The sequence below is a fragment of the Alligator mississippiensis genome, chromosome 3, assembly GCF_030867095.1.
Source record: "Alligator mississippiensis isolate rAllMis1 chromosome 3, rAllMis1, whole genome shotgun sequence".
NCBI lineage: Eukaryota > Metazoa > Chordata > Crocodylia > Alligatoridae > Alligator > Alligator mississippiensis.
Genome location: NC_081826.1, coordinates 49605367 through 49677455, shown reverse-complemented (window position 1 = coordinate 49677455; position 72089 = coordinate 49605367). Strand labels below are relative to the sequence as shown.

The 72089-nt window shown below is 44.3% G+C and overlaps 1 long non-coding RNA gene across 1 annotated transcript; it reads right to left on the bottom strand.

Annotated features, from left to right (window-relative positions):
* Positions 1-14446: 14446 nt before the first annotated feature.
* LOC109282985 (uncharacterized) lies at positions 14447-64942 on the bottom strand. The gene is made up of 4 exons (XR_009460461.1): positions 64867-64942; positions 62128-62230; positions 60541-60583; positions 14447-14567 (listed from the first exon to the last, which is right to left on the bottom strand). It is a non-coding gene; the product is annotated as an uncharacterized LOC109282985 (long non-coding RNA).
* Between the last annotated feature and the right edge of the window lie 7147 nt (positions 64943-72089).

Genomic DNA, 72089 nt, shown 5'->3' with positions numbered 1-72089 from the left:
AGCCAGCAGTAAGGCTGCTGACAGTGGCAGTGCTGACACTAGCAGCGGCAGGTGGAAGCAGCTGCTGTTGCTAGGGCTGCCAGGAAGCAGAGCCTAGTCACTGCACCAGCCCAGCCCTGCTGCATGCCCACAAGCAGCAGTACCAGCTGCATATGCCACAGCCCAGGCTGCCCCTGCACCTGGGCCAGATGGAGCTGAGGGAGCCAGCACGGGCTGAATAAAATCCCTTGGTGGGCCAGATCCGGCCTGCAGGCCATACTTTGCCCACTTCTGCCCTAAGCCATTATATGTGTTACAGCACCATGAACTGAACAGGAAAAGTACAGTGTAAAATATTCTATGTGAAAAAGAATCCTATTGCTTTTCTGCAGTTACTATATCTTACAGTTAATACCACATATCTCCTAACCAGCTATAGAGTATTACATAGAGTTTCCTCACTAAGCAGTCCTTTTGGTATGCAAGGTGGACAGCTATACATCATCAATAACAAAATAAACTCTTTTAAAAAGTATGCATTTTGGCAATCTTTTCCACGCACAGGTATGCAGTAACTATTTTTCACCTATTGAGGGACAAAGTATAAATCAAATACAGAATTTAAATAGATTCCAGTTCAGCTCCCTGTACACGAAATCCAAGTGGAAAAATCAAAACACTTTCCAAAAGCTATCAAAGCCAATCTCAACAATGGCTACTTTGAAAATCAGTCCTTCTTGTGCATAAAAATATTAAAATGACTCTCAATAAGGCTAGTGGATAACAGTCAGACTGCTCCGCATTACAAATGAAAGTTTAAAATATAGTAACAAAATATGCCATGTTAACTCAAACTGATGGTAATCAACAGTGACTGGTTTGTTACACTAAGTGCTCATATTAGTGATTCATCACAAAATTACTACTACTCACTATCTTACAATAACAATCAGAAATGCAATTTTAAGCACCTGATTATAATCATAGGCTAGTTCTTAAACTCATCTGCCCAAGCAGCCCTAAGCACTCTCTCAGTTTTAGAGAAGCAAGCCTTTTCTATTTCATTAAAAAAGGTACAAGACACTGCACTATGCTCACTTTGACCAAGTGGCCATTAGAAGTTAGTTTTTAATAATAAAAATGTAAAGAATGGAAATAACTTTACCATGTAAGTAATTACATGGAGTAATATCATAGAAATAATAAGTCATACTATGGAAGTAATTCCATGGTAAGGTAATTCATAAGACTTTTTAATGCAACATTTTATAGATTGAGAATTATGAAACAATCAATTATTCAATAATATTGTAAACATTTGTGTGAGGGGCTCTATTTTAGATATATTGACTAAAGTCAATCAAACAACTAAGACAATGCTGGATCTTCTGCTGAGCAGGATAAGTGTATTTCTTGTGCAATAACAATACTTACCAATCTCAGAAGGATGATGGTAGGATTAATTAGTTCTGCTCTGTGTTTAAGTATACTGATACGTGTTCACTTTGAGAATGTCTACACCAGCAAATTTACTGCTAACATTACAGCACTCCTACGTGTAATGGTACTAAATCACCAACACAAATGGGGATGAGGCATTATTACTATTGTGTGTTTAGCAAAGAGCAATAGTTACCATCTGTGCCTCTCAAAATCTCCTTAAGTCACAAAAATTTGCTTATGATAGGGCAGCAAAAATGCCATCACCGTTACTATTAGTATGGTGGTGCCATTGTTGGTCATTGCTGAAACTTCTTCCTAAAAACAAGATGTGACTGGATATGTTATTGCAAATCCCTAATCTTGCCATTTGCATCTGTCTAGCCAGCTGCAAGTGAAAATAAATGACAGGTACGTGTGCCCACAGTATTCTTGCAGTTTTAAATTACCTTGCTTTGACTATGTTTACGTCTCAGTTCTGTGCATCACTTCTCATGAATAACACAGCACTCAGGTCCATACAAGAAACTGTATATTTTAACTGGTCATCAGACAATATTAATAGAAAGTGAATTATTAGCTTACAAATATGACTTTTTGCATTTGAAAGCTGATGTAAAATGCAGGCCCTCAACAAACACATGCAAGATGCATCCACTGGCTCAGCAGAGCCTCCAGTCAAAACTACTTCCAGGACAAGTGTCATGCTGACTGGCCTATAATTGCCTGAATCATCTTGCTTACCCTTTTTGAATATTGGCACACTGTTAGCATTCTTCTAGTCTTCTAGAATTTTCCTAGTGTGCCCAAATTTATTACATATTAACCACAGCAAGCTAGAGATTTCCTCAGAGACCTCTTCTTCGGACTTTATGTGCAAATTTTGTGTGCTGGCTTCTTTAAAAAGGTTTATCCAAACTAGTTGCAATTTAACATACTCTGTAATTACAAATGGACTGGAAAGTGCATCATCATTGTCATGTGATACAAGTACTTTATCCTTTTTCTTTCCCAGGATAACGGGTTAGTGTAGGGAGAAGAATAAACTTTTATCCAACATTATCTGCAAAGTAGAAAGATAAGGATAATCAATCTCGGCCCTTTACACACACAGACTGAATTGTCTGAATTTCTTGTCACCAACTGTCTTTTGATTTCAAGAACACTGTAGTGTACAATGAGAAATGAGTGACTACACAGGAGAGAGTAAGCAGCCTCTTATAAGTGATACTATGAACATTAAGTCTTCTGATGAATACTATAACAATTATTCATTTAGCTTTAAACCTGTGAGGTGTTTCCTTTCATTTCTTTGCACTCATCTAACATGTACACAGCTAACTATTGCTTATAGCTTTAAAAAACAGTAAACCACAGTCAACTAGTTCCATATAACTGGAATTTATCTCAGAACAAATTATGTATGTTTTGTATTACACTGTGATCCACAAACCTAAATTTTATTTGATTAGGCTGGATTACTATCTGTAGTGGATCTTACATAATCTTTCTCTTTAATTTATTTCTACAGTTAAAAAAAAATCTATGGATGGCTATCTGTGGATTTATTTTTGTATCAGAAATAACAAATGAGGGAAGATAATAAGACATATTACAAATGTCATAGCAGAGTGATAACATTAAAAAAAAATGAAAGAATTCACAGTAAATAACTTTAATTGTGCAGAGTCCTATTTAATACAGCCTGCCTTCCAAACTTGTTATGTTCCAACCACAATAGTTAAATTAATATTCAACAATTGAATTCCCATCTTATGGTAGTTTGAGAGTTGCTTTAATGCAGATCTGACCATGCAGCATAGGTATAGAAGTCTGAACACTGGGTTCAATGCTTCTGATGTATTTTTTGTTAGTTTGTTAAACATTTATTAACATTTTCATATGGTAAGTTATTCTATTCTCAATATATGCAACATATGACTTGGTATATTTTTGAAACAGAAATCTTTAAAGCATTTGATTCTCCAAGTGAGAACAAGTAGTGCATCCAAGATTTTGACAGGATAATTACAAGTTTAACAACACATGGCACATGGCATTAATGCCTACAGAGCAAAAGCATACCTGTGTAACTAAAACACATACAGTCATAATATCCAATCCTGTACTAGGAGACATTACCACAGAAGCCTGCATTATGAATCTCCATAGCCTTCTTGACATTGTACACAGACACAGGGCCTCAACAGTGGATCCCAATATGGAATTGGGACCCTACTTGGTCTCCATTCCCAAATGATAATTAACATTACGTACATATTCTAACCAATCCACATATAAGTATATAAGAAAAAATGGCCTAATATTAATACATCTACATGAACTGTGGTTTAAAACTATGAATCCTTCCAATGTGTTTCCCTCTGCATTGCTCCCTGCTGCATTCACTCCTACTCTTTAGACAGTGCCGTAGCAATGAAGTTTGGCACCTGGGGCAAAGCCCACAGCAGCAGCCCGGCCTCACCCCATGCACAGATCCAGGAGGCATGTGCCCCCCCATGATTGCTTGACAGTGTGTGCAGTGGCAGGAGCTACCTTTCCCCCAACCCCGCATGCCCCCAAATGAGCTGCTTGCAGTTCCATCCCATGCCCTACCCTAGTTGGGCAATGCCTGTTGGAGCCCCTTCGCTTCAGCACCTGGGGCAGTTGCCCCATTCACTCCCCCTTACCCACTCTTGATAAGGCATTGTCTTTAGACCTCAGTTTTACAGTAACTCCGAGACACTCAAATATAACTTCTCCTGAAACTATATCATAGAATCATAGAAAATTAGGTTTGGCAGGAACCTCAGGAGGTAATCTAGCCCAACCCCCTGCTCAAAGCAGGACCATTCCCAGCTATATAATTTCTTTGACATATCATAATTCCACTCTTCACACCACCTACTCCAGTTCTTGTGCATGATTTACAATTAAAACAGTCCCACTACTGCAACAAGATAACTGCACCACTGTTGGCTATTATTTTTCTTCAGCAGCTGATGCACTATACAATCACTGCCACAGTTGGAGCCCTTCTCTGTTTTCCCCAGATGAACAGGACCTATGCAATTCAGAAACTCAGAAAGGCATGTCTGTTCCTTAAATATCATTTATTCTCTTTCTTCTCAGAAGCAAAATCCTCATCATGTAGGCGAATGATATGGGGACACAGAAAGAAATTACTTTAGTCACAAAAGCAGCAAACTACCATTACTCATGGGTTTATGAACAATGCAACCTGTATGGAGCAAGAACCAGTTATTTTGTGCATCTGTAAAGTACCATGCATAGCTGGCACAGTATAAAAATAATGTATATCATTTATAAAGTACGCTAGATAATAAACAAAACATAGTCCAAACTAGCTGGGAGTTAGTCTTCAAGAGGGCTTTGAACAGCTGTCAGGGATTATGGCCAAATTTCCCTTATTTTATCACTAAAAAGGAGGTGCCTGGCTAGATGGAAGTGGGGTCTTAAAGGCTCCTGGTAAGGACCCAAATGAAAACCACTGGATTAAACTCCAAAATAAATAGCTGTTACCAGCAGCCCATCACTTTCCCCCAAAATCAGGACATGCACCTTTTCAGAAGTCTTTAAAGACTTCTGACTCTCTCTTTCATAATCTCTTCCTTTCTCTCTTTCTCTCTCTACTCAACATGGTTAATTTAGACTCAGATTGTTTTTAAATTAAGACTGGAAATCTCTGTTGTTCTTCCCATTTGTGTTAAAACAGTGCTTTCAGCAATAGCACTTGAGTGTTTTTTGTTTGTTTTTTTTTTTAACAACAGCATTTGAGTGTTCCTTTAGAAGTCAGCTTGATCAGCTCAATGCTGGTAGAAGAAATGACAGAAAAGGCCAGCTGGGGAAGTAAAATGGATTACAGGGGACTTCATAAACATGTAGAGGGCATCATATGGCTCTAAGATTTGGGCAGGCTATACATTTTTTCACCTCAATGCTCCCAAATAAAATCCTACCTCAGTCACAGCAACTGAAAATTGTTCACATTTGACAGATGTTCAGTTATGTGAAGGTATTTTGGTGGTTTTATTCCACTTAGCAAGGGTAGATAATTGCAGAATGCCATAATCAGTGGTAATTAGCAGTAACGTCTGATGTCACAGCAGCAATCCCAAAGACTAAATGGGTTTGATAACTGAACTACCCTCCCCCCACTGGTTGTCCTTTGAAGTCAAAGTCTAGCGGGGAACACTTGAGGACAAGTTTGTACTGCTGCCACCTATGTTGGCCCTGTTCTGTGAACAAAAGACCTCAGTGTCCAGGGCTGCTAATGCAATACTCCTCTCAAACCTGAATTTCTCATACAAATGTTATTTAAATCCATTATGTTATAACTGCCAGGCTTAATAGCTTTTTTTTTTTAAGAGAACAAAGCCACAAAGCTCTTTTCCAGAATGCCATATATATATAAATTTTTCAGTGTCAATTGGCAAGCTTTCTAAAACATAGCTTTGCAGCTAAAACCCAGCTGGGTTGAAAGGCAGCTTTAAGCAAAGGCATGCTGCTCTGACTATCACTCCCTCTATCCTCAGAATAGTAAGGATTGCACCATTCCTCATGCAGACCTACATAAAGAAAGACCAATTCATTGCTACTTGAGTTGCTTGCAGGCATAAATCGCAGCCAAGTTAAGTTGTTCAGGAGACCTCTGTGCTCTGAACCATAAGCAGAAAGACTCTGCATGACTTGTACTCCACAGCAATTACAATGGCCAATACATTTTGTTCAGGCTTCTAAGCAGCACACGCACAGGCTGTGAAGAAACATTGCTGAGGCTTCATATGTAGGTACTGGCATTAAGATTTCCAATTTGACCAGTTTTTGGTCTTGACAATGTGAACATTCTCAAAAGACCTATTTATGGACATATAATTTCTATGGTTGTGAGGATGGGAGGAAAAAGGGACACAAAGAATTTTACCCCTGTATTGTACAGGGGGGACAGTCTAATTCTAGTCCTAGCACAGTGTAGTGGCACCAGCAACGTTAGATTCCCCACAGCATGTGGAAAGGAAGAGCCATGTCCAGCATTTTCAGGACTGACCAGTAAAGCTCATCCTAAATCAACTAAAAGGCTCCACTGGGCCTACTTTGGTCTAGATCAGTGGTTCTCAACCTGTGACCCACAGGCCTCATGCAGCCCAATCAGCACATTGCTGAAGCCCATGTGACATCCTGTTAAAAAAAAAAGCAAAGACATTTAACAGTGTAGAAGTGAGAGGTACTACAGAATATTGTTTGTATTGGATTACTGTCAGATAACAGACACAAAACATTTTTAAATTGATACACAGAAAGGAAGTTGTGTGGGTGTGGCATTGTCAAATGTCTTTAATTTTTGTTTAAACGGGATGTCACATGGCCTGGAGCAGTGTGCTGATTGGGCCATATACGGTCTGCAGAACGAGGGTTGAGAACCACTGTTCTTCACTTTGGGGGGCTGGATGTTTAGTTCCTCCAAGTATCTGGCCAAATGTGTCTAAAATTGGGAACCTAAAATTGAAGACACCCAAAATGAATAACCACTTTCTAAAACTATTGACCATGAGAAAAAAATTCTCTCACTGTGAGGGTGGCTAAACATTTGAACAGATTATTTAGGGAAGCTGCAAAATCTCCATCCTTAAAAGTTTTTAAAAACAAGTTAGACAAACACTTGTCTAGGACGGTTATGCTGAGCAAAGGGTTGCATTAGATGACCTCTGAGTTTCCTTCCAGTCCTACTTTTCTATGACTCTATAATTATGTGTATAATTATATCTATAATCAGTCGCACTGAGATGAGGTTCAGCTGAGTGCTAGGACTATAATGTTTTAACAACACCTATAGTAGAAGAGAGGATACTGCCATGCTCTCCTTTTCTTAAATTTTCTTTGGCTCTTGGGTAAAAAGATTTATAAAAGACAGCTATGGAAAAGTCTCAAAAGGAGCAGAATTTCCATCCTGGTAAATACAAAGAATAACAATGATTCACTTCAAAGCTTTTCTAAACTTCTCTGAACATGTTTGGTGTGGCAACTGGATTGAAATCTTGCAAGAACAGGCTTGCTCAAGGCGCATCCTGAGTTTAGTTTAAACAGAATTATTACAGGAACAGCTTCCATATGACATTTGGGGGCTTTGGTTTCATCCAGCCATAACCAAGAAGTGTGTAGACTTTCTAAAATGAAAAATATCCAGTCCTGTAAAGTTGGACTTTTTTATATATTTTCAGTGAAGAATGCCAGTTTCTTAGTCTAGCTAAATTAGTTTGCTAATCCCAACAAAAATATAAATATAAGGATGCTGTACTAAGATTATAATGACTGAGAAGCCGAGCAGTTTTTGGAGACAATGGACATCCTAAGCAGTCCTCAGTTTCATTGTAAATATTCTGTATTGTTTTGTGAACCTAGATATAATAGTTATTGGAGTAGCCTCAGAACTACATGGCCACCTAGGACTCTTTTCTTCTAAAGCATTTGTCACACATATTCATGACAGATTTACCACGAGAGTATTATCTAGGTTTGTGTCCCTGGTCCCGTCACCTTCACTGCATCCCCCAGGGAGAGTTACACTTTGGTGCCATCTTGTGGCCTTTTGCTCTACATAAAAGGGTCATCATCTTTAAAACATGCACTGCAATAATTGGTTAAATTGCTACCTTATATAGTTCTGCTATTCTAGTGTTTTAAGCAATTAGTTACTTTAAAATATTGTCTCATTTATTTTATACTGTTTTATAAGGGACAAACCTTGCAAATACATTAGTGGGTGGTGAGGGTTTTTACCACGTAACAGGAAAATGCAGGCTAGGAAAAGATGGATGGAGATAGAGACCCTTTGCATAAAGACTGTATTCAATAAAGGATGCATAGGGCACATCCAGATGCGTGTGCAAACTGCATGCTCCATACATGTAGGCATTTTTGCATCAGAGATGCCAATGTAAAAAAAAAACACCACACCAGAAAAAAGTGGGGTGGCATACATGGTAGCAACCTTGTGGCAGAACACCTTTAGTGTCTGCCACTTTAAGGCTGAGAGCAGGCAGCGGGTAGGTACAGGCCAGCCCTGATGAGGCAGCCATTTTAAACCCAGCCTCTCAGGGCTGAGGCAGCCAGAACAACACCACCTGGCTAAGCTGCTGCTCACAACACCTTGATGGTAAGGGAGGAACTATGGGAATGGTAGGAGGTTCCTAGGGGCCCAGTGAGGTCCCAAGTCCCAGAGAGAAGGCTTTGGGCTTAAAGAGAACAAGGCCCAGCCTGGGAAGGGACTTATTGTTTGTGGGCCTATGCAGGGGCTAGGCAAACCCTTGATTTATAAACAGGCAAGGGTGAGGCCTGGGGCTCAGATAACCCAGTTGAGAATAGAGCTGTGTTATTAAGATCTCTGGGGCTCTAAGTAAGCCCAGAGTAAGATGGGTGTATGGTGGGGCCCAAAGGGGACCCCATTGTCTAAGGAGGTCAGCTACTGCAGGGCTGAGACCAACGAACCACGACTGGTCAATGCAAGAGGGCAAGGGCCAGAAGGCTGAAGGGCAATGAATCCCAATGCGAGGGGCTTACCTGGGCCATGATGAGCTACCTGACACCCCAGCTAGCCTGGAGGTGGGGCCAGAGCCTAAGGAGGCTGAAGGTCCCCTCAATTGGGGAGGGGCTGAAGGTCCCCCTCAATTGGGGAGGGGCTGAAGGTCCCCTCAATTGGGGGAGGGGCGGGACAGATGGGACATCACTGTCTAGGGGAAGAAAGGCTCAGCAAGACAGCAGACTAAAATGAAGGATGTTGAAATTCAGCCTCTGGATGGGAGCCATCCAAGGAGGGGTCTGGAGAGTTGGGCCAGTGAGAGGCGGCCAGCAACAGCCCAGGAACAACATAAACTACTGGGTCTTGTCCACAGTAGGGCTAAGACCAAGGCAGGTAGGCCTGCACTGGTCCTGGGTATGACAGAAAACTGCACCCTGCTGGGGAAGGATGGCTTGGTGGGACTCCCTGTGATGGGGGGGAGGGGGGCCCCCAGAAATGCCGGGCTAGTTGCCTCCCCAATGAAAGGCAGGAAGGGGTGCCTTAGAACCCCAGCTCCCACATCCTGGGGCCAGGCACATCTCTGGACACCTGAGCCATATAGGGTGGAAGACCCTGGAGGCCCCAGTAAGGGGGCAGATAGTTAGAGTGGTCCCAGTGAGGGGACAGGCCAGATCAGGTAAGTCAGCATGATGCCTGAGTCCCACGGGGGGCAGTGGGTAAACAGGACTCCATTGGCCCCTGGAAAGGGGGAGCAAGAGGCCCAGTGAGGGGCTAGGGGCTACGTCAGTCCAGTGTAAGACACAAGGCCAGTGCCACACAGAATAGTGACCCGAAGGGCTGTGTGTGCACTAATCAGAATGAAAGTAGTTAAGACCAATGGCCCAAAGGAGTTGCTCAGGGAGCAAGGGCAGGTTGAGAGTGGCCCTAGGCAGGGCAGAATGAAAGCGTCCCAGTGAGAGAGGGTGGAGTGTAAGAGGCCCCAGTGAGAGGGGAGTGGTATGTATGTGGCTCAGTGAAGGGCAGAGTGCTATAGGCCCTGCATGGGACTGAGTTTGGCCCAGCCTTAAGCTGGCTGTGTAGTAATAATCTGAAGACCCTAGTGAGAGGGCACAGGTGGAAGGCCCTAGCAGGAGGGCATAAATTGAAGTCCCAGGGTGAAGGCAGATAGGCCAAGGTAAATCTACAGATGCCTGAGGCAGCAGTTGGGCCAGAGGTAGAGACCCCAGTAAGTCCTCAGATGTGATGAGGTTGAGTGCTGCATCAGAGGGAGACCCCAGTTAAGCCCTCAGATGTGGTGAGGCTGAGTTTGGGTCAAATGTTAAGAACTTGTTTTGGATGCCATCTGCAAGGCATGGGACATGATAAGGGAAGGTTGAAGTTGTGTATAGTACCCCCTGGCATCAGGGCATTAAAAATGGGCAACCTCCTGCATTTTACACCAGTTTTGGGAACAGCAAGTTGTGGCAGGTGAAACTGGGTAGACTCCTCTACTTAGACAGGTGGGTGAGCCAACGTGAGACCCAGCCCCAAGATAGCCCCCTGTCACAAAAGTGCACCACACAAAACCTGAGCTTGGATGGCCAACGCCAAGCTGGCCAGCCTCTGTGCACCCGGATTGCCACCACTGCAGCCACTGTTGAGGTCCCTAGGTAAGGCTGCTAGGGCCACCCCAGGTGCTGGACCCAGGACAACCTGCCACATGCCAGAGCGCATGTGCAGGGGCATTCCCTGGGAACAACTAGCAGTGGCCCAAATATGCACCACTGCTATTTGTCCCTAGAGTAACGCACATTCCCACTCATGGGGATGCACCCATACATTTTAGTTGCTGATCATCAGAATGGTATCCAGACCCTGAGTGAGTTGCACTGCATGGGTAGAGTTACAGAATGATGATCCATATAATCCAAATGCTGAAAAAGAAGTTACTAAAAGTTACCCAGTAGGAAGCACTGAGCTCAGGGATGTGTCCTAAACCCTGCTCTTGTGCAGAAATCACCTTCCTGACTTAGTGTTGTAAGGAAGCAGAACCATTCACTCAGGACTTGAGGCCCAAAATCCTGCTCCTTTCCCCCCTGACAGCAGACACCTACAACCATGCTCTGAAAGAATGGAGCAGAGCTCAAAGTTTCCTTTTAAAATGCAGCCACCAAAGAAGGAAGTGGTGGAGATGGCTTCGGCTTCCAATGGTAACTGAGCTGGGGATTTTTGGGTCAGTTTTGGGCTCAAGTTCCTCAATCCATTTGCCCTAAATCCTGTTTCAGACACCAACGATTATGTCTACATGACATGATGTGTTGCCATGATATGATAACCATGCTAAGTCAGGTACTGGAAGCAATATAGCCATGCCAGCTGTGTTCCAACTAAGCTAATTAGTCTGCTGCGAAGCACTACACTAACATGGCAGTACTGGGGCTAGCTTGTTCACAGTCAGCTCAGGTATTTCTGCACAGCAGCTATACTGTATCATATCAACCACCGTGAATCCTTCATTAGATCTAGCGGTAACTCCCTACAAGGCCAGCCATGATGGGTCTATGCTGATCACTTGTCCCAAACTGGAGCTGAATGAAGACTTTTCTTAAAATTTCCAAATGTGTATTAGACTTTTTCTTCCTCTTCCTGAATTCCTGGATTCATTTTGGAGCAAAAAGTGAAATTATCAAAATACCTCTCACAATACAAGAAATCACTAAAAATCTAGGTTAAGTGACTGTGAGAAGCTCTAGGCTTTGTAATGGTTACCCAAACAAAAGACAACTTTCTATACCTTTAGCATTACATCCTTCTCTGGTAGCATTTTTCTTATTATAACCAGTCTTCTTTAAAATAAAGAGAAAAAAGGACAAGCGCTGTCATTCCTTGACAACGTCTGCAGGTAAGAGTTTGATCAGAGGTTCTGCCAGCAGCATTTCTATGGAATTAATGCCTACCTAGAAATCAATCCAAAATCCTGATTTCTTTCTTTCTATTCTTTCAAAGTTATAATTAATTTTAACCTTTGGTAAAGATCTGCTAAGAAGCTGAGGTAAGCAGGATATTTATAGAGTGCATGTGACCACTGCATGTGGCAATTAAAAAAGTCAGAACTAGACACACAAGCCAAGAGAACAGGGTGCTTTTCGGGACACAGCCTTGTTGACATGTCTTCCCAAATCTTCCTCATGGCTTGCCCATTCTGTGACTTGCTGTAACTCTCCTAACTATTAAAATAAGTTACATGGACACAAGGCCTCTCCTACTTGCTGAAATTCTTCAGGTTCCCCCCCCCCCCCCTTGTTTAGTTAACACAATCATCCTTGCATCCCCTGCTTAGAAGAGTTATTTTCCTTCCTCATACGTTAAAGTTCTCCTTTACCTTTCTCACTAACTACAAACACCTCTGACATACCAAACTACAAATCCAACTACCTAAAGTGCATATTGGCTCTTTAGACACTACAGAGCGCACTTCATACAAACCACTGCAACCTCTAGAGTCCTTATTCTCAACCAGGGTGCTGCAGCACCTGGGGGAACGTTGAGATCCTTTCAAAGATGCCATAGGGTGCCATGCAATGTTAGCATGGTTAGGTGTTCAAGCAAGTTTTGCAAGAAAACCCAGAGATTTAAATCTGGTTAATATTAAAACCATTCTGACCTATTATGGTCTTTCTGGGTTCTGTGTAATAGAAAAAAAGGCATCATTATGTTTCTGAACTCAAAAAACAAGTGAAAACTAAGCTGACATATTCCCAGGAGTGCCCCGAGTCAATTGAGGGGTGTCTCAAATCTAAAGAAGCTGAGAGCCAACCTTGTTTAGGGGTGAAGCAGATGTTTTTCCCATTAATATGAGCACACAACATGAAAGCGAAATGTGACCGTACTGGGATTTCATTTACCATTGGAGAATGATAGGAGTTGATTGTTTCTCAACCCAGTAGTGTAACTTGGAGTGGGTGAGCAGAGTACCAGCCCCAGGCATTGACCAAGAAAGGGCACCATAATGGTGGCCTCCCAAGGAGTCTTAGTCCCAGCAGCAGCAGCAGCAGCTTCATGCCACACAGTAGCAGCTAGGCAGTAGCAGTCCCATGCCATGGCACTAGCATCCAGAAGCAGACAAAGCCACACAGCAGCAGCAATAGGTATCTTTGAGTCCCCGGGCCAAGTAAGATTGAACACTTTTCCCCAGGGTGCAAAACTTTTTAGCTATACCTCTGTCACAACCTTTGTAATGTCAGCTACAATGCAGCACAAATTCGTTCCTTTTTCCACTTAAACATGCTTGTGACTGCATCCTCTTTTGAAAATGTTATTTCTGGGTAAGTTTACTATGTAGAAATGATGTCCTTTGTCATACAGCAGCAATCCATCTCCAGATGAACAGGAGTGCATTGCTATTTCTTTCAAAGTGGGGGCTGTGTTATGTTGGCATTGTGCACAACCCTATCATTAAAGATGGGTTTCAATTACAAAATCTTCTTCCAGAGTTTAGCCATTAAAAAACACCAAACTCAAACCAATCTGCTTTGTCTCAGGCAGGTACTGATATTAGTTTTCCAAAAATAGAATTAAATAAATTAAAAGGGCACAAGTGAATCTGGGCTTGGCTTCCTTTCTATTCTTGTGTCTCATTGTTTTAATAATACATTTGTGGAAGATCTATTTGCAGGTAGCATTAAGGGACACATTCTGTTACCCAGCTGACAGACATTTGCACCTTACTAGATGAGTACCCTAGTAATTTTAATTGCAAATACTCACAGAGTTGGGTGGTAGTAAACTAGAGTAAGAATATTGGAACACTGCCCTACACAACTTTTGCTATGCTTGTTAATCCTGCTGTTCACAAGTACTATAAAAGTATAAACATAGACTCTTGTTTTTCAGTTCCTGGCACTAGTGAGAGACAGGAGGCTGAGAGAACATTAGTTTGGGATTTACTTGTTTCTGTCAGTTTATGTCACAACATTGCAGCTATTTTAACAAGGGGAATTACATTTTGTGTGTGAATATGATAATTATTTAAAACAAATGGAAAAAAGACATAAAAGGCCTAGAGAATTTATATGGTTTATCCATTATATGGATAATGAGACTATTCTGTTACATTATAGAAGATAAAATCAGATAGTTTTACATTATGGAATATAAATCTTTATGCAACAAGGTATAAAGCCAGGCCATGATGGTTACTGGTTAGCTAGAAAACGCCTCTGCAGTCAGGGTATTTTACAAGTGTCCTCTTTGCAGATTTTTGCACCCTCTCTTATTGGTCATTGCCAGAGACACCATACAAGACTAGGTGTTCTATAGATGTACTCCAGTATGATCATTTTCATATATAATTCATGCTGTGATCCACGTGAAAAAGCTTTAATAGACTGGTTGTTGTGCTAACACTCTTTCAACTCTGCACAACACAGTAATAGAAATTTTCTCTTATCCTGGCCACCTTTAAAACTTTGTTGCTTAATAATATTATGTAATAAGGTCTCATACCTTTGTATTACTTGAGCCTCCTTTGCCTGCAACAGTTTGCTCTCAGTCTTCTTTTACTGATAGGAAAGACTTCAGCCTTTCCCATGTTTTTTTCTCCAAAGGTGGTCATATTTATCTCCTTGCCCATCTGCTGTGTGCAGAGACAGAGATCAGCAAGGTCCTCAGGTAAAACAGTCAAATCCCAATTCTTCTTAAATAAAACAAAACTAATATTTATTGGTAGTTTTCAAAACAGAGTGAAAAACAGAACTAAAAGAGTCTACTAAAGAACTGGAAGAGTAAGGATTGCTTCCAGTCAACCCTACACTTAATCTGCAATATAATAATTGATTTTTACCAGATTCACTGCATAGTAATGCAGTGGCAGTCATGTTTCCCTCCCCTCTATCAAAGCTATAAATATGACATGACCCTGGAAGGGAGGCGTAGCTAAATTAAACCTCACCCCAGTTAGGCTAGGGACAAAAATTACACACAAACTGGTATAAGTGATGAGAAATTGTTTCAAATCTGTAATACAACAGAAGTCCAGTACACATAAACTGCTTTGAAAATGGCCGAAACTAGTTTAAGATAAACCTGGGTGGATATAGTATCAGACTTAACTCATCTAGCTTAAATCAGTTTATTGAACTGCTGTCCTAGATATCCCCTCCAGATTCAAGTTAACTCACAGTCCCTCAGCATCCCAGAATGCTTTGCACCTCCCAGGCAACCCTCCCTCACAGGGTGGGTGGGCTAATCTGGCCCAAGCTATCTGCTCCAGTTCAGCAGTGAGGCATGTTGTAGCATCCCCAGGTTCTCACCTGAGCCATTCCAGATATGTGGCTACATTTCTGGAATCAAAAGTGAATTTATATTCACTTGCTTATTGGTTCAGTCTACACAACTTACACTAACCTGTGAAGATTGAATCAATTCAGCCTTGGGCTTTTTGACTGTCTGTGCTTAGTCTTATAGTTCACCTGATTTTATGTGAAGGTGTCATAAATTAAAATATATACTAGCATTTAATTAAAATTTCTTTTTTTGAAAAGTCAAATACAGAAGTACAATTTCCTCCCAATCTAATACTGGCCTCTACTTAATTATGCCTTCCTTTGTACCACAATGCAATAAATTTAGTCCTTTTCATTAAAAACTTTCCACTTTCCACCTGGTCGAATAAAGATTCCTGCATAAATTTCAGCAATGAGACTTCTGTCTTGCTAAATGGGGCTTGAGTCAGAGGAGGTACACGTGTTCCAACAGCATACGTGTACCCAATTGACTTACCAGGCAGCGAAGGCAACAACAGCAGCAGCACAGCAGTGAGAAAGGTAAGAGGGGCAGAGGCCAGCACAGCTGAAGAGGATCCGGAGGGGAAGCCCCCTGGAGCCTCTTAGCTGAGAAGGCCGAGAGCCATGCTCCCGAGCTGCACACTAACAGACTGTGCAAACAGGCGTGCTCTGTGTGGGCACGCCGGCGTTTGCTCCAGAGTTTGCACCAGTGTTAGCGCAGGGTGGAGAGCAGGGGGGGCCAGTGACTCTCCAGGGGAGAGAATATGTGGGGATCTTGATGGGGGTGGTGACTCGGAGAGCAGTCAGGGACCCTGCCCTGATGCTGCTCACTGCCTGGGGAGCCTCTGAGGCCTCCACCCAGACAGAGCCTTGGGGTGGGGCAGTGGCACCTGGGCACCCTGCATGCAGGGGTTGCCTGGTGGGTTCTCAGAAGCCTGGGGGGGGGGGGAAGGCCAGGGGTCGTCCCACATGTGCCAGGGTTGAGGCACTGGAAGGGCAGGTAGCAGTACTCCAGGCAGAGGTGAGCAGGCTGAGACGGATCAAGGCAATTGAGGAGGAGATTGATGGGTACTTCCTTTCTCTGTAAAGCCAGACACCAGACAGAGCAGAGGAGCAGACTGCAGAAGCCCCGAAGCTGATACGGAAGGATGGACAACTGTCACCTCCAGGGCCAGGCCACTTGCTGCAGAAATGGATCCACTGGTGCAGTTGGGGAACAGATACATAGCCCTGGATGCACTGGAGGAGAATGCGGTGGAGGAAACAGCACGGGAGGTACCCCAATCCATCCCCAAGCAAGCTGAGGGCCAGACAAGCTACAGGAGAAAGAGGAGATGGGTCATCGTAGTGGGCGACTCCCTACTGAGAGGAGCAGAGGGAAACATCTGCTGCCCAGATCCCATGACACATGAGGTGTGTTGCCTGCCAGGGGCCAAGATACGGGATGTCACGACAAGGATTCCTGACCTGATCCGGCCCTCGGACTACTATCCCATGGTCCTCAACCATGTGGGAACCAATGACGCGGCTAGGAGTGGTCCTGACCATGTCATGGGTGACTACAGGGCTCTGGGGGCCAGGCTTAGAGAGTGGCACAGGTGGTCTTCTCATCCATCCTCCCGGTCAGAGGTTGCAGTAGACATCATAGTGCCTGCATCAGAGAGGTCAACCTGTGGCTCAGGAGTTGGTGCCATAGTGCAGGATTGGCTTCCTGGACCACGACCCACACTTCCTGGCAAAGGACTTCCTGGGGCGCGATGGACTTCACCTCTTAGCGAAAGGTAAAAGTCTTTTCTTCAACAGGTTGGCTGATCTCCTACATTGGGCTTTAAACTAGCTCAGATGGGGGATGGGGAGGAAGAAGAAGGAGAACATCAGGAACCTGCAATCCATGGGACAGCCAGCAGTACAGCACAGGTAAGCAATAAGCAGGTAAGCAATAAGGGGCCCATTGGGCATCAGAGCTGGGGGGCAACAAAGGTGCCAGTCACAGGGCTCAATTGTCTATACACCAATGGTAGGAGCATGGGGAACAAGCAGGATGAATTAGCACTCCTGCTTGCAGAAAACACTTACGACTTAGTGGGGCTAACAGAAACCTGGTGGGACTCTACCCACGACTGGGTGGTACACATCAAGGGCTATAAGCTGTACAGAAAGGATAGAGTGGAGAAGGCAGGGAGAGGGGTTGTGCTCTATGTCAAGGAGCGTTATACAATCGACCCTTATCAAAATGGAATCAGAGGAGGAGAAAGTAGAAGGATTGTGGGTTAGGATACATGGAAGTCAAGGAGAAAGGGATTTGGTGGTAGAGGTCTGTTACAGACCCCCACACCAAGGGGAAGAACTAGATTCAGAACTCCGACTCTCACTTTCACCCAGAGAGTAGTGGTGGATGGGTCGGTTTTGACCTGGAAGGGTGTGGGCAGTAGGGTCCCACAGGGCTCGGTCCCTGGACCGATACTCTTTAATGTCTTCATCAGTGACTTGGACGAGGGAGTGAAGCGTACTCTGTCCAAGTTTGCAGATTACACAAAGCTATGGGGAGAAGTGGACACGCGGGAGGGCGGGGAACAGCTGCAAGCAGACCTGGACAGGTTGGACAAGTGGGCAGAAAACAACAGAATGCAGTTCAACAAGGAGAAATGCAAAGTGCTGCACCTAGGGAGGAAAAATGTCCAGCATACCTACAGCCTAGGGAATGACCTGCTGGGTGGCATGGAAGTGGAAAGGGATCTTGGAGTCCTAGTGGACTCCAAGATGAACATGAGTCGGCAGTGTGACGAAGCCATCAGAAAAGCTAATGGCACTTTATCATGCATCAGCAGATGCATGACGAATAGATCCAAAGAGGTGATACTTCCCCTCTATCGGGCGCTGGTCAGACCGCAGTTGGAGTACTGCGTGCAATTCTGGGCACCGCAATTCAAGAGGGATGTGGATAACCTGGAGAGGGTCCAGAGAAGGGCCACTCATATGGTTAAGGGCCTGCAGGCCAAGCCCTACGAGGAGAGACTAGAGAACCTGGACCTTTTCAGCCTCCTCAAGAGAAGGTTGAGAGGCGACCTTGTGGCTGCCTACAAAGTTCATCACGGGGGCACAGAAGGGAATTGGTGAGGTTTTATTCACCAAGGCGCCCCCGGGGGTTACAAGAAATAATGGCCACAAGCTAGCAGAGAGCAGATTTAGACTGGACATTAGGAAGAACTTCTTCACAGTTCGAGTGGCCAGGGTCTGGAATGGGCTCCCAAGGGAGGTGGTGCTTTCCCCTACCCTGGGGGTCTTCAAGAGGAGGTTAGATGAGTATCTAGCTGGGGTCATCTAGACCCAGCACTCTTTCCTGCTTATGCAGGGGGTCGGACTTGATGATCTATTGAGGTCCCTTCCGACCCTAACATCTATGAATCTATGAATCTACGAATCTACCATGGAGCTGAGGATGGCATCCCAAGTTAAGGAGAACAAAAAATTGTTTTTCAGATATATAGGGAGTAAAAGGAAGGCCCAGGGTGGAATAGGACCACTACTGAATGGGCAAAAGCAATTGGTGACAGACAGGGGGGACAAGGCTAAATTCCTCAATGAGTTCTTTGCCTCAATGTTCCTAAATGAGGGGCAAAACAAGTCTCACAATGGGATTGTAGAGAGGCAGCAGCAGGGCGCCAGACTACCATGCGTAGACCCTGAGATGGTGCAGAGTCACTTGGAAGGACCGGATGCGTTTAAGTCGGCAGGCCCAGATGAGCTCCATCCGAGGGTACTGAAGGCACTGGCTGATGTCATTGCGCAGCCACTGGCGGGAATATTTGAGCACTTGTGGTGCACGGGCCAGGTCCTGGAGGGCTGGAAAAGGGCCAATGTGGTCCCTATTTTCAAGAAGGGGAGGAAGGAGGATCTAGGCTACTACAGGCCAATCAGTCTCACCTCCATCCTTGGTAGTCTTTGAAAAGATTATTAAGGCTCATATATGTGAGATCCCAGCAGGAAAAATTATGCTGGGTTATTAGCAGGCAGATCGTGCCTGACTAATCTAGTCTCTTTTTATGACCAGGTTACAAAATGCCTGGACACAGGAGTAGGGGTGGATGTCGTATACTTAGACTTCAGGAATGCCTTCGATACAGTATCCCACCCCACACTGGTGAATAAGTTAAGAGGCTGTGACTTGGATGATTACACAGTCCAGTGGGTGGCAAATTGGCTAGAGGGTCAAACCCAGAGAGTCGTGCTGGATGGGCCGGTATCGACCTGGAAGGACGTGGGCAGTGGGGTCCCGCAGGGCTCAGTTCTTGGACCGATACTCTTCAATGTCTTCATCAGGGACTTGGACGAGGAAGTGAAGTGTACTCTGTCCAAGTCTGTGGATGATACAAAACTGTGGGGAGAAGTGGACACACCAGAGGGCAGGGAACAGCTACAAGCAGACCTGGACAGGTTGGATAAATGGGCAGAAAACAATAGAATGCAGTTTAACAAGGAGAAATGCAAAGTGCTGCACCTAGGGAGGAAAAATGTCCAGCACACCTACTGCCTAGGAAATGACCTGCTTGGCAGCACGGAAGCGGAAAGGGATCTTGGAGTCCTAGTGGACTCCAAGATGAACATGAGTCGTCAGTGTGATGAAGTCATCAGAAAAGCTAACTGCACTTTATCATGCATCAGCAGGTGCATGACAAATAGAGCCAAGGAGGTGATACTGCCCCTCTATTGGGCGCTGGTCAGACCGCAGTTGGAATACTGCATGCAGTTTTGGGCACCACACTTCAAGAGGGATGTGGATAACCTGGAGAGGGTCCAGAGAAGGGCCACTCGTATGGTTAAGGGCTTGCAGGTCAAGCCCTACGAGGAGAGACTAGGGCACCTGGACCTCTTCAGCCTCCGCAAGAGAAGGTTGAGAGGCGACCTTGTGGCTGCCTATAAATTCATCATGGGGGCTCAGAAAGGAATTGGTGAGGCTCTACTCACCAAGGCACCCCAGGGGGTCACAAGAAATAATGGCCACAAGCTAGCAGAGAGCAGATTTAGACTGGACATTAGGAGGAATTTCTTCACAGTTAGAGTGGCCAAAGTCTGGAAAGGGCTCCCAAGGGAGGTGGTGCTCTCCCCTACCCTGGGGGTCTTCAAGAGGAGGTTAGATAGACATCTGGCTGGGGTCATCTAAACCCAGCACTCTTTCCTGCCTATGTAGGGGGTCAGACTCGATGATCTATTGAGGTCCCTTCTGACCCTAACATCTATGAATCTATAAATATGTATTCAACCCACTTCAAAAAGACTTCATTTGCAAACAAATTAATTTGTTTCTTTCAGCTTCCTAATTAGTGTGTGTGTGTGTGTGTGTGTGTGTGTGTGTGTGTGTGTGTGTGTGTGTGTGTGTGCATGAGAGAAAGAGAGAGTGGGGTTCAGTAAAGTCCTAAAAGCTGGATGCTATTTATTTCTGGAAAAATTGCTAGAGATTTTAACATGAGCAAGATATATGACTCCTCCTTAATTTTTGTTCGCTGTTAACTGGCTCCCTACGTACATATGTTCACCTGGCATGAAAACTCCTTTGCATTTTCTATGCCACATTAAGTAGAAAAGCGTTCTTTTTTCAGCTGAGCAACTTATTTTTTTTTTAAATTAAGAAACTCTTTACATCATATGACAGCTATTGTTCTGTCAATATACTCTTCTGTTCTGATGCTAATCACATTAAAATGTCAGTTCCAGAGTATAAATCATCTTGCTCTATTTATCTTTGTCAACATGATTTGAAAGCCAGAATCAAATATATATGTTCACATGCAAGAGTGACATCCATATGATACATTTACATTCATCATCTGTTTTGGCTGTCTTGCACTTCCGACTGCATCTCTGGATTTTTCTCCCTAATCCCTAATCTGACATCTCATTCCAAGAGCCAAAAACCAAGCAGAGTCAAATATTTTAAAATTAACCAAGCACAAAAACTCTTCTTCCTTAAATATAGGACTTCTGCTAAATATCATTTGGCTCAAGGCCCAGGTGGGGCAAAACTGACTCCTGAACCAGGAAAATGGCATGATTATACAGTTTGATTTATTACAGCTGTAAAAGTCTAGAAAGGATTTATATTCCTAGGCTGCCTGTACAATGTGTGGGAAGAGCTAAAGAGCTAATAAAAGGGGTGCACAAATCTGAGCCACTGAGTGGAGAGTTACTAAGGAGAGGGATATGCCTTAAACCTTCCTCCTCAGAGAGCCTTATGTTATGTCTGTACTTGATATTACTGTGGCAGCAGTACAACTCATTTTCCTGGCTCAACACCACATTAATGTAGGCACACCACTTCCAGGTTGAGAGATAGTACACGCAGAGCAGCACAGCATGTTTCAGCATTATCTGGTACAATAAGTGAGAGGTATAGCTGTGCCTTTATGCCAGGCTGCAGGGAGAAGCCTATCTCTTCTTGGGAGTCATAGCTGTTAGTATCTTCCAAGTCAGTCCTTTTCTCACAAGGTCTATGTCCTTACCCCTCTATCCAATCAATCCTATTCCAGGAGACCCTGGTTCAAAACCCTCCCCAGCCTGAGGGAATTTCAGCTTACATCATCCATGTCCTAGGAGAGGAGGGTAATTTAATCACTAGGGTATAGAGCATATTGTGGCAGGGATTTTCTCAATCTTTCCTGTCCAATTTTACATGGAATTAATATTCTTTTGAAGAGGGAAAGAGAATGACTCTCTAGCTTAGAGGGTAGGATGCTCAGGAGAAGGAAGACCTGAATCCTAGTTTCTGATTCAATATATACTCAAAGTATTTGATATTAAATATTCATTAGAACAGCGACTACAAAGCCCAAGAAAGTACTCTCATCACAAAGCCAGATGGTATTTTCATACTGATTGCTGTACTACTCAGCTCCACTAACCCTTTGCACTACTCTTTATATCTTCATAGCTATGTTCTTCTGTATCTTCTGTTTCCTAAAGCGCAGCAACAGAAATCCTGCCATAATGTAGAACCACACTACATTAAAAGATAAAAAGGAAACCCTTACTTTTATTATTCTCTGCTCTATAATTTTGAAAATAGAGCAATGGGAGAAAGTTGCTATCAATACAGACAGCAATGCACCCTCCATTATTCATATATTAGCAAGACTATTCTTCATGTGTCTTTAGCATGAAAAATTGAGAGGAAAAATTATGCCATTTGTTTTACTGCATGAAACCACCTACTGGTATGCATTTTAAAAAGTAACTAGCATTGTTCACTTCTCTCTTTTCCTCATGCCACTCTCCACTGAGACAAAATGAGCAGTGATAACTTGTTCTTTCTCTTGCTAAGAGGTTTCAGTGTATTTCAGCAGTGTAGTTACAAAGACTAAGGTATGTTAAAAAGATCATCAGTTGCAGACTATATTTTTAGAACAACAGATGCTGATGCTTCTCTGAAGAAAGCAGAGGTCAGTGCTGTGAAGGAAAGAGCACTTTATGCTTCTTTCAGACTGCTACTCTTCTCTCAAGGAAACTTCCCAGCTGCTCAGTTTAAGGCATTTTAGTCCAAGTAGAGATTTTAACAAGGACAATGCAATTTAATTCATTGGTAAAAAAAAAAAAAAAAAAGTCTGGAGCAATTTCTGGGAACCTGTTATTTTCATTACACATTGAATTTTAATGTACAGTGGATCTGTGACACACAATAGTTAGTTATTTCCAAAAATCTAACCCTATGCTATAGGGAATTCCTAAAATACAGCTCCACTGGCATTCTCATCATGGCATGTACTTGCTGCCAAATATATTTTTGGGAATCGGGTACAAGCTGGGTAGTGGTAGCAGTCCATCTCACAGCTGCTTTGGAAGCTGCATAAGTTTCAGTTAATTGTCTTTAAAATATAGTTTCTAGTCCTATTTGTAAGATTTGTACTTATGTCCAAACACAACCAATGCAGGGCTTGATCCAAAGTCTAGTAAGGCAATATGAGATCCAACATGTTGTCACTAAGTCTGGGGAGACAGAAATGACTTTTGACATGAGACATGATTGCTGCTTATTGTCCAGAACATGCTTATGTTCTCACTACTTTTATCTACCTTCTCTTCCACTCCACTATTTTCTACACATTTTGTATCTTCTAGTTTTCCAGGCTGTAAGTCATTAAGGGAGGGACTGGTTTTTTGTTTTGTTTTGTTTTTTACTATGTCTGTACAACATCTAACAAAGTGAGGCTCTGTTCCCTCACTAGGGCTATTAGGAAATAGATAGTCTTCAGCTATTAAAGCCATCCTAATAAGAAATCAAAGGAATCAAGATGTGTATTCAAGTGAGAGGCTGAGAAAAAAGTAACACTGTTGCCAGAAAAAGTAACTGTTTTACCATATGTGTTGCCAGTTATAATTTGGCTCACTAAGTAACTAATAGGAACATTTCTTGAAGCAATAACTGAATCATTTAATTTAGATTTCAGATACAGGCTGTTACATGTGCACAGGTATTTCAGTCCAAGCCTGTCTTCATCATGAGGCATCTCCACCATCTGTTATTCTGAAGGTTCAGCTTAAAAATATTTTGTGTTTTACATATGATGACTTGAGAATATGAGAATGCACATTTCATTACATGTAAAACAGGGTTGATTTTAGCAGTTTTGCTTTAAAGTTAAATGTGTTTTTAATCATTCAGGAGGTTCAAAGCATTAAAATAGAACTGTGTGACATAAGTAATCTTCTGAAATGTGTTTGCTAGAGCCAGTCCTGGAAGCAGAGAATCTGTAAACTAGTGGACACTGAGGTATAATGTGTATGCTGCATTCGATGTCTGAGAAAAGTGCCAGGTGCCCTGCTATCATCCTCTTTCAGCTGATCCATATATCAGCATCACTGACAAAGTTCACCTGTCCTCCAGATGGAAATAGCAGAACATCTCAGCTATGTCCAGCAGCAGCTGAGGCACACCCCATCTGGACATATGTGTAACAAAAATGGCTGGACTCCATTTCCCCTCCTGGGAAAGGACAGGTTCTTTTCAAAAAGAAAGGTAGAAAAAAAAATCTTTGTCCCATAAATTGGATGACTTTTTCAATTTGTAAACAATAAGAACATTAGAAATGGAACTGGAAAGTATTGACATGAGTCTGATCATATTGAAAAATTAAGAATTGTGATAAGAAAACACAGGTGATTGAATATTACTACTCACATATGGTATTGGGAGAATGGAACTGGAATGGAAGCAACCAAATGTTACCTTTAAAAAAATCTCTGAAGCTTTTGAGAGCTCTTTAATGTTCAATTCTCTCATTAATTACTATTATTAGGGTAAAAATCTGGTAAAACCAGATTATTCAGCCTTTGTTTTTAATTGATTACTTCCTGTATTCCCAGTTTAAGACAGTGCTGCAGAAGACTGCTAGCCAATTAAAGGAATTCAATGGCTTGCCTATAGTAGTTATTTACATTACCTATCATTTTCCCATTGTTTTGGAGCCTTTTCCTGCTCCCCTACTTTATTGAAAAGTTCATTGATTTTATCATTGGTGTCATAATTTCAAGAAATCAAAATTTCTCTGACGATGTTTATGTGCAGCTATCTCTGGTTTTACCTTCTTATTGAGTCTTTTGCTCCCTTATCTGTGATGCAAGATGCTTCTGTGTCTAGTTCTGACTGTTTAAAATTTTGTCAAAGAAATAATTTACTTTTGGTATCAACTGTGTTTAGCATCTCTAGAAACCCATGTTCCCTGGGCATGTCTACCCAGCGCAAGGCAGTGCTGAACAGAGACATACCGTGGTACCTCCATACGCATGAGTTCTGGACCTGGAAGCAATATAGAGCATTACTGTAGCCCTACAGACAGGCTGAAAAGCATCGTCTCTCACCAGAGCCTCCTACTTGGATGGAGTGCTGCATTAACACAGATATACTGTTTCTAGCTTAGGAGCCAGCACATGCAGAGTTCATATGGTGTGTGTCAGGACAGGGCTGCAACATAGGCTTCTCCTTATTTATCCTGGACAGGCTTTCCAGCTGGTGTGAAATTACCAATTAGTAAACCACTTTATCAATTCAACAAGCTTCTATCACCTCTTTCAGCAGCCACTTCAGCTTCTCTAGAGACATTCATGTGTTTTTTCTGTTCACAATGTTTTGATTTGTTTTTACAACTTTGTTCTTTATTCTGTGCAGGTCTTTTTCCTGCTTACTTTTCTGAAAATGTGTCTGAGGAGATAATGTTTGCTTTGGCTTCTCTCTTTTCTTAACCCCCTGCTACTGTTACATATATTTTGCAATTAACTAGTTAATCATATAATAAGTTTAGAGCAACCACACGTGCAAAGTAATTATCACACCACAAAAAAAGACTATCCAGCTATAGAAAGAGCCAACCAATTACAAAGTTTGTGCTTGAATATATGTAGCAAACTATAGCTGGTTTCTATCCAGCTTTAATTTGAATGTATTGGCAGGGCCCTTTTATACAGTTCCAGATCATGCAGACATTTCCACCCCATTATCCTAAAGCACATGCCTTAAATAACCTACATGTGGAAGTGTTTGCAGGATTAGGCTAGTTCTTAGGGTCAGAATTAATCTTTTTTTATTTCTCCAAAACACTATATAAATGTATGGATTTATATAATCATGTTAAAACCTTAGATAAATGTCAAGTTCACATCTCTTGAAGAAAGACTATTAAGTAGGTATCTTGGTTCTAAAACAGAAGGAAAACAAAATTCTTAGGATACTGAAAAGAGTTTTTTGGAGAAAAATCTCTCTTCAGTAATCCACCTTTCTGGCAACAAAAAAGGTTTGACCTTGCTGTACTTATCTCCCACTAGAGGGTATGGAGATGGTAGTTTTATCTTGGTTTTACTTATGAAAAGAACTACTGTGGTAAAAGGTTAAAATCTGTTTTCTCCCACTGGCTTGTACATTTCAACAAACAAGGAAACAAACATTAAAAACTCTTTAGGTCAAATCTACCACAAATACACTTGGGAAAGAACTGATTTCTTTAGTCTTGGGTGGCTGATGTGCTTACTGTTCTTCACCTTATTTCTTTTGTAGTAATTCATGTTTAAAGGGAAACAATCAATTATTTTAAGTCAGTATTTTTAGAACTGATCAAAACCTTTTTCATGTAAACTAAAAATTGCAAAATTTGAGTCTTGTCTCAGACCAAAGGTCAAAATCTACCAATTTCAAATTCTTTAATCAAGTATACAAATATTATTAGAATTCCCCATCTTACCTACAGTAGACATGCAGTTGGAGAGTTACAGATTAGGTTGCTATTATTTGGGCAGAGAATCCACAGATTTTCCTTTCTTACTTAGCCTAGCTATCTAGATATAATGTTAGCCTAGCTAACCTGAAATAATTTTGTATTCCTTGGGTGCATATACATGTGATGCTGTCACCGTTGCAACACGCTACAGCGACGCAGCATCTGCAGGCACAAACCGTGATGCTGCAGCTACATCACGGTAGCAATGCACTCCCTCGGTATAGTGTGTTACTATGGTAACATAGTGGCTAAAAATAACTGGGCGCTGCTGGCACAGTGCAGTACAGGCTGTTACCACATCATCATTTAGTACTTCCAAAAGGAAGTACTAAAAATGACGGCACAGTAACAATGGCGCCATAGGGGCACGTGTAGATGTGCCTCTCGACAAGCAAAACATTCTAATTCTCAGTATAAAAGTTAAATCTACTAGGGCTGTGTGTAATCTTGCCTAAGTATAACAACATAATATGAGGTAACTGAATCAGGATCTTCACTTTGTATTTACTGAATAAAAGGGCTTCTTACTTCCTAATAGAATAGCCCCACTTTCTACATCCATCCCAGACCTATCATATGTTAGATGGACTCAAAGACTGATCAAAAAAAAAAAATCATATCTGTAAAGCTCTTTTTATAATACTAGACTTTTTACTAGACTTTATTAAACATCTCTGAATCCTTTTAACAGAAACAGATTTATGCATTTATATTGCACTCTTTATTGTAGAGTATGCTTTCAACACCATCCTGACATAGCCACTGGGGAACTGTTGTCCCCAGAAAAGTTATATTATTTAACATTTTAGTAAACCTACTTGATTCCCTTCTTTCTTTTTAATACTCTTTGAATACCTACTGACTACATCAGAAATATTTCTCCTTGAGCTTGCTCAGTTGGGTACTGCAGCTATGTGAATAACCCATGTTTTTTTCCATTTGCAGTTGACCTGAAATTATTTTTTTAAGCTTTTTGCAAACAGAATAAAAAAAAAAAAACTTTGGTTTAGAGCCAATTAAAATGCCAATTAAATTGTCCAATTAAAAGGCCTTAACTTAAAAAAATAAGATTAAAAAAAATACTGAGGTATAATTTAAAAATGAAAATTTCAAATTATAGATTCAAAAGTTGTTGTTTTCAAAACATTGTATTGAAATCTTTTCAACTCCTTTGAAATGTTTTTCAGTTTTTAATCACCAAAATAATTAAACAAAATTGATGCTAATTCACAAATTGTTTCTGTTAACTCAAATGTGCATTTTCAGGGATAAAAAACAAATACAAACAAAATAACAGCTGAAATGTTTTACCCAACTCTATTGGCAAACAATGAATTGACAGAAGTGAAAGAACCAGCACTGGATACAAAAGTAAATGTTAGGTATGAGACTTACCTTTTTTAGGTAAAATAACCTGACAGAACCAAGTAGCAATAGTGGTAACCAAATGCTCTCTCTGTCAGGATGCATCTTTCTGCCAAAAAAGGCTGATATCCCAAAGACCTGTGTGTGCCTGGCTGATACGCTGGGACAATACTGTAAGGCATTGTGGTTGATGAAAGACCCAAATGCTATTGAAACAATCTGCAGGAAAGTATGTCAAAAGCCTGGATAATGAGCATGGAACTTTCCTCAGCAAAGCTTTTATGGAGGTAAAATCATTTTGCAAAACAGCTTCTCTATTAATTCAGCCCTTTAGTGAATTAAGTGCCATAGTGAAGAACATTGCACGTGGTGCACTGAACCCTGAAACAGATGTAAAGTAGAGTAGTGCCTTGGAGTAGTGCTGTGCACATCTTAAATTCTCCATTTGGTTTTATTAGTTGGCACACATTCAGCACTTCTGTATGACAGCTATATTACATCCAGTTGGGGGTTTAGTGTTTTTGGAGAGCATATGCCACACAGCACTATGGCACCTGCTCTGTTTAGAGGTTGTGTAAACCTACCCTGTGTGGTAGCTGAGAACATCCAGCTCATTTAATTAGATTTATCCTCTCACTCAACAACATTCCTGCTGTGAGATAGTATTATATACTGTGTCCATCTCTACTAAGGCAGCCTAGTTTACTGTTTGCCTGACAAAACAGCTATACTTATGCCATGGAAACAACTTGATCTTCTAGCAGTATAAAGTGATGCATTACCAAGTGCCACTTACATTCAAGGCAGCAGTTTTTCTGCAGCCTGCAAATGTCACTTAGCCAGGAAGAATATGGAGTGAAGTTCCATCCATCTAAAATGTATACTCTAACTGAGTAGTCCAGGGTTTGAGACACACAAAATCTAGAGGTCTAAACTAGCTCTAGAGATTCTTGTTAGCAACAAGCAGCTTTGTTCTATATGTAGCACCACTGATAGTATGTTTTAGTTCTCTCTGTTTTTTTTGTTTATATTTTCCCATATCCCTTTCCGTTGTGTTCCCTCTTAAGAGATTCTCATTGTCTCCCTGAAAGACAAGAACAATATTTTAGAGCCATTTTTGGCATTCAAGCCACAGCAACTAGTGGTGCATGTGAAGAAACATGATCCTTATAGCCAGAGGCTCATGAACTTAAGTAAAAAGCTGCAAGTGACTAAATTTCTTTGTGGGTTCAGAAGGAAGGGGATGTTGAAACTTGAACACCATCATTTTATGACAGGAAAAATTATAACTTCCATACACGCACAGGGTAGATCTTCAATGACCAATGAACAGGACAAACAGTACTATCCTACTGGCCTTGAGAAGTTTCAAACTGATTATTAAAACATGAAGAAAAGTCACTGTTGGACTTCTGGGAGACCACCTTAACCTAAAGTCCTAACATTATTCAAAATAGGAGACTCAGTCCAAACTGACAGGAACTCAGGAAAGTCTGCAGCTCATAACTGCTTGCCAGGTTCAATGTAGAAAGTTGGTTTATCATAGCTTAAGTGCCACTGACACAGTCACTGTATCATTGAGGGCACTGACTCTATCATGTCACTGGCACAGTCACTCTATCATGCAGCTCCCACACTCTAACTTATGGCACTTCACAGAAAATGCTGAGTTAGAGTGCCCCCTCAACCCAAGAGATACTCACTGTTGGTTCAGGGACTGGGAGATTGAGCTCCACTTTGGAGCTGATCCAGGAGGAGCTGCCTGCAGCCTCTGTCCCCTAGCCCCACCTCATCCGGCTCCAGTGTTGTCTGCAAAATAGGAGGGGGGAAAGGGGAGGGGAGGGAGCTATGGGCTTGGCAAACCCCAGCCCACAGCTCCTTCCGCCTCCCTCTTCCTCCTACCTTTCTAAAGACATCACTGGGGTAGGGCTGGGCTGCATCAGGCCCGCCCTGACTGCACACAGGGACAGACAGAAGTTAATGAAGGTGCTCTACATTGGAGCATCTTCATTTGAAGCCTCATTAACTGAGGGTTAATTTATCATGTGATTGAGAACTTTTAAAGCACTCAGCAATCACGTACTTCTGTTAGGGCATAGCTGTAGAGTGCTTTCAGTTTTGCCCCAGGATCGGCATGAGATGCATAGGTGTAAACCCATCGTACCCCCACACCCCGAGGCTCCCCAGCGACCCCCAGTGACCATGGAGCACCCCGCCAACCCCCAGCACTGCCAGAGGTAAGTGGGGCCATGGTGGGAGGGACATAGAGCAGCTGTGGGGTGGCTGAGTGGAGCTGAGGAGGGCCTCGCCCTGCCCTGGCTCCTACTTGGCCCAGCCCCCCAGGGAGAGAGAGGGGAGAGAGAAGAGGGGGGAGAGGATGCTTACCAGTCCTTCTCTGGAAGATCAGGATCCCCCAAAGTCCCAGGTAGGGCCCCCCTTGACAGGGACCAGCAAGTTGCCAGTGGCGGGTCCACTGCACATATGTGGAGTTTAAAAGGGCCTACCAATTGGAATACAACCTCAGTTTGGCCCCAGGAGTGGCATGAGATGAATGGGTGTAAGCCCATCATGCCCCCCCACCCCGAGGCCCCCCCAGTGACTGCAAAGTACCCCAGTGACCCCCAGCACTGCCGGAGGTAAGTGGGGCCTGTGGTGGGAGGGACATAGCCCAGTAGTGGGGCGGCTGAGTGGAGCCGAGGAGGGCCTCGCCCCACCCCAGCTCCTACTTCACTCAGACCCCTAGGGAGCCTCACGACTGGAGCCTCGTGAACAAGATGCACAAACAGGCATGCTTCCGGACCCAGCGCATGAGTTAGCGTGGAAGTTCACGCAGGAGGGTGAGCATGAGGGCCCGAGGCCCTGCCAGTGAGCCCCCCCCAGGGTAGGCTGTCCCAGCCGCAGCCAGCCTAGCAGCAGCATCATGCAGATGGGCACATGCCACAACCCAAAGGTCCCCTCAGGGTCTGCACCCCATCCCCTCTGGCTCCTCAGAGTACTCCACCTAGACGGAGCCCATGGTTCTAGGCTCCACACAGATGGAGCCTCTGACCCTTGGCTGCGGGGGCTGCCTGACACTTGTTCAGGCTCTGGGGTCCAAGAGCATGGCCAACTCCCCTTGTGAAGTCTGCTCCCTTTTGGGGTCTCTGGCATGCCAGCTGGAGGAGCTCCAGGCCACAGTCCAGGGACTACATGCCATCAGGGATGGTGAGCAGGATATAGACTCCTACTACCAGGCCCTTCTCCCCCTGCAGGCAGAGGGTAGACCAAGGTCTCCTTCCAGGCCAAGGGAGGACTTGGGGACCTCCCATGCTGTTCAGCCAAGGGGGTGGACCAAGGTGGTTAAGGGCCCCAAGGCCCGCCACACCAAGGTCCCCGCCCTGCTGAAGCTTTGCAACAGGTAAGAACCTCTTGCAGCCCCAGCAGAGCCTGCCAAGCTGCCAGCTCCCGCAGGCAACACAGGCTCCACTGTAACTACTGCCCCCGCTCTCCCCAAGACAAAATGCAAAGTGCTTGTCATAGGAGACTCCATCCTGAGGGGGACTGAGGGGGCAATCTGCCAACCCGACCTCTTAGCCTGGGAAGTCTGCTGCTTCCCAGGAGCCCGAATCTGAGACATTGTGGAGAAGATCCCTGAGCTCCTCCGGCCCACTGACCACTACCCTATGCTCCTTATCCATGTGGGCACAAATGACACAGCTCAGAGTGCTCTCAGCTGGGTCATGAAGCGCTACAGGGATTTGGGATTGGGGCTTAAGGGGTTGAAGGTGCAGGTGGTGTTTTCATCGATCCTCCCAGTTTCAGGCTACAGGCCGAGGAGGGAGAGGAGGATCAAGGTAGTGAACCAAAGGCTGCAGCACTGGTGTCATCGGGAAGGCTTCAGCTTCCATGACCACAGTCTGCTCTTTGGTGAGAGATGCAGTGAGCTTCTGGGAAGGGATGGCCTCCACCTCTCTCCGTTGGGGAGGAGGCGGCTCTTCTCAGTCAGACTGGCTGACCTGCTCCACCGGGCTTTAAACTAAGCCCTCCGGGGGATGGAGGGGGACCACTGCCACTGCTGGCCTGCTGGGCAACCCTTGCAAAGCCAGCAGGCCAAGGCACTTAAGGGAGCCCAAGCCTGCCCCGGCCCTGGAGCGAGCTGTAGGCAAGGCAAAGGGCCCCCATAGGTATACAAATGCCAGGAGCTTGGGGAACAAACAGGAGTAACTTGTCCTCATACTTAACACAAATAACGATGATGTCATAGGGATAACAGAGACCTGGTGGGACTCCACCCATGACTGGGCCACAGTTATAGATGGCTATACCCCTGTACAGGAGAAATCAAGTGGACAAAAGGGGCGGGGGTGTAGCTCTGTATGTCAAGGAAAGCTACGTGTCTCTTCAAGCTGACATTGGCACCCAGGGTGGATGACTTGAGACCCTTTGGGTTAAAATCCATGGGGAACATAGCACAGGGGACATAGTGGTGGGGTTTGCCAGGGAATTGGCTGAGGCTGCATGCTCCCAGTGCATGGATGTCATGGGAGATTTCAACTACTCATGGGAAGAGCACTCGGCCAAATTCGAGAAGTCGCAAAGCTTTCTCTCATGCGTGGATCAGCTCTATCTGATGCTAGAAGTCTATGGGCCAACAAGAGGTAAAGCGCTGCTCAACCTGGTTCTGGCAATGAGGGACAACCTAATCAGTGTGTAACAGGAGGGAGGTCAGGGTCGCCGTGCTCTCCCCTGCTGCCTTCTTTACCGTGCCAAGTTGCCGACAAGCACCCTCAAATTCTCGCCCGCCACGACTTTGATCTCATATCTATATTTTATAGGGAGGCTGCCTTTCATCCTCTTGTCCACGGTTCTCCTGTTATCACTAGTTCTTTTCCTGTATTGGGTGTACTGTACACCCCAGCCTTATGGGCTATGCATGGCTCCTACCACCCCTGTACCACGCCCCAAGCCTCACAGATGTAACTGACGTTGTTCGGTCTCTCTCTGTGCCCTTTCTGGTGCTCAGGCTCTCTGTGGCCCTGTCTCTCACTGCCCCCTCTCTCTCTCTGGGGCTTCTTGCTGCCCCCTCTCTCTCTGGGGCTAGAGTTCCCACACTGCTGCAGGTCCCCTATGAGGCCTCCTCCAACCCCTAATAGCCTCACCCAAACCACTGGTTACAAACAGCAAACAGAACACAAGGTCCTGGGCTACAATGCAAACTCCAGCTGTCCAGCTATAACATTAATCCAGCCACCCCTAGGGTGCTCCATCCTTTACCAGTCTCCAGCGGCTGATGCATTCAGGGCTCTTCCATCTCCTCACTCAGGCAGAGCTCCTTTCCCTTTGTCTGCCAGCAAGGCACTGCTTCCTGGCCTCCTGCCTGTGGTTTATATAGGAGCCAGACCCTGCCCCTTCTTGTCAGCTGGCTAGGCAGGTGTGGGTCACTAGTTCCCTCCAGTTGCCTTAGCAACCAGCACCTGATGAGTTATCCCAGCTCTCCAAGTAGCAGGCACCTTAGTGCCCTGCTACACAGTGACCTAACGATTGAAGGGAAGCTGGGTGACAGTGACCACGAGCTGATCACCTTCACCATCCACTGTAAAGCTGGCAAGTCAGTCAGCAATACAGATGTCCTCAACTTCAGGAAAGCTGACTTCGACAAAGTCAGGAGGCTTGTCAGTGAGGCCCTAAAGGACCTCAGCCCAAAGGGGAGGGGAGTCCAGGAAAAGTGGTTGCTCCTAAAGGGAGCAATCTTGGATGCACAAGCAAAGTCTATCCTATCTCGGAGGAAAGGCAGCAAAATGGCACAGCAGCCCCTGTGGCTCTGCAGGGAACTAGCGGACCTCCTGCATCTAAAAAGACAGACCTACAAAGGATGAAGGACTGGATCCACCTCCAAGGAGGAAGATTCTGCACTGGTCCAGACCTGCAGGGAGCAAACCAGGAAAACCAAGGCTGTGACAGAACTCCAACTAGCTACAAGTACCAAGGATGATAAAAAGTTGGTTTTTTTAGATATGTGGGGAGCCGGAGGAAAAGCAAGGGCAACATTGGACCCCTGCTAAACCAGATGGGACAACTGACAACCGACGCCCAGGAAAAAGCCAGCTTGCTAAATGGGTACTTTGTGTTGGTCTTTCATCAGTCCCATGGGATGCCCCCGCCCATTATGGGAAAGGGAGGCCCAGGTGAGGGAGATTTCTTACCCTCCATCAATGTTGACCTTATGAAGGAACACCTTGAAAGGCTGGATACATTCACATCAGCCGGCCCTGCCAGTTTACACCCCAGGGTACTCAAGGAATCTGGCTAGCATCATAGCTCAGTCCCTGGCACGGATCTGTGAGAACTCCTGGTGCTTAGGTGAACTGCCTGAAGATTGGAAGAAGGCCAATGTGGTTCCTATCTTCAAGAAAGGGAGGAAAGTGGATCCAGCAGACTACAGGCCCATCAGCCTAACCTCTATCCTGGGGAAGATCTTAGAAAAGATTATCAAAGAGGCCATTCTTAACAGACTGGCTGATGGCAACATCCTGAGGGATAGCCAGCACAGATTTGTTACGGGTAGATCGTGCTTGAGCAATCTTATTTCCTTTTATAATCAGGTGACCAATCACTTGGACAAAGGAGAAGAGATTGATGTCATATATCTTGACTTTAAAAAAGCCTTCGATCTGGTATCCCATGATCACCTCTTGGCGAAACTGGTTAACTGTGGCTTTGACCTCACCACCATCCACTGGCTGGGGATTTGGCTCCGTGGTCAGACCCAGAGGGTGGTAATTGATGGAAGTCAATCATCATGGGGCCCTGTGACCAGTGGGGTCCCCCAAGGCTCTGTCCTTAGACCCATATAGTTCAACATCTTTATTAATGATGTGGACATTGGTATCAGAAGCAGACTGGCCAAGTCTGCTGATGACACCAAACTCTGGGGTAAAAGCATCCACACCTGAGGACAGAAGGGTGATCCAGGCTGACTTTTTGACAGGCTAAGGAAATGAGCAGACAAGAACCTGATGGTGTTCAACACCAAAAAAATGCAAGGTTGTCCACCTTGGGAAGAAAAACCTGCAGCATCCTTATAGGCTCGGCAGTGCTATGCTCGCTAGCACTACGGGCGAAAGGGACTTGAGGGTCATTGACCACAAGATGAACATGAGCCTTCAATGGGATGCTGCAGCTAGTAAAGCAAGGAAAAAGCTGGTTTGCATCAATAGATGCTTCTCAAGCAAATCCCAGGACGTCATTCTCCCATTACACTCGGCCTTGGTGAAGCCACAGCTGGAGTACTGCATCCAGTTTTCCACATCCACAATTCAAAAAGGATGTGGAGAAGCTTGAGAGAGTGCAAAAGAGAGCCACATGCATGATCAAGGGTCAGGAAAACAGACTTTATGATGAGAGGCTGAGAGACATGGGACTTCAGCCTGGAAAAGCACAGGCTCAGGGGTGATCGGGTGGCCACCTATATGTTTATCAGGGGTGCTCACCAGGATCTGGGGGAATGTCTGTTCACCAGAGCACCCCAAGGGATGACAGGGTCAAACAATCACAAGCTCCTCTATGACCGTTTCAGGCTGGACATAAAGAACAATTTCTTTGCTGTCCAAGCCCCCAAGATTTGGAATAGACTGCCACTGGAGGTGGTTCAAGCACCTACTTTGAACACCTTCAAGAAACATTTGGATGTTTATCTTGCTGGGATCCTATGATCCCTTCTGACTTCCTGCCCCTGTGGCAGGGGGCTGGACTCAATGATCTTCTGAGGTCCCTTCCAGCCCTAATGTCTATGAAATCTATGAAAGGGGCTGATATGTCAGCACCCAGAGAATCTCTCAAAAGGTTCATAGTTCCTTGAGCAAATAATCATATAAGAAAAAAATATGCTCAGAAATCCTGGTTACCCTATGTACGTTTTGCCTTATGCATGATTAATTGTAGCAGTAGTACTTAGAAATTTTACATAGAACCTTCCCTGCAAGGTTCTGAAAAAAACATGAATAAGTGGATCCTCATGATGCTCTGGTGTACAATGTATTATTACTAATCTCTCTCCCTTTGGTAACTCTGCCTCATTTTAAACATAGATAAGGAAACAGAGGCATTCAGATATGCAGAGATTCCTTTAAGATCACATTAAGAAATCTGCAGCAGAGTGGAAAAATAGAACCTACATAGATGTATCAGATAAATAAGAGTGACTCATTGATATGTCCAGTAAAAATAAAAGAAGAAAGATTTGTTCTGCAGGGTCAGGTCAGATATGTAAAACTGACAAGAATGTGGGAAATTGCTGTCTATGGCTAAATACAGACAGTCAAAAAGCCAAAGGCTGAATTGATTCAATCTTTGCAGGCTAGTCTAAACTGCGCAGATTGAACAGATAAGCAAGTGAAGAGACACTCAGTTTTAAATCCCGAAATACTGCCACATGCCTGCAGTGGCCCAGGCCAGAAGCTGGCGGATACTAGAACATGCCTCCCTGTTTGGTTGGACTGGACAGCTTGGGCCAAGGCTAGCCTGCCCACCCTACATGGGGGGGTTTGCAAGGGAGGTACAAAGCATCCTGGGATGCTGGAGGATTGTGAGTGAACTTGAATCTGGAAGGGATCTGGAACTATAAGTTCTATAAGCCAACTTAACCTAAATCAGTTATGTCTGATACTACATCCATTCAGGTTTATCTTAAACCAGTTTTGGACATTTTGAAAGTGATTTATGTGCACTGAATACCTGTTGTGTTACTGATTGGAAACTGGTTCAAATCTCTTATACCAGTTTATGTGTAATTTGTCCCTAACTGTGGTGGCGAGGCACCACCACAGGCTCCCGAAGGGGAGAGAGTATACCCTGTGGGCCCCATACCCTGGAAGCAGACCCCTGGCAGCGATAACTCACCTCCCGCAGGGCAGCTGGAGCAGGAGCCATGACCGCGGCCGCAGCCGCGCAAACCGGCATTATGCCGGCTGTTTAATCAGGTGTTTCTGGCACGGGAAACAGCTGGACCAATCCCAGCGGCCATACCGACCACCGTGAAAAAGTTTAAAAGCCCCGCCAGAACTAGGGTGGGAAAGGGGCCGGAGAAGGAGAGTGCAGACGAGCAGCTCTCTAGGCATGCTGCGGCTCCAGCATGGGAAGGGAGCAACACAGCTTGCACAGCTCCCACAGGAAGCATCAGGGAGACCTTTAAGCCCTGTGCCAGAGGCAAAGCAGGGGCACCCCTCCAGCTCCCAGCAGAAGAGGAGGACAAGGAGGCAGGGGAGTTCCTTGCAGACAGCAGGAGGGAGGAAGCATCTGAGCCCCCTGGAGGAGGCAGGGGTAGAGGAGGCAGCTCTGCAGCCCTCTCCTCCTCAGGGGAGTATTTTTTCTGAATCAAGACAAACCCCGAGACCGGGGTGGGGGGAACCACTACAACCAGGAAGGCAGGCCCTGGGCCAACCTACAGGGCTGAAGACCATTATTAACCGACATCCACCTGGTTGGCGAGTGGATGGGGTGTAGGGGAGGCGGAGCCCCATGGAACATCACATCAAACAACTGTAAGTACTGCCGTCCATTGGGAGAGCCCCCCTGGGAAGATCTCCATTGGGAAAACCCCCCTCTCATACTTGTTTTTGTCATCAAAGTCATGGCAGGTGAGTTGAGGGGAAGGGCTACACCCTGACAGGCTGGGCAGCATGAAGGGCACAAGACGTCACACTAACCCAAGTGTCTGCTCTATATTTTTTCAGTTCTTAGTACTTATATCTTCTTAGATATGGGGAATAATTAATAAGAAAATGCCAATGCAAAATTCACTGTGCTACAATTTTGAAAATTTGCAGACAAAAATAAATTAGGAATATAACTGGCACTAGCCAAATTTTTAATATTAAAAATCAGTTTTATTCTGTTATAAATAATAATTTACAGTCTTGAAGAAATACAATTATATACTGAAAAAGTAATACAAGAGAAGGAAACTTGAATTGAAAACATGCTGTGCTCTAGACTTTTTTCCTTTTTTTTAATTATACCTCAAAAAGGAAAGTTTTATCTAGCTTTAAATCTCACCTTTCCTCTCTTTTCCAATAGAAGGTACCCTGTGTTTGCTGAACTGATGTACATATATGGATTATAACAGAAAAATCAAGCATATAATTCTCAAAATAGGCTGCAAGTACTCCAAATTCTGACATGCAAATGAATATAAATAAAAATCACCTGTCAAGACCTTCATATTACATGCTACAAATTTTTCTGACATTTTATATATTTTTGTCATATCCCATAGCCAATTGTTTGCATCTTTGTTTGTACTCACAGCACTTAACTGAGAAAAAAAATTAAGAAGCTTAATGGAAAAAATATTCCATAATTAAATACTTTGGCCAAGATATTCAGCTTTATTTAGAAATTAGAAAATGTATTAGAAGTTATTTATGCATCATAATTTCCTCTTCCACCCTTATTGTTAGGTTTAAGTTTGGGGCAGAAGACATGTTTTCATGATCAAATACATAAAAAGCCTTGCAAGTTTCAATACAATACAAATAATAACTAATTATAATAAAATTGGATCTATGCCCTCTTTTTCCCCCTCTAATCTCAAGGCCCATTGTAGCCCACAAAGCCCTAGCAACATAAGTTAGACTCAAAGATGTTGTTCCAATAGGTGTGGATGACTAGCGCAGCCCCAGTCCTGACTTGTAAGCTAGCTGCAGGAAGAGGGAAGGGTGCAGAAACATCCATGGCAGCTCAGCACCAACCAAGGATCTCTCAGGGTGGACAGTGTTAGGCTGCAGCCAACAAAAATGAGTTTTAAAAGCAGTGCTGACTCAAAAGACTGGCACAAGGTTGCTCACAGCATGCTAGAGAATATCATCTTTGTTTTAACAGTATGTTGTCTTTCAGCAGGATTTTTTTCTCTAATCCCATATGCTAAGCAAGCGTCAATCTATTTTAGTAATCCTTTTTTGTAAGATTGCCTCTGTAAACATACACACAGTATAAGCACACAGTATAAGCATAAAGCCATGTTGTTAGAGCTTGGGTTAACCTTACTGCTGTTTAAAACCACGTCCTATCTCTGAACAAAGTACTTCATTCAGAAGAATGTGTCAGCCACCTGCAACACTGTCAGCCATGTTTCTCTCCTGAAATCATGTATTCCTTTAGCTTCCATTACTCTCCTGTACTGGTTCCCCTTCTAGCTCACTAATGTCTCCTTCAGAGGGTCTTCCTCATCCCACCTCCAGTTTTCTGTGATGATTTCACAAGGGTCTATTATTTGTCATCATCTTCTTTCTCTGTCTTCCCAACGGTACTTCCTTTTTTCCCCTCTAAAACTTTCTGTGATACCTGTAAAAACTTGATAACAGGATGCTCAATGATAAACAGCACTGCTTATTATGCAGACCAAAATTATCTCACTGTTCCTTTGTAGTCTCTCATGTCTTTATCCATCTGTTATCTCATGCTTATCTTGTAAGCTCTTTGTGGCAAGGGCCATCTGTGTTATGTTTGTACAACATCTAACACAATGGCTAGGGACAGCTATTCAAAAAGCCTGAGTCTGAATTGATTCGGTCTTTGCAGGTTAGTCTAACCTGGCTTGGCTAAATCAGTTTTGTAATCAGACAGACATCCCAGAAATGCAGGCACATGACTGCAGTGGCTCAGGGTAGAAGCCGGGGGGACCTAGAGCAGCCCTCCCTTCCCTTGCACAGAGCTGAGCCGAAGTGAGGGGGCGTGCCCACACAGGATGCTGTGATTAGGGAGGGGTCCCCCTGTCCTGAACAGCCTAGGAGGGAATGTTTATCACCTCTGACTCAGTGTGTATCACTCCATTAAAAAAACAGAGGGACATTACCAGCTATCTGTTGATTCTGCCTTTGCCCTGTGTGCCTCAGCTCAGAAGTAGCCAGTATGTGGTCTGCTAGCTAATACTGAGAGGTGTCTGTGAGAGACGGGGGAATGCCTGCTTAGCGTGGGGGGCAGGGGGGAAGGGAAGCAGAAGCCAGGTAGATGCCTGCAGAGACTGCTGAAGCTGTAGCCAAGGAGAACATGGGAGGGGTCAGCCTTGCTGTGGAGCAGAGATCCCACCCAACCCAGAGACCATGCTGGGATGCTGGGAAAGTCTTATTTAAATTTAAACCAGCAAGTGATCTGGGACAGATGTTGCATCAACTGTTTTGAGTTAAATCAGTTAAGTCTGATACCACATTCAACCAGGTTTATCTCAAACCGGTTTTAGCCATTCTCAAACTGGTTTATGTGCACTGAACATCTGTTCTGTTACAGGTTTAAACCAGTTTCTGATCATTTAAACCAGTTTGTGTGTAATGCCTGTCCCTAATGAATGAGATCCTGGTCCTGGATAGCAGTGCCTTGCTGCTAACTGTTACAAACAGCATACTAGTCCATACAGCCTGCTGTTGAAAGAGTTCTGCTAACAGAGGCAAGAGGCCCATTTAGATTTAGTTCACCTCTGATTACAGAAGACTTTGGGTATCATTCTTGAACTACTCACATTTGTACATTTAGTTTGCCTTCTTATCACAAGGCATTCCAGATTTCAGCTCTGACACAATTCCAGCACTTGTATTACTACAGGAAGTTGAGGAGGTCAGAAGGGCAGCATAGTGCTGAGGAGAGAAAAATCTGTGGACTCTGTATGAACTCTAGCTCTGCCCGAAATATTTCACAACACATAACTTGTGTGTTCTAAAGTTTGTATACAAACTGTAAAGATCTAGGAGAAATAAATTATCATCTTGTTTCTGAGAATTACGCTGCACAGTATATGTTGAATTTTACTTAAAAAGTCACATTTCATTTTCAGTTTATTCTGATTATCTCTTCTAAATAAACTATGAACATGTCAGGGAAAAGACATTGTGTTCAGCAGTATTCAGTATATTTTTCAGAGAGAAATTCATGTTCTAATCTGTATGTTACTTATTAATGTACAAGAAGTGCTCTTACAGAGCCTTTACATTTTAACATCTATTAACTATGGACATGATAGTCCTTTCTTTGAAATCAAGGGCAGTATGGCCAATGACAAGATCAGGCCCCTGTGATGCACCAGTACAACTAAGCAAGGTTTCCTCTAAGGTGCGCGTGTGCGTGGCTGCACACAACTAAAAGTGTGGCCGCGCACAGCCTTTTCAAGGCTGTGCACCAGGAGAGGCTGGGGCGGGAGCCTGGCCTGGGCTCTGCCAGCTCTGGGGAAGTGCTCTACTTCCCTGCATCAGGGCCAGGGAGTGGAGCACTTCCCCGGAGCTCGTGGAGCCGGCACCAGCCCCCCCGCCCCAGCCTCCATCCCTACCTTGCCTCACCTTGAGGAGCAGCCATTGCCTGCCCCAACTGACACTCTACCAGCTCCAGGACACTGCTCCACTCCCCCACATCACCTCAGGGAATGAGGAGACACATGGCATCAGGGCTGGGGAGCTGAGCAGTGTCCTGGAGCCAGCAGAACCTCACTCGGGGCAGGCAGCGGCTCCTCCCTAAGATGAGGCAAGGCAGGGATGGAGGCTGGTGCAGGTGGCTGGTGAGGGCTCCGCTGGCTCTGGGGAAGTGCTCCACTCACCGGCCCTGATGCGGGGGAGCGGAGCACTTCCCCAGAGTCGGGGAGCCTGCGCCAGGCTCTGGCTCCAGCCCCTGGTCCCTGGCCCCAGCCTCCAGCCCCAGGCTCCCAGCTCCAGCCCCCGGCCCCAGCCACCTGCCCCCAGCTCCCTTCAGTAAGTGTCCCATGCCGGACTGAGGTGGAGCGCTCATGGACCGAGGCAGCACGCTCACGGGCCACTGCTCCTTAGAGGGAACATTGCAACTAAGCATTGATTATGTCAGATGATGAACAAATATATAGTTTCCAGTATAAAACTTGATATAGATATGATAAATGAGGAAGGAACAGTCCTTGTGAGAGAGTGGCAGGCAGAACTTGTTTTAATACCCTTCTCCTCACCTTTTATATTCAAATCACTCACTTCAATTTATACTCTGCTCTATGCTGTCCTTTCACAGCATCTGAAATGAACTTGAGCTCACAGAAGCTTAGGCACAATACCATATTTATTCGATTCCAAGACTAGGTCCCCCTGCATTTAACATGGGGGAAAAAGTCCCTTGTCTTGGAACTGAGTATAAAGGTGGGAGCAAGGAGGGATGGGGGGGGGGGGGAGGGAGGCAGCTGCTGTGGCTCTGGCCCCAACCCTGGGGCCAGGCAAGAGCAGCAGCTTCTGTCTGCCCCGTCACCTCTGCACCTCCTGCCTCTGCCCTCTGCAGCCTCAGACACTCACCATCATTGGCAATGCATAGGGGGTGCACACAGGTGCATGTGCACCCCCTGAGATTGGCAGTGCACCCCGTGAGAGAAGCACTGCTGATGGCACCTGCGAGTGGTCACCACTTGCCAGTCCCTCCCGCCTCGCTGCTGACAGTGTTTGCGGGCAGTTGCCAATCACCACTGGCTGCCACCGCTACCAGCTACCACTTTCGCTGGTCAGTGCTTGCCACCTCCCCCCACCACTGACACTGCCATGACCACCTGTGGGAGCGCCCTGCTCGCTGCCGCCACATCCCCACTTCCTGCAGGTGGTCGCCATGTCCCCCCAGCCTCCAGGGCATTCATCATTCATGCTCACCATCTCTTGCCTACCCCATCTCCTACCATGCCACTTCTACCTCTTGACTCCCCTTCCCCATCTCCCCCTAAGTATCTCCCTCCCAATCCCCCTTCCCCTTCCATTCTTACCCTTGCTCCAGCACTGGCAGGCTCTGTCCCTGATGCAGCTTGGGGCATGAAGTATGCCCCTACCCCAGCCCTGTAGCAGAGGAGCCAGCTCTTGTCCACTAATACATGGCTAGGCTGGGACTGTGCTCCATGGCTGGTGTTACCATACATCCAGGTTTTCCTGGACATGTCCTCTTTTTGGGTCCTCTGATCTCCATCCAGGCAGTTTTTGGAAATCTGAACAAAAGTCTGCTGGTGAGAGCAGGGGAAGGGTGATTGGAGGCAGGGGGCACCACATGTGTCTGCATGCACAAACCCACAAGTGGCTGGCATGCAGCCAGACAGGGTGGTAAGGGCAACCTCAGCAGCTGGATGCAGGTAAGTCTATGGGGAGGTGGAAATTGAAGGACCAGGGATCGAGGACTGTCCAGGATGTGTGTGGGTGTCAGGGTGTCTGGAGGGAACAGGTGTGTGAGGGGGGGCAGGTGCCTGTGGCAGTAGGGGAAGCTATCTGGGTGCTGGGGCTATGGCAGGCACCTGCCCCCCAGCAGGGGAAGGGGGGGGCACTTTTGAGGGCAGTGGGGAGCTCTGTGGCCAGGTCAGTGGCCCATGCTCGCAGGGGCAGGGCAGCCAGGAGATGTTTCCAGGAGGTGTGGCCAAGTTGCTTTGTGTGGCATGAAAGCCCCAGCCCAGGGTGTGGGGGGTGCCACAGGCATCCCTTCCTCCAGCCTGTGCTGGGGCCAGATTCACTCTGCCACCATCCACACAAATAGGAGTTGCCACACTCCAACCTGTTTGGAACAGGGACAGCTGGGGGCTCCTCTGGCAGTGTTGGCAGGAGCAGGAGTCTGTGGGTTGGGAGTGAGGGTCACCAGGGGAGTGGGAGGATGTGGGCCAGGAGCACGGGGCACCAGCAGTGCCAGGGGGCTTTGGGTCAGGAGTAAGGGGCACCAGCAGGAATGGCGGGCTGTGGCTTGGGAGTGAGGGGCACCAGCATAACCCAAGGGGATGAAGGACTCTGGGTTGGGAGTGAGGAACACCAGCAGGGCAGGTGGGCTGCAGGTTGGGATTGAAGGGCACTGTTAGGGCCAGTGGGCTGTGGGCCAAGAGTGAGGTGTCCCCCCAGTAGGTGTCCTCTTTTTTGGAACTGGAAATATGGTAACACTGTATGACCTAAGCTGCAGTTGCAATGAAGACTGCTAGAACCAGATCAAGACTGATGGGTGGGCAGGGAGGGGAGGGCCAGATGCGAGGCAGAGGCTGGGGGGGAAAGGGAGGCAAAGGCCTGAGGCTGCAGGGTAGGATGCCACAAAGGGAAGTTAGCAGGGGAGAGAGGGACAGGAGGCAGGGGGCAAGCTGCCTGCCTCCACACTGCCTGTCCCCCTATAGCCTGTCCCCCATTGCCTCCCTCACTGCCTGCCTCCCTAACACTGCTTTCTGCCCTGCAGTAGTGGTGGTGGGAGGGGGAATTTAAGATGATCCTCTAATAAGTAGATTCCAAACTTGGAAAAGTATAACAAATTTATAATTTTTTCATGTATATAAATCTAATTATTAGTAGGGGTGGAGCAATAGAGATTTTGGGGTCTAATACCAATAGTCAATTTTTAAGGAGGCATATTGGCCAATACCAATCCTATTTCTGATACAGCTGTGTACAGCTGGTAAGTCTGTTGTGGTGGAAGGGAAAGGAGGAGTGCAGATCAAGGCCCTTGCAGTGAGAGAGGGAATGGGGCTGGGGCTGGGGCTGGGACTGGGGCTGGGGCCGGGGCCGGGGCCAGGCCGGGGTGGGATGGAGCCACAGTTCATCTGGGGGGCATGGAGTGGGGGGCAGCTCCCACTGCTGTGTGCACCCCAGCAGGGCATGGGGGAGGTGTGTGCCCCCCAAAGCTTAACAGGGTGGGGCAGGAAAGGCTGCAGCTGTGGGCTGGGACAGCACTGGGTTCTTCCCAATGAGAGCTGGGCCTGGCTGCACCCGGGGCAGGTGGCAGTGGCAGCGCTGGAAGGAGGCTATGGGGGGGCTGCAGCCACCCCAAATTCTGCTGTAGCACTCCTGTAACTCCCCCTCCCAGTGGTGCCACTGCCCTCCCCAAGCTCAGCATAGCGCAGCCCACCCCCCCACCCACGCACCAGGAAGAGCCCAGCACAGCTCCAGCCCCAGCCCGCCACTGCAGTTCGCCCTATCCCCCTGCACAGATCCAGGGGCACATGCCTCCCCTCCCCACCCTGTGCCCTCCCAGGGTGCAAGCAGTGGCAAGAGTGGCACCCCCTGGGTGAGTCGTGGCTTCGTCCTGTGCCCTGCCCCACCCTGGCTGAGCAGCCCCTGCCCTCACCACAGGGGGCATTGATCTTCCCCCCGTGCCCCTTCCCCTTCCACCACAACAGACTTACCAGCTGCATGCAGCTCTCCATGCTGCCAGGCTGTGCTTCTCACTGCCTACGTGCTGTGCTGTGGCTGTGGCCATTCACAGGCATTTAATCGGCCAAATTATCGGCTACATCAGGCCAATTTCCAATACAATCAATTTTCTTTATATGTGCTGATCTGATATCAGACCAATGTATCAGTTTGCCTCTAATTATTAGGGAGCTGTCTTCAATTCAGGGTTGTCTTGAATTTAGGTAAATAAAATATATATCTTATTTAGTTTGTCTATAGGGTGGATATCTATTTTGTCATTTGCTTGACTAACTACCTCTTTCTCCTCATGAAGGACCTTCTCAGAAGCTTATTTAAAAAGAAATTAAGCAACATCCAATTTGGTACACATTGTTAGCAAGAGACCATTTCATAGCATATAAATTACTACCTAGAAAAAGGGTTTAAAAATTAGCTCAGTCTTCCATTGCTTTTGATTCAACCTTTTCTTCTAACGTTTCTAACAAATGCTGTCAGTAAATTCAGAATATGTTAGTAAAAGTGTTTGAGTCTTGTCTCAGAAGAACCATGATCTTTTAAAAGTACTTTATAAAATAAGAAAGCAGTGTCACTACATTTTGAACTGGTAAAAAAAAATACTGCTAGGAAGTAAACTAATCATCCCTTTTGCTTGCTTGAATGCTACATATTTGTAACAGCGCAAACAAAACTACAAGGACAATGTTACACATAATGAATGTATGTGATCAACAGAAGTCAATGTGATAAATGTTTCCACACCGCACACCAAATAAAGTAATAATATTATAGAATTACTTGAAAAGAGCTGCCTAGATCTGCAAAAAGCCTTTTAATTTCTTATCTTCTATTTAAGCTATTTATTTCTGGCCTACAATAGAGACACATATATTGATCTTTACATGTCTTAAGAGCAGGCACGGCTGGTGAACTCAGACTGGTGGGGCAGTGGAGTGTCCCACGGGAGCAGCAGGGGGGGAGGGGGGGGCTGCAGCCTCCCTGCTACTGGCCAGAGTGCTCTGCTGGCTGCAACTCCCCCCTCCCCCACTCCCAGCCGGCTGCAAATCCTCCCCCCACCCCTCCCCCCGCTCCCATGGGATGCTCCACCACCCCACCAGTCCAAGTTCACCAGCCATGCCTGCTTAACTACCAATTGCATCAATATTGTGAATTTAATTTGAAACTTTGTTATATCAGTGATTGTAAATAGAAAATGAGGCTTGGGAGGGACCTTAAAAGGTCATCTAGTCCAACCCCCTGTTCAGAGCAGGACCATCCCTGTGACGTTGGTGGGCCTCACGTCCAGTATCACCCTACGTTAGGTAGCCCCACCCCTCATCCCACCTGCCACGACTTTGATGTTATGGGTGATTTAAAGGAGGGCTTCAGTGGAGCTCTTTTACCAGAGGGGTTCCCCGACGCGGGTGTACTCACGGTTGAGGCTTCCGTTGTTCCACGGGGCTCCGCCACCCCTACACCCCATCCACTCGCCAACCGGTCACTTGCTGGTGAGATGGTGACTTGCTGCTACTCGCAGGCCTTCTTGCCGGTAGGTGTTCCCGACTGTAGGGACCTAGGCTAACGGTCGCCTTCAGTCAGCCTGCCTTAGAATCCTGTTGACCCTGCCGCTAGCTCGGGTCGTCTCCCTTTTCCTCCCCGATCTTAGAAATAATATACCTCCGGGATGGGGAGGCTTCCCGGATCAATGCCTTGGCCCCGGCAATCCCTGGGGACCACTCCTTCTGCCCCTGCCGGGGTTTCCGGTTCTTGCTTCAGCTGCTGAACTGATGCAGAGCTGCCTGTCTGAGGCTCTTGCTCCAGGGGAGCCGCAGCACCACCGACGTGCTGCACGTCTCCTCTCTCCTTCCCTGGCTCCCCCCTGCCGTGGGGTTTGCTTGGGTTTTTAAACTTTCCCACGGTGACCGCTGCAGCCGCCATGATTGGCTCAGCTGTTCCCCTTACCGGGAACAGCTGTTTAAACAGCTGGCGTAATGCCGGCTCGCGTGGCTGTAATGGTGGCCGCGGCTGCTGCCGCGGTCCCAGCTCCGACGCTGCCGTCCCTCCTAGGGGTAAGTAAACTGGCCCAGGGTTCTTTTTAGGGGTTGTTGCTGCCCCCCAATCCTCTGTCCCCTGTCTGTGCCCGTGACGGTGGCACACCGCTGTCACAATCTCCAACTAGACCTCCCAGCCAAAGCTCTGTCTAGCCGGGTTTTGAAAACCTCCAAGGATGGAGATTCTACCACCATTCTGGGGAACCTGTTCCAGTGTTTTACTACCCTCCTAGGGAGAATATGCAAGAATGCTAGTAGGAGATTAAAAACCAAAAAAATCAAACTTATTTCAGTAAATAGAATAATGCCTAGCATCTTTATAATACTTATTTATGAGAGAAGCTCAATGCATTTAAAAAGCAAATTCAAGGTAGATTCAATCTTGATTCCATTTAGGTTAATGGTTAAACTCCCACTGATTTCAAGAAAGACAAAACTGAGTGCAATTAAATTAGTAGGTTATACTTAAATGGGGAAACTGAGGCCCAGATAGGTTATGGAACTGCCTGAGAAATTCAGTTCAAAATCATGAAGAGTTTCCAGAAGTTGTGATGCTATCATCACCAGGCCATACTCCTTCCTTTTGGGGTATTAAGCTAAGCTCCATTTGTAACCCCAAACCAAATATAATATACCTTTCATGTATGTATACATACTATCCTTCTCTATGTGATAGAATGGAAACATACTCTTGCTTCTGTGCATTTTTTTACTGTTATAAGAACAAGATGCTTCCAAGCCTTCTAATATATGGACACTGTAATGTCGATTTATCTACATTTATATTTATATATCCTTATACTTCTATTTCCTTCTATGAAACCCCTGCGAAACTATAGTTTAGTTCATTCCTAACTGACAATCAGCATTGCCTGGTACCTGCATATTATCAGTGCTCTTACCCAATTCTGTTTAACCAAGTGATCATTTGCCTTTTAGTTAATAGCAGACTATCTAATCAGACTTCACATTCACTGGATCTGAGGGCCAGAATGTCATGAATGTAACAAATAAAGCCTGATTTTGCTCCTCTAGACCAATTCTCTCTTCTTAAACCCACATCCTGAATTGCTTATCTCAGCCTAACTTTGCTAAAAACATGATTTGAGCACCTGACAGTGTCACCAACTGGCAAAGGTGAACATTTATTGTTTGGGAAATTTCTCATGGCATGAGTAGACAACCTGCTATAAAAGAAACACATTATCTAAGAATTTAGGTTATAAATCGATAAAGTAAGTGCTTCTGTCAGATTAATGGTTTTAAGTGCTTTCTAATAAACTGCAACTTGCATGCAGTAAGATGTATGCATGGAATTTGACCATCTACTTCTAAGTTTTAGATATGTCAGAGGTCACGTGTTTTTATTAAGTGTTAACTCAAACAAAAGCATGGGGAATGACGCATCAAAACTTAAGTACTTCTTAGACACAAATGTTCCAGGTTAGCTTGATTTCAGTAAAAATGTCTGAATGACCTCAGTGTCTGTCAGAACTGAGGCTCCAGTCAGACACAAATTGCACTCACATGACTTACCATTACAGTTTTTGTTTTAACAAGCCCTTGAATCAGCTGAGTGGCAAACGTAATTGTTAGCTTAAGTCTTCTCTCCATAAATAAATGTTTTAAATTTTTACCACAGCTACAGTACAGTTTTGTCTATGTTTACACTATTTAGACTTGAATAACTGCTGCTGGAACAAGCAATTATTTCTGCAGCAGACTATCTGGAGACTAGCCCATCCAGAACATGGACCTCTGCATGTGTTTTTTGTCTCTCAGTGCTTTTATGTTGTTCAGTGAACTGTGATCATTAAATAAGCTTGACTTTGATATAATTATGCCATATCAGATTTTGATCAGAAGAGGTACAGAACCAGGATCCCATTACTGTTCCAATAACTGTGTTAATGAATTATAAGCAGTATGAGGTGATATAGTGTTCCCTACTATTTTCTTTTTCTTGTCCTATGAAAACCTGCCTTGCCACCTTCCCCTTTTTGCTGTTTTGCTGTTCTGCTCTTTGACCCAAAAATCTTCCAGAAGGGTTTTGTGCTACCTTACACTCACCCCTTCCATGGCCCTGGAACGTTGTTCGCTCTTATGTCCACTCCTATCTCGCAATATCCAGCAAAAAACGACACTTTCTTATAAAACTGCACTTACTACAATTCTCTAGTAACCACCCAAGCAGGTACTTCCTGAGACCTACTTTGGAAGCTGTTAGGGTAGTAAACTACTAAGAATACTTATGCTGCTAAACTTGGGACAATATGGTACTGGATACATACAAAGTTAGAACAAATGTCCTTAAATACCCTAGGGGAGAAATCCTGTAATGTTTGTTTTAAATGTGAAAATAAGAGGACAGGGCTACTAGAGAATTTAGGTCATGTCCAGGTACTAAACATAACCTTGAGCCAACCTCCTAAAGCATTTCACTAGGAGCATGGTTTGGGTCTGGGTCTTGGTCTGGGTCCAGCTGTGGAGTCATGCAAAAGTAATAAGGTCAGATGTCTCAAAGAATTCTGGCTGGGCAAGAATGGAAATAGTTCAGTGTTGTAAATCTGTTCTCCTGGTCCACCTTCACATTTCGTATCCAATCCTGCCTAAATAGGTATTAGGCCTAGTGCTCTCTTCCCCAAATTGAATGAACCAGAGCAGAGATTAGATTAACTAGTTCCAACAATAGTACATATGACAGTATGTTTGCAGGCAGCTAGGATACACTAAACCAGCATTTCTCAACCCGTGGTTCGCAACCCAAAAGTGGGTCACAAAAATATATAAATGGGTCACGAACAAACTTTAAAAATGGATTCTCCGTAAGAGGAGAAAAACACAGGAAACTGCAGCTTTTTCCTTGTGGGCTGGTAGAGTTCCACCCTCGCCCCCACCCCGCCCCACACATGGTGGGGCTGAGACCTGGGGGAGGGGGGGGGGGGTCAGCGGGTCAGGAGTGAGGGGCAGTCCTAGAGGTATACAGGTTGGGACTGGCCACTGATATTTACAACTGGGTCCTGGTACAAAAGAAGGTTGAGAAACACTTCACTAAACATAATGTGTGGCATGGCAGGAGATGCATTTGTTTGTGCTGTGCATTAAATTGCATTGTGCCTTAACTGCATGGGTAGAGGGGCCCTTAGAGAGCTAGGAAGTGGGGCAGATGCAGAGCAGACTTTTCAGCTCCTAGTCATGCCCCTGTTCACCAGCTCTCTCATGACAGCTCAGAGCTGTGCAGGTAAACAGAGGCTATTAACCGTGAACATGCCACTGCTCCCAGCATATACTAACTTTAACTACTACCTAAAATTCATTAAAGTTTGCAGGTGTTAACTGTAATGTATAAGAACACCCAAAGGCTCCAAAAAGATCAAAGAAACTCTTTAAAATGACTCATAATATAGCCCCCTAGATTCAGCAAATCAGAGATGAGCTCTTTCAACCTTAATTCATAAAGAAATTTCAACCCTGAGTCTAATATTAGGAGTCTGTAGCTGCTGAATAGGGTGTGAAGCAGATCACAGAATCATACAAAATTAGGGTTGGAAGGGCCCTCAGGAGGTCATCTAGTCTACCCTCTGCTCAAAGTAGGACCATCCCCAAATAGATCATCTGAGACAAGGCTTTGTCTAAATGGGTCTTAAAAACCTCCAAGGATGGAGAGTCCATCACCTTTCTAGGTAACCTGTTCCAGTGTTTTACTACCCCCCAGTGAGAAAGTTCTTCCTAATATCTAACGTAAACTTCCCTTGCTGCAGGTTGAGACTATGGCTCCTTGTTCTATCATCTGCCACCACTGAGAACAGTTTAGCTGCATCCTCTTTGGATGCCCCTCTTCAGGTAGTTGAAGGCTGCTATTAAATCCCCCTTCAGTCTTCTCTTCTCTTGACTAAATAAGCCCAATTCCCTCAACCGCCCTTCATAAGTCATGTGCCCGAACCCCTGAACCACTTCTGTTGCCCTCTCTGCTAGACTCTCTCCAATTCATCCACATCCTTTCTGTAGTGGGAAGCCCAAAATTGGGCATGGTACTCTAGATGTGGCTTCACTAGTGCTGAATAGAGGGGAATAATCACTGGTAACCCTCCTAACAATACAGCCCAGTATGCTAGTAGCCTTCTTGGCAATGACACACTGTTGGCTCATATTCAGCTTATTGTCCACTGTAACCCCCAGGTCTTTTTCTGAAGAGCTGCTGCCCAGCCAGTCAGCCCCCACCCTGGACTGATGCATGGGATTGTTCCATCCTAAGTGCAGGATTTTGCACTTGTCCGTCCTTACTGAATCTCATGAGATTCCTTGTGGTCCAATCCTCCAATTTGTCTAGGTCTCTCTGAATCCTAACCCTACCCTTCAGCATATCTACTACACTCCCCAGCTTGTTGTCATCTGCAAACTTGCTGAGGGTGCACTCTGCCATCTTCCAGGTTATTTATGAAGATATTGAACAAAACTTGCCTCAGGACCGACCCCTGGGGCACTCCACTTGATACCAGCTGCCAGCTAGACATTGAGCCATTGACTACTACCCTCTGAGCTCAATGATCCAGCCAGTTTTCTATCCACCTTATCGTCTGTTCATCCAACCATCCTTAGCTTGCGTGCAAGAATGTTGTGGGAGACCATATCAAAACCCTTGCTAAAATCAAGGTACACCACATCCACTGGTCTCCCCACATCCACAGAGCCAGTCATCTCATCATAGAAGGCAGTCAGGTTGTTCAGGCATGACCGAATCCATGCTGACTGTTCCTAATCACCTTCTTCTCCTCCTCCAAGTGCTTAGAAATGGATTCCTTGAGGATCTGCTCCATTATTTTTCCAGGGACTGAAGTGAGGCTGACTGGTCTGTAGTTCCCTAGATCCTCCTTTTTCCCTTTCTCAAATGTGGGCACTATATTGGCCCAAACTAAGAATTGCCCTTTTCCAATCATCTGGGACATCTCCCAATCACCTTGAGTTTTCAAAGATGATGGCCAATTGCTCTGTAATGACATTGGCCAACTCCCTCAGCACCCTTGGGTGCATCCCATCCAGCCCCACAGACTTGTACACATCCAGGTTTTCTAAATAGTCCCTAACATGTTCTTTCACCACTGTTGGCTGCTCACATTCTCCCCAATCTGTTCTGCCAGCTGCAGTAGTCTGGGAGCTGACCTTGCATCTGAAGACTGAGGTGAAAAACACATTGAGCACTTCAGCCTTTTTGGCATCCTCTGTCACTGAGTTGCCTCCCCCATTCAGTAAGGGACCCACACTTCCCCCGATTCTCATTTTGTTACTAACATACTTGTAGAAACCCTTCAGGTCCCTTGCTAACTGCAACTCCAGTTGTGCTTTGGCTTTCCAGATTTCATCCCTGCATGCCTGAGCAATGCTTTTATACTCTTCCCGATGCTTTCACTGGGAAGGATAAGGGGAATTTGGAGGGGAGAATGGGGGGATATGCAAAAAGTATTTAGACATGCTGGAGTAGTTTTTGAAAGAAATGCAGAATACGTTTTCTTTATAAATGGTCACGTCCACACTGTCCAACAGCTGCAGACTCAACCTGATGCAGAGTTATTAACACAGTGAGCTGCTGATTAACCCTGTTCCTCCTTGCTATGGCTACCATTATTCTTTGCATAAACTTGAGTTTACCTTGGATATGTTTGCTAAATAAAAACCATCTCAAATGCAAATTGTTATCCTTAGGGAGAAGGATCTAACAATTGTACTTTACACTGTGGGGAGGGTGGAAGACAAGAGTGAAGAGTCACTTCTAACAGGGGCCTAGGATAAAAGACAGCTAAGCCAAATCCACTTACAGAATTTCAGCTAACAGAAGAATAACTATCACAGCAACACTGTTTTCAGTGCAGGTCACCTTCCAATTTTTCCCATCTCTTGGCTCAACAGTGCAGCTCTCACTCCAATTGAATTGAATATCACTCCAGCTTAGAGGTAATTAACAGTAACAAAGTAATTACTTGCATGAAAAACACAAAAGATAATGCTCAAAAAAGCCTACATTTGGGCTGCTAATTATGGTAACTAACTGACACGACTTTCATTAATGGTGGCTCTAACATCCACTTAAGATTTTAAGAAAACATTAACCGAACAAATGCTGGTTTACAGTTTTGCATTCCATTAATTACCAGCCCACCCAAAACACAGCCTGAAGGTCATTTGGAACAGTCGGTGCTTTTTTATTCAATATTATTCTGGGGATAATTGCTTCTCATTGGTTCTCCCATAGGCATTACTAGAAAGGGGTGTACTTTGTTCCCATATTGCATGGTTTGCCTTGTGGGAAAGTAAGCAGCGCTTCTCGTCAGTTCAGGTTTCTATCATATGCTTTACAGGTGTTCTGATATAATCAAACCTGGGTGGTATCTGACTGCAACAGAATATTTAGTCCATTTCTAAACTTCAGTTGCATACTTTCTTCCAGTGTTTGCATTATGAGGATATTTCTGTATGTTAAGGACTGTCCTTGTGATGGCAGTATTTATCCAGTTTGCACGCTGGTTCTAAACAAGTATGTGCTGGTCACTGCTATTATGTGCCCTATCAGAAAGCTATTTACATGATCCCATCCCTGTAGCTACACAATGCCTAAAGCAAACCTTTATCAAATGGTAGTGAACTGTGTAGATTAATTCTAGTACCAAAACACAGAATAGAAAATGACCTACATTATTTTCAGTAATGTCCCATTAAATTAATTGCCTGGGTGATTGCATTACTATGTGAGAGTCATTCCAACTCAATTTAAGTCAGTCCAATCAATATTTGCACAATTCCATACTGAATGATACAGCCTTAGTCTAGTGATTGAAATCTTTGCTGAAATTACTGCACTCTCCTCCCTGAGTGCATCTACATAAGACGTTTACTGTGGAGTTGTCTAATTACTTAGCTCCACAGAAAACATTTTGGTGTCTACACCTGCAACCCTAGTAGGCTGCAGGAAACTAATAAATGCTGCAGCAGGATAGTACTTGTAAATACAAGTACTATCCTGCTGCAGAGTTTGTTACTCCACAGCACTGCATGTGTAGATGCTGATGCAGCTGGCTAGGGCACAGTGGTGTTTCAGTGTGGTAGCGTCTGCCAGCTAGCCTTGCAGTGGAGCAGGCTTGTGCCCCAGCCAGCCCCTCTGCAATACACTGGGCTAGGTTGGAGCAGCACTGAGATGGCAGGCTGATCCCCCCAAGCTCCCTAACAGCTGGGGCTGCTCAAACCCAGCTCAACATGCTGCAGTCCTGGGCGCTTGTTCAAATGGTGCTTCTAGAAGCAATAAACTCCTGTATATTGCACCAGAGTTTATTGCTCTGCATTAATTGCACATCTAGATGCACCCTGTGTCCTAAAAAAAAAGTCATTTAGCACACTGTAAACTAGTGACAATCTTGAATGATTAAAACCAGATCTTTACAGATACTGTGCTTCCTTTGTGTATCAGGGCAAACTTTTTGGGGCCCTTTACCTCAGACTGTACATATTTTGAACATTATCTTGCTATTTGACATCACAGTGCATTTATGTAATGGAGAAATATGGCTGAGCAAAAAAGCTATTGTTTCTAATGCACAGCCAAGTGTAATCCCACTGATATTTTTCATTAAATATATAAAATGTATAGAAGGAACTACAGTTTTTCACTGCCTATATTTTGGCAACATTGAAAAAGAACCCTCTTCCCACCTGCTTGCACATACATACCCACACAAAGTTAAATTAAAATAAACTCTTGGTTTAAAAATAAAATAGAAAGCGTAGTGTAAAGTTGGTCAGAAAAGAACACCTAATAATGACACTAGTAATTTACATACCTGAGCCCAAAATGCTTTGTTTGGAACATTTTGGGTTCAACAAGCTTTCTCCAGATAGAAAGCAGAACTTTGACAGAACCTTTTTAGATTCATGGCATACTTCCTCAAGGCCAGAGATCCCAGAATCTCCAAGTCCCCTTCCCTCACCGACCGTGTGGTGAGTCTGTCCCCTTTAGCAACTCAGCAAAACAAGAATATCCATTTCACAGGGTGGCTGCAGGGTCCAGGGGAGTTCCCTGTTACAGAATATTTCTTTTTTTTTTTTTTTTTTTTTTTTGGGGGGGGGGGGTCTGTTTGGTTGACCAGAACCAAGTTCTCAGGGAGGGAAGAGGGAAGAACCCCATAACATGGTATGAATTAAACACCCTGCTTTCTAGCCAATCCTAGATGTAATACATTTGACATATACATGAATTAACACATATATCAACATCTATTGCACTATATTTCAGAACACTTAACATGTATTAATTATGATCTGCACAAGCCTATGGAGGTAAGTAAGCGTTATCTTTATTTTACAAATGGGGAAACTGAGGCACAAAGCAGAAATGTAACTTGACCTAAGCCTTACAGTAAGTCTGTCAAAGCCATGAATTGAACCTTATTTCCCTGTTCTCAGTTCTGTTTCCAGCTACTGTGTGTTAGGGTGACAGTATTTGGATCTTGGGGAGCACTGGATTTGTAGCTGAATAAAGACTTTTTCCTGTGTCTCAGCAAAAGTTGCTGGTCACAAGGCAGGATGATATATTAGAAGTAACTAATTTTGCAAATGCTTAAGCAAGCAGTTTTCTAACAATGGGATAGTGTGTAGAATACATGGTGTAAGAAGAACAAGATGCAGCCCACCAGCTATCATCAGGAGATAAAGCAGAAGCAAAACCTTGGACATGAAGGAGCCAGCAAGAAACCAGAAAGAACAAGCAAGTGACCAAGAGTAGCCAGGTTCATGGCCTTATGCGTGTGCTCTTAGCAGAGAGGCATGTAAATGAAGGAAATGCATAGGCAAGTCCATGCTAATGAAGTAAATAGTAAACAGAGGAGGAGCTTGAGATGAGAGAAGAAATGGGTGGAACAGAAGGAGGGACAAAGGTGGAATGAATGGTAATGAGTATAAACCAAGGTATATAAAATGTGAAAAGAACTAATGTTCAGTGCAGGTCCCTGGTTTGCTGGTTTTTGGGGGACCTTTTCCCAAAGCCATCTACATTCTGAATAAAGATGCTGCGAGCAATGTGTGCAAGTAGCGTTTGCTCCCTGCTTGCTCTGGCTAATGAGTAACAGAATCCATGAGTGATTGGACCGTTGTCTCCCTAGTTGCTGGGCACCACATGGAGTTGGAGCCTAACACTATGAAAGACATTAAGTACACAAAAGATAGAGATGTTCTCCCACAACTGACCAGAAAGAATAATACAACACATGAGTATAAAAAGACGCAAGATGAGCCCCCAGATAGACATGACCAAGTACAGAAACAGCAAAAGCATAGTAGTGTGAGGAGGGCTTGCACATATGGTGACACCTGGACTAGAGTAATCTGGATGTTCAGACCCAGGTGTCCATCACCCAAGTTGGCTGTGCAATGAAGGCACAGCTTGCATATGGACTCAAACAAGCCAGCACTTTTACAGCAACCTGTGTCCCCTAGTAAGTGATAGTCTAATACTCCCCATATGGGTGACAAACTCCCTATGCAAATCAAAATATTAATCATCTGCATGTATATTAAACTACCACATGCATGCACAGTAAACAAGAAGTATGTGCAAAGGGCAAAGTTCAATCCTAAATCTGAAGTCCTTGCTTTAGGCACACTTCAGAAGCCTCAGGAATAAGGTCAGAGCAAAAAGAGCAAATAAAAAAAAAAAAAAAAAATCACACATCAGTTTACACCCTCTATTTTGGCTATACCAAAAGACCACTCCATCATATGAAGACAGACTATGAAGGGAACGAGTCACTTTTCAACTGCCTATTGGGTATACTAACAAAAACAAAAACAAAAAAATCAAGCACCTGAGGCCTCACATCACAAGCTTTATATCTAACTGCAAGATCACTCATATGCTATCTAATTGCCCTTCCACAAACTTTTGAAACTTCTTGTATCAGAGTTTAAGTCCAGAAGTCTCTCTCTTTGAATGGAGGGTGGGGGGAGGGTGGAATATAGTTAGATATGTGACAAAAAAAAGCTCAGAGTACATACAGGTGTTCATAACATCATTTTCTTTGGTATTAAGGTATGCAAACACCCATTGAGCCCCTGAGTTTCACACTAAAGTTCAGCTTCAAGCAAACAGAAATTTTCAAAGAAACATTTCACCAAAACTGACAAAACTCATCTAGTTTAATCAGTGGAAGCTGGCAATGTTTGGTAGTAGCTAGGGAAACCCATGCCTTGAAGTGCATACAGAGTTGGTTTACAGTAGCAGGCAATTATCAGTTAATTGACCTAAATCAAACTATGCCACAGCTGGAAAAATCTCTATTGGGTTTGTCATCTAAACATTGTGAAGGCATACATTTTTGCATACCTTTTTTCAAATAAGAAACCACATAGAGCTGTCTTCAGTGTAAAAAAGGTTATTCTTAACTTCAGTAGCTAACAAGTGGTAATTAACATTAACAGTCATAGTGAAAATGAGGTATTTTGTAGTCTGCACAGAATTAGGCAGCTTGAGGTATACCTTAAGCTATCCAATAGTCTTTACCTCAACTTTACCTCATGCTAACACACATGAAAACCACAAACCCACCTTGTCTTTACCAGGATTTACCTAACACTAGACTTAGCTCAGGTATGTTTATGCTACTCTGCGCTGACAACTGTGATTGGGATATATATACATCCTTTACACAGTTTAGTGACAACTTTGCAGCCTAAAAGGCTGTTTGTCCTTTTTTTGCTCCCAAATTCTGTTTTTAAATGAGTTAGTAATAAGAAACAAGATTTTCAAAAGTGGCCCATTATTTTGTATTCCTCAGTTTTTGGATGCTCAGTCTTTGATGCCTTAAGAGCTGGATTTACAGAAAATGCTGAAAAACCACCTTCTGGTTATGGATGGTAGAAGATAGGCATAAAAGATATTTTTTTAAAAATCCCTGAGTTGCACACTAAAACTATAGAAGGCAGACCAAACATTGAATTTCCAATCTTTAATTGTACACTCTGTTCATTAGAACACATTCTTTCCCTTAGCTTGACAGTATTCTTCACATTCAGTCAAAGATTAGACAGGAGACTGAGGTCCCTGCCACATGTTACACTTAAGGCATGATTAACACGTTAATCATGTCTGAAGTTGTGACCTAGACACATGTTCAGTCACTTAATGGTTTGATAAAATGAGGAATAAGCCACAAAGTGATTCCACAAAAAATGTGTGGCTGGTTCCTATCAAGCCATTAATTGAACATGTAGCTCTCTGGAGCTAGGTGTTCCCCATCAGGTGATCGGATCTGCCAGCCACAGGGGTGCACCATACTCCCTTAAGCCTGAGAGCCTGAAGCTGATGGGTTTCCAGTTGCTGAAGCACATGGTGTGCCCCTGCAGCTGGTAGCCCCTTCAGCTGAGTGGGCTTTCAGCTGCAGGAGCTTGCTACTTGCTGGTGCAGGGGGAGCCTAGGATCATGATCCCCCTGCATCAACAATAAAGCATGATGGGATCTGATACACAATCCCACAATCATACTTTCTACCATGCACATGTGGCATGGCAGGAAGTGTAATTGTATGGATCACTCATCAGATCCCATTGTGCCTTATTGCTGGTGCAGGGGGATCATGATCCCAGGCTCTCCCTGTACCAGTAAGCAGCATGCTGCTGCAGCTGAAAGCATCTGGCAGGGTGCTGAGGATCACTTCTAGCCTATGGATTCTCAAAGCACAGCCAGGATAATGAAAGAGTTAGCATGATGCTAGGAGATGGAGGTGCACTTCTCTTAAATACTACATTGCAGTTTTTCTTCTGAAAAACACTGCAGTCTGGGATGAGAGTTTAATCACAGTTGCTAATTTCTTATGGAATAGGAAACAAGATGAAAAAGAAAAACAGAAGGCACATCCACACAAGTTGTTTACTGCAAATTGCCTAATCAGCTCCACGGTAAAGTTTCAGCGTCTAAATATGCAGCCTTATTAGGCCACAGTAAACTAAGAAAAGCCACTGTAGGTTAATACTTGTAAACACAAGTACTATCCTGCGGCTATCTTATTTAGTGCACCACAACACACTTGTAGATGCTGGCTGGAGCACAAGGGTGCTTCAGTGTGGGGGCTGCCTGCTGGCTAGCCCTGCCCTGGACCACCACCATGCTCGAGCTAGCCCTTCTGTAGCACACTGAGTTGGGTTGGAGCAGCCCCAGGCTGGCAGGCTGATGCCAGGGGATACTCTGATCTGGCTCAACATGCTAGTCTCAGATGCATGTGCAAATGCAGTGCCTGGGAGTAATAAACTCTGGTGTAACCTGTGCCAGTTTATTCAGTCAAATTAATTTCACATGTAAATGAGCCCAGAGAAAACTAAAATTCAGGTACAAATCAAGTCACTCACTTCAGCTTGGATTCTCCCTTTATAAACATGGTCCTGTAGAGGGATTTTAAGCTCTATCAATACTTTAACTTTAGCTCGAATTCTCCTTCTATATACATTTTTAGTGTGGTGTGTTGGTTAACTGCACAGGTACAGATCTTAATGTAATTACCTAACTAAACTGCACATTATGGAAAAAATTGCTCAAGTTGAACACTAGAGATATTAAGCCAATAGACAGGCTTAAAAATTACTTTAAAAGGAAATAGGTTTTCAATATACCTCTGACCATTGAACAATGGTACAATATTTTCAGTTTTGCTCTTCTTCCATTATGTTTATATTCAAACAAGATGAACCTGACTTACTAAAAATGTAATTTTGGTATATCTTACAAAGGATTCTTATAAATGCAACAGCTTCACAAGCTGTTACTTAACCAGAAGGATGTTCTTCCCTTTCTCCTCTGCAAGTACACAGATGGGAGGTGTTTTCAAATACCTCAGAACATGTCATAATCTATGGAACAGAACTACTTGTTCATACTGTTTCCCATTAGTTAGAAAAGTCTAGATATATTTGCCAGGTTTTAATTGCTATACATATAATAATTATTTTAAACTAAATTTTAATGTGATTTGTTTGATTAGACCATTGATTGTGAAAAGATATCCAAACATTAGTTTTTCATAGCACCATTATCATGCATTCAGTGGAATAAAATTAGTAAGAAAATACTAAATAAAAAAAATTCATGAATGCACAAAGGACAACTTATTTAGATGAGGCAATTGGTCTCAGTTATCTAAATTGTTTCTGTTTGGAATTCAAGAACATCCAGAAATTGATGATAGAATTTAGTAAAGTAAATTAATGGAAAAACAGGTTTTTTTAGTTCTATTCAAACCTCAAAATAACTTTTTGTATATTTTACCCATTAAAAACAAAGTAAGTAACTGTTGTTATCCATTTAAGAATGAAAAACAGAAGCAATTTCTTCAAAAACCCAATCTGAAATGCATTTTCACTTGTCCATTAGGACTTCTTGATTTTTCTAAGCAGGATTTTTCCCACAAAATTATTTCTGTGCAGTGAGAAGCTGTTATATATAATAGCTGAAATACACCACCTAGTGACTGCAAAATGAATATAGTTACCAGAGAAATGAACAGAATAGCCAACTTTTACCTTAAAAGTGGGAGTACAGCAGCTGATGCAACAGTCTTTCTTCCTGCAGAGGTAGGGAGAAAGGAATTACCACGGTTGGAAGGGAAGAACAGCCTCCATTTATGCACTGAATCACACACAGATTTAGATTTATAAAAAGTATTAACCAAGGGGTTTCCCCTTTTGAGAAATGTGCTGTAGTTGGCTATCATTTTGCACACGTCACACAATGTATTTTGTGACAGTCCTGGTTATAGGAACCTGTACTGAATATGGTTTGCTACATAATTGCTTAAATAAGCAGCATCTTGCATGTTGCATTTTTCAGTTTTCATAAGTTTTATCCATCTATGAATCATTATGTATGGCAACTCATAATTGGGTTTAAACCAAAAAGTCCAAATTAACCTAAAATGTACACTAAGCTTTTGGCAACAGCTTGACTAGATTACTTTAAAACTGCACTTCTTTCAAACTGGTACAACTCAAGCAGCATGTAAACAACAACAATAAAAGGTCTGGTGACTTACATTGTGATATCCTATTAAGGACATCTTATGCTGGCAAGAATGAAAAACTCAAGTCATCTGTGATGCTATCAGGGCTAGGAACAGACATTACACATAAACCAGTTTCAGTGATCAGAAGCTAGTTTAAATCTAACAGAACAGATGTTCAGTGCACATAAACCAATTTGAAAAAGGCTGAAACCAGTTTGAGATAAACTTGGTTGAATGTAGTATCAGACTTAACTGATTTGGCTCAAACCCGTTTATGCAATGTCTGTACTACACCCCTTGCTGGTTTAAGATAAACCAGACACCCCCAGCATCCCAGCATGCTCTCTGGACTGAGTGGGGCTCTCTGCTCCCCTCCCCTTGACACAGAATTACAGGCGCGGAGTGTCTGCCTGGCTTCTCCCTGATCAGCAGGGATTATACCCCCCCACCCCTCTGTCTTATGTAGATACCTCAGCATTAGCTAGCAGATCACATGCTGGTTATGGTCTATACTGCGGGAGAGGACAGAGGCAGACAGGCTTTTTGGAGCTAATCAACAGGTAGCTTAATGTCCTTCCTTGGAAGAGCTGTTTAGGAAGAACTATATTAGTTAATGGAATGAGGCTTTGTTTTCTTAATAAGCTGATAAACACTGAGTTAAGGGCAATAAACATTCCCTGCTGGCCTGCTTGGTGGGGAAGGAGGGAAGGTGGGAAATAATCAGAGCATCCTACCTGGGCCTGGCCATGCCCCCCTCAGCTCTGCCCTGTGGAAGGCTGCTCTAGTGCCCCCCAGCTTCTAGCATGAGCCACTGCAGGCATGTGCCTGCATTTCTGGGATGTCTGTTTGGGTTATAAACTGATTTAGCCTAGCCAGGTTAGACTAACCTACAAAGATTGAATCAATTCAATCTCAATTCAGGCTCAGGCTTTTTGAATGTCTGTCTAGAAGCTTGAGCAGTATTTATAACTCCATTCTGTTTCCCATTACATATTTTTATGCATTTTATAACCCTCATGATAATTTAGCCTGAAAAAATATTAACACAATTAAAGCTTCTATAAGAAAAAATATGTAAGAAAACATTCATAGGTATTTACCTACTTACAGTTTTATTTCAGACCAGCTATGGTGCAATTTGTAGATGGAGGAATTCAGGCATGAAGGAAATCAGCATGCAGTTGATTTCAGTTAATTTCCATGGTACAGTCCTTTTGATTAAAATGTGAAAAAAAGTTTAATTTTCCTCCCTGCAAATATTAAATGTCACTACTGTGAAGTTACAGCCATGAAATACAACTTTCTGTTAAATGCATACAATTTCTGCTAACTACCAGCAGGATGTTTATTAGATCCATACAATATTTTGCTGCTCTCAACCTAGCAAGAATATTATCCTGTTTTCCTGAGAAAAGCAAAAATACTTTGTTCCCCCAGCCTCATTCTAAAAAAATCTTGACCTGCCGAGAGATGGAGAAAGAGGATCACTAATGCATTCTGAAAAAAAGAGTAAACTTTTAAAAAATTTTAAATCCTATGTTTAAATAATATTATAGGTCAGATTCTTACGTATACACACAAAAACAATTTTGAATTAATGTCCCTATATTATCCCAATGAGTCAGAGTTGAGAAAAAAAATTCCAGGAGCTGACAAATAAAATAAATGTATGTGAATTTTTTTCTGAATGGAAAACAGAGCTGTGCTTTCTAATCTACTGTTTCACTCTGAAGACACCTTTTTTATTATTCACAGAGGGGGTCAATTCACATTAGGGTGATTAGAAATTTCATGTCCAGAGGAGCTCTGGGAAGAATTCAATCTCAGGAACTACTGTTTTTGCAGCCATCTACACTGTGGAGAAAGCAAATCCTGTGTTACATCTCTACATGAAGGGCAGCACATTACCTCCAACTACCAGACCAAGTCTCCAGGAACATTTTTACATGTGCTCTTTGGGTGGGGGGGGCACTTTAATTAAAGTGGCTCTGAGAGCTGCTCTAATTAAAGTGCCCACTGTGTCTTGTGTATCAGCATCCCCATGCTTCAAAATGGTGGCAGAAGCAGGTTAACTAAAGCTTTTCAAATGAGCTTTAGTTAAAGCACCCCTGCCACCATTCTGAAACATGGGGCATGCTAATTAGCATACACCAGCAGACTTGATTAATCAAGTCTGTTCCGATGCGCTGTAATTACAGCACTTCAGAGCAGCCTCCCCACACGCCTACAGGCACCCCTGATTTCTAGTTCTAGGTTCTAAATGCCAGACTGTGTTGTTTCTCATAGAGTAAAAAGAATTAATCTATGGAAGGCCTGATACAACTCAAGCTTTTTAAATAATTCAGAAAATTATTTTTCTCTTGCCACTCAAAAATATCTATAAGCTACTCTTGCTCAATATATCACGACTTCTTCGTCCAGCAAAGGTCAAATCTGGATAATGTCTGTCCCAGAGGTGGTAAATTTGGAAAACTACAAACAATTGCAAACTAAGATTAAAGTGACTAAACCAGTTTAGATTTTATGAGACAGTATGACTATCTGGGCTGTATCCAAGGTTCCATGAGGACTCCCTGAAAAAGGATTTCCCTCCTAGATCCCAGTCCCAGATCATTGCCTGGCAGGATCCTGATCAGAACTGTTGTCTGTGGGCAGACAAACATTAGGGCCCTGCTGTAACTCATGGCACTTTATATAAAGCACCAAGAGTTAGAGTACCCTCCCAATTCCACAGGTGTTCTCCTGTTGGTTCAGGGGAGTGGGGGTAGGGGACTGGAGCCAGCTTGCATCAGCCCAGGCCAGCAGGTAGGGGGGCTCAAGCAGCTTCCCAAGAGGCTGCCAAACCACTTTCTACCCAGCCCACCCCACCACCTCTGAGGCTGTCAGAGAGGGAGGGGATGATGGGAGCTCACAGCATCTGAATGGCCAGAGCTGAGGGGAGGGAGGGAAACTGACCCCCCCTTGCCTCAGTGGCCAAACCCACTCCCCCCAATATCCCAGCCAAGGTAGCTAAGGGGGGGCTGCAAGGTAAGGGACCCCCCCCCCCCCCATTCCCTCCCAGCTTTGGCCATTCAGCATTTGGAAGCTCCCTCTCCTCCCTCCTGAAAACCCATGCCCTGCCTTCCCCAGCCCCACCCCTCACATGAAAAATTAACCCTTGAGAGAATACAAGTTCCCTAAGGCACTATAAGTTTAAGCACTTTAATGTAATATCTGATTTAACCAAGGTTATTTTTTCCCCATGATTGGCCATTTTAAAACCACCCTGCAGCCATGCATGTATGTTATGACATGGCTGTAGAAAACTTTCATGGGCCAAATCACTTGAAAAATGTCACTTCTCTCTGTACCCACAAAACCACGCAACTATATAGTTCCTTAAACCTGATTATCTGCCCTTGATTCCAGGCCTCTCTCTATTTGTAGCCAAGAAAATGACTAGCTGGCCTCAATTTCATGACTAGCTGGTATTCTGTGGAGTATTCTGTGGAGCATCTGGGACTATGTTCAGGATGTTTGCTCTCTGAAAACTGCTGAGTTGAGTAACTTTTTAAAATGAAAATGTCTCTTGGAGCCATAACTGAAGCAGTTACTACCATTCCCAACCCACAATACTACCTTTCATCCAAGAATCTAAAAATCACCTCATAGAAAATTCTTTGAGAATGAAATCTTTACAACGACTAGCATATTCAAAAGAGGTCTATAGAGAGTTAGATGCTTAACAGCCATTGATTTTCAGTGGGAACTGGGCACTTCATTCCCAGTTATGAATGATTTCTCTACTAAACCACTTAGCTGCACTGAAATTAAAGGACATAACTAAAAAAAATGGCAGCTTTCCAACCTGCTTGTAGGTATGTTCTTTGCCACTTCCGTTTCTTTCTGAAGCAGAGACCTCACTGCTTCCTGTGAGCAACTGTAACAAGAGAAATAAAACCAATTGGCCTCCAGCCAGATAAGAATAAATGCAGGAGAACAGACTGCAGAAGTAGAAATTTATCAGATCATTTACTACACACACTAATTTTATCTGACTTGGAAGCACTTGTTCAGAATAATCAGGTTAATTGACTTCATGTGATCAAAACCAAAAGCATATGTTGTGCTTTCCTTTGTGCACTGTGATGCTAAATGAACTGTGATATGCTCAGGGTAAACTTCAGCTTGCATTACTTGTTTGTTTTTTTCCAATTTTGCCTTGGGAGCAGGTAAAAACTCCTGCACAGGTCAAAGAGTGACAGCTTAAAAACTAGAGAAGGTTCCATCCCACTATGGAAAGTTACTTGGACTGCAAAGCCCAGAAGGTGATACAGCCAAGGCACACAAAATTCAGCTGTTAGCATCCACTCCTGCCAACTATCAAGCAGCCTCAACTTTCAGGCTCCTACTGTAGAAGGTATGTGCTGTTACAAACTAGCACTGAATAGTAGAAAGTTAATTTGCAAGTGAACTTGCAGGATTAACTGTTCCTCCTACAGCTCTGCCTAAAAACAGGAACAATCCTCTTATAACAGAAGTTTCTTCCATTTTTTTCTAACCAAATCTTCTTCCTCCATATGAAAAGCTATTTTCTACCCTCAGTTAAAATAAATATAAATAACATTTTGCAAAATCCTACTTATATTTACCATAAACAACAATGAAAAGTAATGGAAAAATGTGACCATCTCCCAGCTCTCTATAGATATGTCAGGTTTTGTACAGCAAGATGTGCAAAGCATGTATCAGCAGTTTCATACACAGCAGCAATCCTTCCTTGCTGAGAAAGTAGAATGCATTCAAACTTTCAATGCATACCAACAGAGCAGCACTTAGTGCAACTAAAGCAGTTTTAAAGGAACACAGTTCTTGTCGCAAGTACAAGGATGTCTCCCAAATTTGGTACTATGTTTACTCAGCATCTTCATCAGCCAAATACTATCATCAGATTCAAAATGCTGTTACAGAGACAGCTGAAGCAACACCCACTACTTATCATAATCCAGTTGTGAGAAGCCAGAGCCTTCCTTTCACAGCAAAGCCAGGAAGAACTGAGGTGTTCATAAAACTGCTGCCGGAATGAGATAGCAAGGGCAGACTTTCTCAGTCCAAGGATGTACTTGGATCCAATGCTGGGACTTGGCTGCTGTAAACCTGTTCCCAGAACATGGTCCATCATTAAACAAAGCAGTGAATCTGGACAGTGAGGCTAGGGACAGACATTACACATAACCGGTTTAAGTGATCAGAAATTGGTTTAAACCTGTAACAGAACAGATGTTCAGTGCACATAAACTGGTTTGAAAATGGCTGAAACCAGTTTGAGATAAACCTGGTTAAATGTAGTATCAGACTTAACTGATTTGGCTTAAACCAGCTTATGCAATGTCTGTCCCAGACCCCTTGCTGGTTTAAGATAAAGCAGACATCCCTAGCATCCTGGTATGCTCTCTGGGCTGGGTGGGGTTCTCTGCTCTACAGCAGGGCTGATCCCTACCCTCTGCTCCCCGACTGCAATCTCTGCAGGCGTTTGCCTGGCTTCTGCCCCCACTCCCCCCTGTGAAGCAGGCGTTTCCCATCCCTCATAGACACTGCAGCATTAGCTAGCAGACCACATGCTGGTTACCTCCAAGCTGTGGCACACAAAACAATGGCAAAATCAACAGATAGCTGGTAATGTCCCTATGTTTTCTTAATGGGGTGATAAACACTGAGTTAAGGTGATAAACATTCCCTGCTGAGCTGTTTGGGGGTGGAGGGGGGGAACCCTCCCTAATCACAGCATCTTGCTGGGGCCTGGCCATGGTCCCTCCTGCCCCCCTTAGCACATCTCTGTTTAGGGAAGGGAGGGCTGCTCTAGCACTGCTGGCTTCTAGCCTAAGCCACTGCAGGCATGTGCCTACATTTCTGAGGTGCCTGTCTGGTTACAAAACTGATTCAGCCTAGCCAGGTTAGACTAACCTGCAAAGATTTAATCAATTCAGGCTCAGGCTTTTTGAATGTCTGTCCCTAGCCTCAGTGCACATAAACCAGTTTGAAAATGGCTGAAACCAGTTTGAGATAAACCTAGTCAAATGTAAAACCCAAATCAGACTTAACTGATTTGGGTCAAACCAGTTTATGCAATGTCTGTCCCAGACCCCTTCCTGGTTTAAGTTAAATCAGACTCCCCCAACATCCCAGCATGCCTTCTGGGCTGGGCTCTCTGCTCCACAGCAGAACTGGCCCTGCCCCTCTGCTCCCCAGCTGGAGCTCCAGCAGCGACCACAGGCATCTGTCTGGCTTTCTTCCTGCTCCCCTCCCCTCTGCCTTACACAGACACCTCTCAGCATTAGCTAACATACCACATGCTGGCTACTATCCTTGCTGTGGCAGACTGGACAAAAGGAGACAGGACAGGGTTAGGGCTCTTTGGAGCTCATCAACAGGTATGTCCCTCCTTCCTTGAAAAAAGCTGTTTAAGAGCTTGAACTAATGAGAGATCCTTTCGTTTTGCCGATGGGGTAATAAATGCTAACAATTCCCTGCTGTGTAAGATGACCTGTGAGGTTGAGGTGGGGGAACCCCTCCCTAATCAGAGCATCCTGCTGGGGCCTGGCCACACCCCCTCAGCTCAGCACTTAAGAAGGTAAGGGAGGGCTGTTCTAGTGTCCCTTGACTTGTAGCCTGAGTCACTGCAGGCATGTTTCTGAATTTTTTCAGTCCAGAGGGGATGTCTGTGTGGTTACGAACTGATTCAGCCTAGCTAGGTTAAGCTAACCTGCAAAGATTGAATCAATTCAGGCTCAGGCTTTTTGAATGTCTGTCCCTAGCCTGACTGTGCTTCAGCTGCCAAGGAAACCAGCAGAGATATAGAAGCAAAACTCACTTTGACGCCCTTCTGCAAAGAAGAGTAGAAGAATGGAAAGAAGCAAGAAAAGTGAGAGAGGAAGACAAGGATGTCTAAAAAATTTAAGGACTAATAAATGAGGGAAGAGGACAACAGGCTTGATGCTTTGTAATGCAAGGAGGTAGGCCCAGGGTTTGCATGGTACTAAGAACTATGAACTTGGATAAATAACAACATTTGAGCAACTTGCCCCCCACCCCAAAGTAATTCTTTTAAAGAAAGAAATAACTCAGCTTCTCCTCAAGGAAACATGGTTTGGAAAACAAATCTTCTATGCTAATTACCAAGCAAATCAAACAGTTGCCTCTAGTTTTAACTTATATACTTAGTCATAGTTTCATAGTTGGTAGGGTCAGAAGGGACCTGAGCAGATCATCAAGTCTGACCCCCTGCCATGGGCAGGAATGAATGCTGGGATCAAATGACCCCAGCTAGGTGATTATCAAGCCTCCTTTTGAAGACCCCCAGGGTAGGAGCAAGCACCACTTCCCTTGGACTGTGAAATAGTGCCTCCTGATATCTAGCCTGAATCTACTCTCCATCAACTTATGGCCGTTATTCCTCGTTACTCCCGGTAGTGCTCGGGGGAACAGGAACTCTCCCATAACCTGCTGGTCCCCCTTGGCCAGTTTGTAGGTGGCCACCAGATCCACTCTCAGCCTTCTCTTGTGGAGGCTGAACAGGTTCAGGTCCTGTAGCCTCTGCTTGTAGGGTCTACCTTGCTGCCCCTGATCATGCAAGTGGCCCTCCTCTGGACCCTCTCAATACTGTCCACATCCCTCTTGAAGTGCGGTGCCCAGAATTGGATTCAGTACTCCAACTACGGCCTGACCAGTGTCACATAGAGGGGGAGGATCACCTCCTTGGAACTGCTCGTGATGCATCTGTGGATACATGACAAAGTGCAGTTAGCCTTCCTGACCGCATCCCCACATTGGCGGCCCATGTTCATTTTGTCATTTCTTTATATACTATTTCTTCATATACTATTAAAAAGAAAATATGGTCATTCAAACAGAAAGAGAATCTGAGTTTCATTAATTTATTTGCCTACATCATGAATAACACTGATTTTTTTTCCATAAGCTGCATGCAAACACTTTCATTTTAAGATTCTCCCTCAGTCTAGTGCATTTTATTAAGATCACAACAATACACCTATTGCAGTACCCAAATGAGTGTGGATTCTGTCCTGGGGGAAAAGTTTAAGAGGAAAGTTGTCTTGAAAGAGACAGAAAAAAAATTAACAGATGTACCATTCATGAGGGGGAGGGGGAAGAAACTTTAAACACTAACACAGAAATGGAATTCAGAGACCTGAGTTTTTCTACTCTGTGTCTCAGTTATCGAATTGTCAAAGGTCTCAGAGGCTTACTAGTTTGGGTCTGCAAAGTGCTCTAAGATTCTGTAATAAAAAAAAACTGTAAATGTGCTAAGTTTTATTATATTGCATGTTAAAAAACAATGAAAACTTGGTTCCTGTGATGTATTTCTATATCTAGAAAAATTATGAAACGAACAGTTCATGAATCTTTCACAAATGAATGGGAAAAGTGCATACATTGTGTTATACATGCTTCCCAGAATTTCCTCCTCAGCTTGACACTTCACCGGAGGCAGTCTCCACTTAAGGAGATTGTGGCAGGGCACTGTTGAGGGCAGCCATTTTGGATCTGGGGCTGCCCATATAAACAGGACAGTTCTGCTGCTGGAGGCCAGGCAACAACATCGCCTGGCTGGAGGGCTGCTGATATCATCTGGAGGTAAGAGAGGAGCTATAGGGGATGGTAAGGAGGCTCCTGGTCCTGGGTATGACCTAAACTGCACCCTGCCAGGAGTGGGTAGCCTGGTGGGGCTCTCAGTGGTGCAGGAGCCCCCAGGAAATGCCAAGCCAGTTACCATCCCGGTGAAAGGTGGGTCGAGGCACCTTAACCCCTAGCCCCACAACCAGGTGAGTTACCCCTTTGTTGGAGGGTCAAGAAGGTGGACCCCATGGCAAAAGAGTAAGGGCCATAGGCTCAGGCCTGTCTGAGCTTCCCCTGACTGGCCCATGCTGGGGTCAGGGCCAGAAGGGTTGAAGGGCCAGGGGCCCATCACGAGAAACACCCAAAAGCTGAGGGCCCGGGGTTCTGACTGGCCTGGAGGTGGGCCAAAACTAGTGAGCCGAAGGTCCTGGTAGGGGAATCACACCCAAACGGAGATCAGTTCAGGGAGCTATGGTGCCCGGTATGACGGCAGAAGAGGCTGCCTGAGGGGAGGAATCCAGGTGGGGTTCAATAGGAGGATTTGGGGGCCCAGTGAGGGGCCGGTGAGTTATGAGAACATCTAGATGCCATCTGCAAGGCTTGGGATGTGGTATAGGGGAGGAATGGAGCCGCAGATAGCGCCCCCTGGCATTGGGGCACTAAATGGGCAGCCTTCCACTTAACATCTATTAATTAATTATAGCAACAAGGCATGGTGGGCAAGAATGCAGGCGGTTGGCCCAGGAACAGGTGGGCGGGCCACAGCAAGATTGGCCCTGAGCAGGACCCCTGTTACAGAGATCACTATAGGAATACTTTCACCAGTACCATAGCACGTGGAGGAGGGAGGAGGGAAGGCCGAGCAGGGCGACTGCCCTGGGTGCCGAAGTGAAGAGGCACCAACAGGCACTGCCCCCGACTGGAGCAGGGTGCGAGATGGAGCTGCCAGGGGCTCATTTAGCGGGGGTGCAGGGACGGGGGCAGGGCATGTGCCCCCCAGATCTGTACATGGGGTGAGGGTGGGCTACCACTGTGGACTTACCCTGGGCACCAAACTTCCTTGCTATGGTACTGACTTTCAGTAAACTGTTATGATAAAAACACTCTCTCGTTAAACTGATGCCATAACAAAATAAAGAGAACTTCTGAACAATCCTTAGAATATTCTTACCTGATACTGGTATTTTGCTAGCATATAAAGTTGTTAAACTGTTAGGTTTTGGAAAACTGAATATAATTTAATTCTCTTCAGAAGAAAGATGATCTGTATTTGTGACAGGATACCAAATGGCTATGTTGGCTTTTGGTAATGGTTTGACAGCTGCTGTATCTTCTTTAAGAAAAACAATCTTAAGTATTGCTGCATCTCTCTTAGGGTGATTTGTGCATTTCAAACCTATCTAGTTTCCCTCAACTTCAGTACTGGGATTTTATTTCTCACTGGCTTTGGTGATGCGTCATTGTAACCTTGGCTACAGGGCACCTATTGATTCAGAATACAAAGACATTATGAGAGAATTTCACTGCACAACAGGGTTATTGTGACTGTTCTAAGCAGCCACAATTTCTGAAGCAAAAGTAGGACCTATTCTATCACCTCACTAGACATTTTGCACTGCAATATCCTGTCTGTCCAGGATCCCTTAGTTCAGATTTAAAGACCACAATGGATTTACTACATGCTGTTCTGTTAGTAAATAAAACAATAATTCATTTTGTTCATTTAGCTACCTACACTGAGAAACACTAGTAGGTCAGTGGGAAAGTAGGCTAGGAAAATCAGTTTTAATCATGTTTCTAAATGTGTTGTGTCTGAGTCAATGACCAAAATGCTGGTTTATAACCTTTGTAAGAGAAACAGAAGGGGACCAGCTCTCCCACACTGAATAAATAAGCAAGTGATGCCACTTGTCAAATTGCTTCCCAGTAGGAGCTTTAAAGCAAGTTGGAAGCTTGATGCTATGTCCACGTTGTATGTTTCTGTTCATGGAATGCAACAAAATACGCTGTTCTCCTGACTAATGCTCAAATATTTTTTGGTTTATTTTCCCATGTTTTTTCTCAATGCATTTTAACTTCATTTTTGGGTCCCCGGTTGTAGACTAAACATCAATTCATGCAATGTATTTCTTCTTTAGGACTGGGCAGTTGCCTTGACAAAAATTTATTATTTGTTAGAAAAATATAGATTTAGAAATACTTATTTTAAAATGTATTGTTAATAAAATGGCCAAATAGATAAACAGTCCATTTTTTCATCTAGAAATAACCCAATTCACCACTGACTTATATTTTACATTTTTGTTAATGCCCATAGAAAGGGAGTGCAGGAAGGTTGTAGAATGCAACCAAATCAGAATGAAAAAATGAAATGCAAATATAAACAATGCAAGCAATAGAGAATTCTGTCCAGTTGTTTTATCTCTGAAAGAATACTACACACATCACATATAC